Source organism: Humulus lupulus, chromosome 8, assembly GCF_963169125.1.
Source record: "Humulus lupulus chromosome 8, drHumLupu1.1, whole genome shotgun sequence".
Classification (NCBI taxonomy): Eukaryota; Viridiplantae; Streptophyta; class Magnoliopsida; order Rosales; family Cannabaceae; genus Humulus; species Humulus lupulus.
In genome coordinates this window covers 70,321,552-70,393,640 of record NC_084800.1, presented here as the reverse complement: position 1 = coordinate 70,393,640, position 72,089 = coordinate 70,321,552, and the positions used below count along the sequence as shown (strand labels likewise).

General features: G+C 35.0%; 6 protein-coding genes across 6 annotated transcripts; 2 read left to right on the top strand and 4 right to left on the bottom strand.

Annotated features, from left to right (window-relative positions):
• Positions 1-22,586: 22,586 nt before the first annotated feature.
• LOC133797727 (nudix hydrolase 26, chloroplastic-like) lies at positions 22,587-26,074 on the top strand. Its single transcript, XM_062235744.1, has 6 exons — positions 22,587-23,022; positions 23,141-23,191; positions 23,951-24,043; positions 24,614-24,708; positions 25,580-25,694; positions 25,790-26,074. The coding sequence occupies exons 1-6, from the start codon at positions 22,747-22,749 to the stop codon at positions 25,853-25,855; spliced, it is 696 nt and encodes a 231-aa protein (XP_062091728.1). The 5' UTR covers positions 22,587-22,746; the 3' UTR covers positions 25,856-26,074.
• A 466-nt stretch (positions 26,075-26,540) lies between these two features.
• On the bottom strand, positions 26,541-28,608 carry LOC133797726 (uncharacterized). Its single transcript, XM_062235743.1, has one exon. It carries the CDS (start codon positions 28,487-28,489, stop codon positions 27,008-27,010), a length of 1,482 nt encoding a protein of 493 aa, XP_062091727.1. The 5' UTR covers positions 28,490-28,608; the 3' UTR covers positions 26,541-27,007.
• Positions 28,609-31,234: 2,626 nt separating this feature from the next.
• Positions 31,235-32,617, bottom strand: LOC133795585 (uncharacterized). Its single transcript, XM_062233039.1, has 2 exons — positions 32,312-32,617; positions 31,235-31,615 (listed from the first exon to the last, which is right to left on the bottom strand). The coding sequence occupies exons 1-2, from the start codon at positions 32,615-32,617 to the stop codon at positions 31,235-31,237; spliced, it is 687 nt and encodes a 228-aa protein (XP_062089023.1).
• Positions 32,618-34,209: 1,592 nt separating this feature from the next.
• LOC133797725 (uricase-2 isozyme 1-like) lies at positions 34,210-39,457 on the bottom strand. Its single transcript, XM_062235742.1, has 8 exons — positions 39,148-39,457; positions 38,585-38,677; positions 38,166-38,241; positions 36,970-37,079; positions 36,585-36,676; positions 36,262-36,435; positions 36,091-36,181; positions 34,210-34,501 (listed from the first exon to the last, which is right to left on the bottom strand). Exons 1-8 carry the CDS (start codon positions 39,349-39,351, stop codon positions 34,418-34,420), a joined length of 924 nt encoding a protein of 307 aa, XP_062091726.1. The 5' UTR covers positions 39,352-39,457; the 3' UTR covers positions 34,210-34,417.
• Positions 39,458-45,056: 5,599 nt separating this feature from the next.
• LOC133795584 (uncharacterized) lies at positions 45,057-50,487 on the bottom strand. Its single transcript, XM_062233038.1, has 4 exons — positions 50,053-50,487; positions 49,165-49,869; positions 48,443-49,021; positions 45,057-48,359 (listed from the first exon to the last, which is right to left on the bottom strand). Exons 1-4 carry the CDS (start codon positions 50,485-50,487, stop codon positions 45,057-45,059), a joined length of 5,022 nt encoding a protein of 1,673 aa, XP_062089022.1.
• A 1,105-nt stretch (positions 50,488-51,592) lies between these two features.
• Positions 51,593-54,841, top strand: LOC133793867 (uncharacterized). The gene is made up of 4 exons (XM_062231116.1): positions 51,593-51,740; positions 52,727-52,983; positions 53,342-53,787; positions 54,349-54,841. Exons 1-4 carry the CDS (start codon positions 51,628-51,630, stop codon positions 54,610-54,612), a joined length of 1,080 nt encoding a protein of 359 aa, XP_062087100.1. The 5' UTR covers positions 51,593-51,627; the 3' UTR covers positions 54,613-54,841.
• The last annotated feature ends 17,248 nt before the right edge of the window (positions 54,842-72,089 follow it).

Genomic DNA, 72,089 nt, shown 5'->3' with positions numbered 1-72,089 from the left:
CTTATGATGATCAAGCTTATGATTTCCCCACCCAAGTGTTTACACTCTCACACTCACCTAGCAACTTGCAGCCTCTGAACTTAGAGTAAAAGGTGAATAATGGCTGGGTACTAAGTCCTATTTATAGAGTTTAGGAATGAAAGGATCTTAATTTAACTTGAATAAAAATAATGGCTTTTTAAGTGAAAATAATTTGAATTATCGTTCAGCAGAGGCTGAAGACTCGTTCAAAAAGATGTTGGACTTATCAAGAGGTTGAATGGCTGAATGGAAAACGAATTCAAAAACATTCAAAATATGCTGAAGGAGGCGATATATCGCCCCTTGTAGACGATATATCGCCTGGGCCAGTATGCCCGAGCAGTCGTGCATCGTTTCGTGTTTTCCGTATCTACGTGCTGCGATATATCGCCCCCTATAGCTGCGATATATCGGCATTCGCTGATTATTTAAACACGAAATTACACATTTTTAGCTTAATTCAAATTGAGTAAACAGCCTTGACTAAGCCCTCAAACGTATTCAAAGCTGCTGACTGACCTTAGAGCATTCAAACTTTACCTTTATTAAATTAAATCCTCAAAATACTTAATCCTTAATCACCCATACATAACATGTGCTTAAAATCCTATTGGTTCTTATCTAAACCTTATAGTATAATAAATATTATCCTCAATATTAGTCATATTAATTTTAACCTAATCAAACCTTAGGTTAAAATTAATATTCTTAAACTATAGGTTAAACTTAGAAAATCTACAAGTACTACTATGAGTGTCCAAATAAATCCCGGTCTGAACCAAAAATCCCCAGTTATAAAGATAATACTATAATTACTATAATACTACTATCTATCTTAGCTAAGTAAAGTTCTTGGACTCTACAAAGAGACCATTAGTCCCGACATCTTTGATTCAACCTATTTATCCCTGCAATCTAATAAACCATTAAAGTAAAACCCTAAATCACTTAAACTAAAACTCCATAGCAAAATCAAATAGTTCATATTACAAAACAACACAAAAAAATGTAGAGGAATGTAGAGTCCCAGGATGTTTACTTAGCTAGATAGTAGTAGTAGTAGTAATAGTTAGTAATAGTTATAGTATGTTTATTACTGTGGATTTTGGTTCAAGCCAGGACTTAGTTTGAATACTCGTAGCAACACTTTTAGATTTGATAAGTTTAACCTATAATTTAAGAATATTAATTATAACATAAAGTTTGATTACTATAGCTGATTATAAAGATGTTATTTATTATACTATAAGGTTTAAATAGAATTAATAAGATCATGACACTTGTCATGTACAAGTTTATTTAAGGATTTAATTATAGTTTGAGTAAAAGAAAGTTCAAGAAATCTCTAGAATCTTCCAAGACCAATAAGAGCATGCCATTTGTCCCAACCTTGTTTATTTGAGGATTTAAGTGAATAATTCAGAAATAGAGGTTTCTAGAAGCTCTAGACCCTTCCAGAACCTGCTCGAATCTCGTTTTACTCAGTCAAACCTGTTTTATCATTTCAAACTAAGATGATAATGTGCAATTACGTGTTTAATTTATTCACGTATGTCGATATATCGCAGCCTAGGAGCCGATATATCGCCACACGGGGAATACGAAAAACATGTGAACTTCGCACAAACGCATCGACAAACCCTCAGGATATAAGCCCAGGCGATATATCGCCTACAATGGGCGATATATCGACTCTAGGGCTATGTTTTCAAATGTTTTTGAAATCGAGCTCAATTCAACACTTAACCACTTGACCAGCCTCTGAACGTTTTGATCGAGTCTTAAGCCTCTGTTGAACGAATATTCAAATATTTTTCAATTAATAATCATTATTTTTATTCAAGCTAAAAGAAGATCTTTTCACACCTTGAACTCTATAAATAGGACCTAGTACCCAGATATTTCTCTCATTCTTCAAGCTGTGTTCAGAGCCTTCAAGCTGCTAGGATTACTATAAAGTGTTAAACACTTGGGTTGGGGTGTAAGATTTTTCATCTTAAGCTTTATAAATACTTGGGAAGTAAGATAATAATGTGTTTTTCAATATCGAGGTGTAGTTCGGTTCTAGTACATTCAAATGTATTCCTAATCTTAAGTTCATTTCAGTTTAATTCTTTAGTTTTATTTAGTTTTCATTCAGATCCTAACTCGCTGTTTTCCATTCTTTGTTAGGTATTTAAGCTCTTTGAACTCAAGGTTTCTTTTCGGCAAGTTTCATTTTGGTGGTTTAGTTCATTTCTTGATCATCTTATTCTTTTAGAAATACTCACCTTCTTATTATTGGTTTTAGGAGTGTTCCAAATCCCGTCCTTGTTCTCATATCCCGGTATTGGTAAGGAAAATGGGATAGAATTTATATGTTCATATGATATGATATGTTATGCTATCTTATGTTATGTTATTTTATGTTATGTTATGTTATTTCGTGTTACATTATGTATAGTATGTTTATAGACCTTGGGCATATGACTTGTATAGCTAACAAGCCCCAATAAATTATGGGCATATGACTTGCTTAGCTAGCAAGCCCCACCAATCGATGAGCATATGGCTTGTTTAGTTTACAAGCTCCGAGTAGTATAATGGCCATTGTAGTAGTATATGACATTTTTTTATAGTATATGTTCATGATATAGTATGTGTATGTTTTATGTTTTTAGTAGATTTTCCTTGCTGGGCATTAGGCTCATTCCTTTATTTTTATGTATGCAGGAAAATAGTTATGGCGACGGAAGGATTCTTGGCAGTTTGGGGTTGTGTATTGAGGAAGAATGGATTCGGTGGACTGCGTGAATGATTCGAGAACGACGTTATTTTCAGTCTTTTTAATTATGTTTCTATGTATTTTCCGCACTTGGTTTTGTAAACAAATTTAATTAAGTTAAAGTTATGTTTTATTTTTCAAACAATGGGATCCCTTACCCCGAATTTATGAATTTCAACATTATAGTTTTTAATAAAGTTATGAATGTTTTGTATGTATGTTTTCTTAAAGTGTCTATGTATAGTAGTTTTAATGGTCCAAAGTCTTAGCATTAGTTGGGTCATTACAAGGAAGGAGACTCAATACTCACAAAACAAATATGAGATAAACGGTATACCCAAATTTGTGTGTCATTTGCGATGCTTGGAGAGAGACGAGCTTGCTGTCGAGTATCACTGGAGACACGAGATCCAGTGTGCCATGGCGACTGAACAAAATTCAACCACCCAGTGCACCATGATGATGACAAAGAAGAAGAATAGATGCTCTGTTGTAGATCTGAACCCACGAACTGACCTCCTCCAACAATGAAGCTCTATGAACAGGCTAGGTAGGAGACTAAAGCTCCTCCGAGAACGAAGTTCCATCTAGGGCAGACTAGGGAGGAAACCAAAGTTATTACATCGATGGCCGGTTAGGGGGAGACTGAGTAGCTTCGGGAAGAAAATAGAAAATGGGCAAAGAGAAGAAAGAGGGAGTTCCATTGCCATTGTTATGCATCCATGGATTCTTTAGGGTTGGTTGGGTTCGGGGAGAGGAAAGAAAAGAGAAGAGAGAGGGAGAGAGAAGAAAATAAATTTGTATTTTTTAATATTAAATATAATTTAAAATAAAAAATTATTTTTTATTTAGTTTATATTTTAAAATTCATTAATATATATTTTGAATTGTTAATTATTTTAATTTGAGGGAATTTTAGTCATATTGAAAAACTATTTGACCAAAATGAAGCACATAGTAATATTTTGATCTGTTTAGCAAATCACAGGGTCAGAAATATCATTTAACAAAACATAGGGGCCGGTCGAGTATTCGGGCAAAACAGAGGGGCCAAACTGATATTTTTCCAAATAAATAAATCAAAACAAAATTAAAACCTAAATCTATAAATTTCCCATTTCCTCTCAAAACAAAACATTAAGCAAGCTCAAATTTTATTTACACTACATTATATTGAACCTAGAAAGAGCAAAAATCATAATTTGTCTTTTTATCTTAGATGTTCATCATCTTGATCAGTCTGTCTCCCCATAGAACTATAATGATAACTCAAATTATCATCATCAATATTTCTCTATTTCCATAACTGGACTCACAAAATCATAGAGAAAATAAATAGAAAATCATATTAAAATTTTGCAAACTCAAAACTTTCAAACTATTGACCCTTTAACCTAAATGAACCAAAACTTTATGAACCCATCCCTTTGCAAACTCATCTCTAAACCATTGACCCAAACCCAAAGAATCAAATCACTAACCTTTTCAAACCCATCCATATTCATACTCATCTCTAAACCAGTGACCCAAGCCCAAAGAATTAAACTGTAACGCCCTGGTTACTCCAAGACCGTTACTGTGAACTTTAAACCGTGCTTAACTCGCTAACCGAGTCATTTGGTTATAAACATGCATCTAGGTGTTATTAATAGGCTAAGGTGAAAAATCTTGATCAAAAGGAAAGAATATATTTTATTTAAAATATAAAACTGTACATGGGCCCATAAAAGCGTTTACAAGTTATTTACAATTCAAAATGGTCATTACAGTGCAAAAATTACAACCCACCGACCTAAGCAGCAAAAATAGGGTTAACCCCTAGTTCCTCTAAGAAACACCTTGGCAGTGGTGCTTAAGCGGCCGCATATGTACACATCGCCACCTAAGCTCTCAACTCAAGGCTGGTGAGCTTTTCTTTCCCTTTACCTGCACCACATAGCACCCGTGAGCCAAGGCTCGGCAAGAAAACTCATTACTGCATGTATACAATATCAATTGATGATTATGATTATCATACTGGGCTTATAGCCCTAAACAGATAAGTGAATATCACTTCAAGATTCTAGTAACCATGCTGGGGCTTGTAGCCCTAATCAGATAATATCGAGATTCTAATAATCATGTTGGGGCGTGTAGCCCTAATCAGATGGTGACTGATGAGTAAGTCACAAACTTAAACCAGATGAGTGACTATGGAGTCACAAACTTGAATCAGATAAGTGACTAATGTGTAAGTCACGAACTTGGGCTCCGCACCCATAGCCATGTGACGATGCCGTCACCTGGGGCTTCTGGCCCTGGCTCTAAGTAACTAGCCTTTAGGCTAGACAAGCACTTTTGTTTTCATCAAACTTAAGGTCGGTCAAGCATTTCATGCTTATGACGACAATGCTTATGTCGATTAGATCTAATCTTTTCGGCTTGCGTTAAACACGCTAGTATCGTTCTTGACTCATAAGTCAATACCATACGACCAATGCTCAGTACTACTATCGAACTTGACTAATAAGTCACAGCTTCACAGTTAATACTGACACCATTGCCGATTCCTGACTCATAGGTCAGTGCCATTCACAGATAAGCAAGATTGCTAAGCATTTAATATGCAATCAATGTCCACAAATATAACACTCAACATGCCTCATTAATAACCATGCATGTCATATATTGGGTGTAGGTTTCTTACCTCTGGTTCGAGCGAGAAATAATAAAAGAAATGTACCGACCCAAAATCACTAATATGGCTTAAGGGCCCTGATTAATGTGCCGGGAATGCATAATTGCCTTATGAGTGAATTTATTGATTTAATGCGTGATTATATGATAGGCATGCTTGTATGATTATATGAATGAAAATGTGGTTAAATGTTATATCTGTGAGAACCACATTATTATGTGGGTAGATTTGCAGAGTGTGACTTGAGGCGATCCTAGGGAGCTAGATAGCGGGAAAAGTCACAACGGGGCTCAATATTTGACTTTGGATAAATCAGGGGTATTTTAGGTATCGGGTAGTTATTTAGACTATCGGGTTATGGAAATAAATATATGGAGATATATTTGAGGATAGAAAGCTTAGGCGGGAATATTGGGGAAATTTACCGTTTTGCCCTCGGGGACGTTTCCGGTACCCCGAGCCTCGGGATTGACTTAACTGGCTAGGATTAGACTAAGTTAATGAAAAATAGAGGAATAAAACACAAACCGACCTCAGCTCTTCTCCTCTCTTCTCTTTTCTTCCTTCTCCTTTCACTTTCAAGAAACTACAGAAAATTCAAGGAAAACCAGCTGGGAATTTAGTGATTTGGGCTGGAAACTTGTAGGTTGAATCTAGTGCTCAGCTAAGGGAACTCAACCAAGATTAAGGTAAGGGCTGAATCATACCTCTGAGCATTTGAATTTTGAGTTTTGGCTGGGTATTAAGGGTGTTCATGGTTTTGATGTTTAAGGGTTGAATTAAGCTGAGAAGCTTGGATTTTAGCTCAGGAATTTGTCAAGGAAGTGGTTCAGCAAAAGTGGTAAGCTTCAATTCGTAATTCAGAGGTTAAAATTTGAGTTTTGCATGACTGGTTTTGGTGTTTGAGTTGCTGGGTTTCAGAAATCAAAATGGAACTTTAGTAGGTTTTTAGGCTGGATTTCTGTTGGATTATGTTGTTAGAGTCATGGTAAAAGTTTTGTGATTAATGGGTTTTGAGTTACGGTGTTTTGGGATGGTTTTGGATGAGGTTAGGATGCTAGAAATGGTAGATTTTTTGGGCACGAAGGGGAGGGTTGTGGCTCTGTTCTAGAGCGCTGCGGCCCTACGAAGCAAGAGAGCTAGGGAGGCTCAGCCAAGGGAGAGCGCCGTAGCGCCCTTGGGCAGGGCCGCGACGCGTGTTTGCTTGCTGGGGGCCTTGGGCTCTGTTTTAGGGGCGGGCCGCGGCTAGGTTTCAAGGGCCGCAACCCTTAGGTGCATTCTTGAACGTTTGGGGATTTTAAGCACGGGAATCTAGCATAGAGTGCTCGGGATCGATTTCACCACCGTGCTTGGTGGAATTTGATGTCTCGAAAGCTTGTATTGTACCCGGAAACCTTTATTTGAATATTAATGGAATCCAATACCTTGTTTGTGAGTAGGTGTTGAAGCTAGGGCTCGGGAAACGGATCGTGCTCGAGGAACGTCGCTCATAATCAGTGAACGTAGAACTTAAAGGTAAGAAAACTGCATCCGGTTATGTACTTGTAATGGGACTAAGGGTTCCCTAATATGTATGCTTGAAAGGATGGTATTATGCCATGTAAACAGTGAACCAATGGCCTAAGAGTGCCAAGGGTTACACTAGCGCACAGGGCGCGGCTTGGCCACTGGTAGCCGAGGACAGCTTATTATGCACTGAGCTCGGTTTAAACGGGCCGGAGTCATTAAGGTAAACAGAGGGTGCGGCCTAAGTTGTCGGGCCTGACTATTATGTGACCTAATTGTTATTTGTGATTAGTTGCGTCATCGGTTCTGAATAAGTGCTGAGTGGTTAATGTGGAGTATTAAGTGTTTGATCATGCTTAAAGAATTGACTATCTGTTATTGTTGTTTGTGTTGCATAATATGTTTTCTTGCTGGGCCTTGGCTCACGGGTGCTACGTGGTGTAGGTAAAGGCAAGGGAAAACTTGACCAGCCCTGACTTGGAGAGCTCTGTGAGCTGAATGTACATGACTAGGTGCTCAGCCGCCACGGTTGGAGGAAAGGCAGGAACATGAGAACCAGAAATGTCTATTTTGCCTTAGTATGGCTGATGGTTGTCTGTATTTTGGAGATTCTGTAAAAACAACTTTTAAACACTGTTTCTTTTTGGGATCCCATGTATAATTATATAAAGTGTAGCTTTTGAGACCAAAACCTTTTTTTAACCCTAGCACATTCATGGTTAGTGACACGCTTTTAACTAAATGACTTGATTAGCAAGTCATGCACCTTTATAAGTACACAGTGTAGTGGTCTTGGCTATCCAGGGCGTTACAACTTGGTATCAGAGCGTCCTAGGTTTAAGGGTTCCTGTAGACCGGCTGGACATGTACATTCGCTGCTAGAGACAAGCTCAATTCATGGTTTGGTAATGTGTATATGTGCTTATATGCCTAAGGTGAGTTATGAATGTTGTTATTTATTGGAGTAATAGGAAGCATGAGATACTGATAGGGCTTGGCCCTTGACTGCTGTATGAAAATATTAAGGCACGCTTATCAGCATCACATCTCATGTAAATGAATATTTGAATGATTAGATGTATATTGTGTATTGGTGAATGCTTTTATCTTAGATGTGGTGTGGTAGTGTTGGGGCATGCTTATCTGCAGCCGGTGAATGTGGATAAATGCATATATCCTGAATGTTTGTGATTGGTTTTGTTCCTTTGATGGGTTTTGGAGAAGTTTTTACCCTGTCATCATGGTCTGACTGCCGAGTCGTTGATTGCAGATTGACTTGGATAGCTATGCGTCCAAGAAAATCTACGTGACTAGTCGGCAGTAGGTCTGGGACCGAGGGTGATGACCAGGGCCCAATTCCTCTGCCAGTCCCTGAGAACTGGCAGCAACTCAGGGCAGATATGCAGGCTCGATTATAGAGCCAGGATGAACAGATTCACCTACTGTGACAACAGGCTCCATCAGGGAGCGCTGCCCCTATTGTACCACCTGCAGTGGTACCAGCTATACAGTCTGGGGAGGTTGGGACAGGTGGGAGCCGTTATATGAGCGGTTCAAGAAGCAGCAACCTCCAATCTTTGAAGGGGGACCTGATCCACTGAAGGTCGAGCAATGGCTGACTATGATTACTACTATCCTGGATTTTATGAGGATAGGGAGACATGACAGAGTGGCCTGTGCCATGTATATGTTGAGAGAGGATGCCCGCATCTGGTAGGAAGTGGCTTCACAAACCAGGGATGTCACTACTCTGAGTTGGGAAGGCTTAAGAGACTTGTTTAGCCAGAAATACTATAATGTTGCTATCAGAGCAGCAAAAGTTAATGAGTTTGTGGGTTTGGTGTAGGGCAATATGACTGTTACAGAGTATGCCCTAAAATTTGACAGGCTTGCAAAGTTTGCACCAGATCTTGTGCCTACTGATGTTGCTAGGCAAGATAGATTCATCAGGGGGCTTAATGCTATGATAGCTCGGGATGTCAGGATTACAACGGTACCTGGAAGAACAACTTATGCCCAGGCCGTTAGGAAGGCTCTTACCGCTGAGGAAGCGGAGAACAAGATTTGGAGGGAAAGTGCGATGAGGCGCGAGGGCCGCAGAGTGGTGCCTCCTTATTCAGGGACAGGTAGGGGCGGAGGCCCCAGTGACTTCAAGAGAAAGACTCCTAACACTTCGACCACTGCTGGTCCTGATAGGAGGGGTCGGGGTGGTCAGGGTGGCCGTCAGGGTGGCGGCGAGGCATGGCAGACCTATCCAGAGTGCCCGAGGTGTAGAAGGCGTCACTTGGGTGAATGTCGGGCCAAAGCTTGTTTTGTGTGCGGAACAGTGGGGAATCTCAGGAAAGACTGCCCAACAGTGAAGAAAGGTGAAGCAGGGAAAGTGGATAGCTTGACTCCAGCTCGAGTATTCACTTTGACACAGGCAGAGGCCGAGGCTAGCCCCTCGGTAGTGACAGGTCAGCTTTTTAGCGCTGGCTCTCCTTTTACTGTATTGATTGACTCTGGTGTTACACATTCCTTTGTTGCTAGTAAAGTGAATGATAGATTGTGTAGACCTAGTGAATATCGGACTACGGGGTTTGGGACTTTATTGCCTACAGGGGAACTAGTAATTTCTAGGAGATGGATTAGGGCACTACCAGTGATGGTTGATAGTAGGGAACTTTCGGTGGACTTGATTGAGTTAGACATGGAGGATTTTGACATGATTCTGGGGATGGATTGGTTGGTTAGATATGGGGCTACTATTGACTATAGGAAGAAGATGGTGACCTTTGAGCCTGAGGGCGAGGATCTTTTTATTTTTGTGGGTGCGGTATGTGGACCCTGCGTACCCATAATTTCAGCGTTGAGAGCCAGAGACTTGTTGCAGGGAGGATGCATAGGTTTTCTAGCCAATGTAGTGGATACCACTAGGGTTATGCCGGCAGGGCCGGGAGAGACCAGATTAGTGTGTGAGTTTTTGGACGTATTTCCTAAGGATCTACCAGGGTTGCCGTCGCACTGGGAGATTCAGTTTAAGATTGAGTTAGCACCGGGGACAGAACCAGTATCGCGGGCACCATATAGGATGGCACCAGCTGAGTTGAAGGAATTAAAGATACAGTTGCAGGAGCTTCTGGACCTGGGTTTCATCAGACCTAGTTACTCACCATGGGGCGCTCCAGTGTTATTTGTTAAGAAGAAGGACGGGACATTGAGGATGTGTATAGACTACCGAGAATTGAACAAGTTGACCATAAAGAATAAGTACCCTTTACCAAGGATTGATGACTTGTTCGATCAGCTGCAGGGAAAGACGGTGTTCTCAAAGATTGATCTACGATCTGGTTATCACCAGCTGAGGATCAAAGATGAGGATATACCGAAGACGGCCTTCCGGACGCGATATGGGCACTATGAGTTCTTGGTCATGTCTTTCGGTTTGACCAATGCCCTGGCAGCTTTTATGGATTTGATGAACAGGGTGTTCAAAGACTTCTTAGATCAGTTCTTCATTGTCTTCATCGATGACATTCTAGTATACTCCAGTTCAGAGGTAAAGCATGAGCAACATCTTCGACAGATTTTACAGAAGTTAAGGGAGCATCAATTGTACGCCAAGTTTAAGAAGTGTGAGTTTTGGTTGCCAGAGGTGACTTTCCTTGGGCCTATAGTTGGTGCAGAAGGGATTAAAGTGGATCGTCCAAGGTGGAAGCAGTGAGAGATTGGCCGAGGCCAAGGAACGCCTCGGAGGTGTGGAGTTTCCTTGGGTTGGCAGGTTATTACAGGTGGTTTGTGGAGGGATTCTCAAAGATCGCTTCACCAATGACAGAGTTGACAAGAAAGAATCAGAGGTTTTCTTGGTCAAAGAGGTGTGAGAACAGTTTCCAAGAGTTGAAGCGACGTCTTATTTCTGCACTTGTGCTGAGTCTTCCTTCGGAGGAAGGAAAGTTTGTGGTTTACTGTGATGCATCGAGGATGGGATTAGGTTGCGTGCTAATGCAGAATGAGAAAGTTATAGCCTATGCATCGCGTCAACTGAAGGAGTATGAGCAGCGGTATCCTACTCATGATTTGGAGCTGGCGGCAGTGGTATTCACACTGAAGGTTTGGCGGCATTACTTGTATGGAGAGAAGTGTGAGATATACACGGACCATAAGAGTTTGAAATATTTCTTCACTCAGAAGGATTTGAACATGAGACAGAGGCGTTGGTTGGAGCTGGTTAAGGATTATGACTGCGATATCCTTTACCACCCGGGGAAAGCCAACGTGGTGGCAGATGCATTGAGCCGGAGGGGCCCAGGACAGTTGTATAGTTCCACCCAGATCTCGAGGAAGTTAGCAGATGAAATGACCAGAGCAAGGATAGAACTGGTGGTGGGCCAGTTATCTAATATTACCTTGCAGTCGACCCTACTAGAGAGGATTAAGGAGGGACAATTGGTGGATGCGCAGTTGCAGGAAGTTAGGCAGCATGTTTTAGCGGGGACATCTAAGGATTATTCTGTCTCTGAGACTGGTATGCTTCGATATCAGGGGCGTATTTGTGTTCCAGCAGATGAGGGGATCAGACGAGAGATACTGGATGAGTCTCACACTACGCCATACTCGCTTCATCCGGGTACCATGAAGATGTATCAGGATCTACGGGCATTATACTGGTGGCCTGGGATGAAGAAGGATGTGGTAGAGTATGTGTCTAGATGTTTGTCATGTCAGCAGGTAAAGGCTGAGCATCAGCGACTAGCGGGATTGCTCCAGCATCTGGGTATCCCAGAATGGAAGTGGGAGGACATCACGATGGATTTTGTGGGAGGACTGCCCAGGACGGTGGGACTTTGTGACTCGGTGTGGGTGATAGTAGACAGATACACCAAGTCAGCTCATTTTTTGCCGGTGAAGTCGATCTATACAGTGGAACAGTATGCCGAGTTGTATGTGAGGGAGATAGTTCGTCTCCATGGGGTTCCGAAGTCTATTGTGTCTGATCGAGATCCTATCTTTACCTCTAAGTTTTGGGGAGCTCTACAGAGAGCTATGGGGACCCAGATGAAGTTTAGCACAGCTTTTCATCCTCAGACTGATGGATAGACTGAGAGGACGATTTAGGTGTTAGAGGACATGCTTAGGGCGTGTGTGATTGATTTCGAGGGGTCTTGGAGTAAGTATCTACCATTGATTGAGTTCTCATATAACAATAGTTATCAATCCACGATTGGAGTGGCTCCTTATGAAATGCTATATGGGAGAAAGTGTAGATCACCCATTCATTGGGATGAGATGGGTGAGAGGAGGTACTTAGGGCCAGATATGGTTCAGAAGGCTAATGAGGCTATTGAGAAGATTCGAGCCAGAATGCTTGCTTTGCAGAGTAGACAGTAAAGCTACGCTGATCCTAAGCGTAGGAATGTGGAGTTCCAGGTTGGGGACCACGTGTTTCTGCGAGTCTCACCATTGAGAGGGGTAAGGAGATTTGGAGTAAAGGGCAAGTTGAGCCCTCGGTTTGTTAGACCTTTCGAGATCCTGGAGAGGAATGGACATGTGGCTTATAGGTTGGCCTTGCCACCGTCACTGTCAGGAGTTCATGATGTATTCCATGTCTCCATGTTGCGGAAGTATGTTTCAGATACAACACATGTGCTGAAGTATGAGGATTTGGAGTTACAGACATATTTGTCCTATGAAGAGCGACCAGTTCAAATTTTGGACAGGAAGGACAAAGTTTTACGAAATAAGACAATTATGTTAGTTAAGGTGTTGTGGAGAAATAGCAAGGTCGAAGAAGCGACCTGGGAGTTAGAGACAACGATGCAGGATCAGTATCCCGAGCTATTTAGGTAAATTTTGAGGACGAAATTCTCAGTAGGAGGGGATAGTTGTAACGACCCAAAATCACTAATATGGCTTAAGGGCCCTGATTAATGTGCCGGGAATGCATAATTGCCTTATGAGTGAATTTATTGATTTAATGCGTGATTATATGATAGGCATGCTTGTATGATTATATGAATGAAAATGTGGTTAAATGTTATATCTGTGAGAACCACATTATTATGTGGGTAGATTTGCAGAGTGTGACTTGAGGCGATCCTAGGGAGCTAGATAGCGGGAAAAGTCACAACGGGGCTCAATATTTGACTTTGGATAAATCAGGGGTATTTTAGGTATCGGGTAGTTATTTAGACTATCGGGTTATGGAAATAAATATATGGAGATATATTTGAGGATAGAAAGCTTAGGCGGGAATATTGGGGAAATTTACCGTTTTGCCCTCGGGGACGTTTCCGGTACCCCGAGCCTCGGGATTGACTTAACTGGCTAGGATTAGACTAAGTTAATGAAAAATAGAGGAATAAAACACAAACCGACCTCAGCTCTTCTCCTCTCTTCTCTTTTCTTCCTTCTCCTTTCACTTTCAAGAAACTACAGAAAATTCAAGGAAAACCAGCTGGGAATTTAGTGATTTGGGCTGGAAACTTGTAGGTTGAATCTAGTGCTCAGCTAAGGGAACTCAACCAAGATTAAGGTAAGGGCTGAATCATACCTCTGAGCATTTGAATTTTGAGTTTTGGCTGGGTATTAAGGGTGTTCATGGTTTTGATGTTTAAGGGTTGAATTAAGCTGAGAAGCTTGGATTTTAGCTCAGGAATTTGTCAAGGAAGTGGTTCAGCAAAAGTGGTAAGCTTCAATTCGTAATTCAGAGGTTAAAATTTGAGTTTTGCATGACTGGTATTGGTGTTTGAGTTGCTGGGTTTCAGAAATCAAAATGGAACTTTAGTAGGTTTTTAGGCTGGATTTCTGTTGGATTATGTTGTTAGAGTCATGGTAAAAGTTTTGTGATTAATGGGTTTTGAGTTACGGTGTTTTGGGATGGTTTTGGATGAGGTTAGGATGCTAGAAATGGTAGATTTTTTGGGCACGAAGGGGAGGGTTGTGGCTCTGTTCTAGAGCGCTGCGGCCCTACGAAGCAAGAGAGCTAGGGAGGCTCAGCCAAGGGAGAGCGCCGTAGCGCCCTTGGGCAGGGCCGCGACGCGTGTTTGCTTGCTGGGGGCCTTGGGCTCTGTTTTAGGGGCGGGCCGCGGCTAGGTTTCAAGGGCCGCAACCCTTAGGTGCATTCTTGAACGTTTGGGGATTTTAAGCACGGGAATCTAGCATAGAGTGCTCGGGATCGATTTCACCACCGTGCTTGGTGGAATTTGATGTCTCGAAAGCTTGTATTGTACCCGGAAACCTTTATTTGAATATTAATGGAATCCAATACCTTGTTTGTGAGTAGGTGTTGAAGCTAGGGCTCGGGAAACGGATCGTGCTCGAGGAACGTCGCTCATAATCAGTGAACGTAGAAATTAAAGGTAAGAAAACTGCATCCGGTTATGTACTTGTAATGGGACTAAGGGTTCCCTAATATGTATGCTTGAAAGGATGGTATTATGCCATGTAAACAGTGAACCAACGGCCTAAGAGTGCCAAGGGTTACACTAGCGCACAGGGCGCGGCTTGGCCACTGGTAGCTGAGGACAGCTTATTATGCACTGAGCTCGGTTTAAACGGGCCGGAGTCAGTGGGGTAAACAGAGGGTGCGGCCTAAGTTGTTGGGCCTGACTATTATGTGACCTAATTGTTATTTGTGATTAGTTGCGTCATTGGTTCTGAATAAGTGCTGAGTGGTTAATGTGGAGTATTAAGTGTTTGGTCATGCTTAAAGAATTGACTATCTGTTATTGTTGTTTGTGTTGCATAATATGTTTTCTTGCTGGGCCTTGGCTCACGGGTGCTACGTGGTGTAGGTAAAGGCAAGGGCAAACTTGACCAGCCCTGACTTGGAGAGCTCTGTGAGCTGAATGTACATGACCAGCTGCTCAGCCGCCACGGTTGGAGGAAAGGCAGGAACATAAGAACCAGAAATGTCTATTTTGCCTTAGTATGGCTGATGGTTGTCTGTATTTTGGAGATTCTGTAAACCAACTTTTAAACAATGTTTCTTTTTGGGATCCCATGTATAAAATTGTTTAATTATATAAAAGTGTAGCGTTTAAGACCAAAACCTTTTTTAACCCTAGCACATTCATGGTTAGTGACTCGCTTTTAACTAAATGACTTAATTAGCAAGTCCTGCACCTTTTATAAGTACACAGTGTAGCGGTCTTGGCTATCCAGGGCGTTACAAGAACAACCCTTGAGAACGATCGATCATTTGATCCCTTAATGGTCACCTAATCATAACCAAATATAACTTCCATCAATGAAAATCAACAATAAAAGGTTCTTGACCTAAACCTCACTCCCGAGACCTCGAATCGTACCCAAACGGCTAGTAGATTCGATCCCGAGCATTAGGAATTGAAACCATGAGCCAAAAACCTTCAAAAGTGCCCAAAATAGGACCCTGGAAAAACAGGGTAGCGCTGCTCCCCTAGCGCTTAGGCACTACATGCAGGGATGAATGGCCCTGGACAGCGTTGTAGCACAACAACCAGGGTTTTTTAGCCCTGGTTTTTCCTCCTTCGATTTCTCCACTTCCAAGCTTCAAAACCTGATTCCAAACTTCATTCAAACTCACAAATGAACCCAAACACCCAACATACATGTCATAGGCATCATAACCCAATCAACCTTTGCCAAAAACTTCCATCAATTCTCACTATCCAAATCAAAGTTTCAGCTGAAAATCAAATGGAAAACAGAGTAAGAACCAGAGTTTCTATGGTGAAAATCTTACCTCAAGCTCAATATGGAACCTTTTTCAATGGTGGAATACAACCCTAGACCCTCAAGGCTTGATCCCTAGCTTGATTCCTCAAATGGGGTTCAAAAATTCAAAGAGAAAAGTGAAGAAAAAGATGAACGGGAGAAGGAAGGAAGAAGCTCTATTTTTCTTAAGCTTTCTACAGCTTCTATGTTTGATATATATCCTTAGGTCAAAAGACAAAAATACCCCTAGGCTTAAGTAAAACCTTTAACAGCCACCAAGGGCACAATCGTCCTTTCCCGCCTATCTCGTTAATCATAATTAACATCCTCAAATTCCCATTATTCCCAATATTCTCAAATACTAATAAATCATATCCCATTACCCTTTAATTCCCGGTAATGCACTAATCACCAAATTACCCCGAGACTCACCCCGAGCCCCGAAATTAACCCCGGTATGACCAAACTGCTAACTAGTATTCAAAGATCGTCTCATGCCGAATAGCTCGAACAAATCCACACAATAATATGGCCTCATAAATAATTCACCAACACGCATGAAAATATACAATTATGCCCTCAACGGGCCAAATTACCAAAATGCCATTATAATGAAATGTGGATCCACATGCATGCATTTAATCATCATATAATAATATAATTCACATAAACATGCATATACTCATTTAATGGCATAATAAATCAATTATGGCCCTCCCGACCTTCTAATCCAACCATTAAACCTCATTAGAGATTTTGGGGCATTACATAAACCACTAACCTAAACATTTTCCAACTCAAAATGCAATCCCATTCATCGTTTCCTCATTCATATGGTGTTGTTGAATCTTGATGTGAGATCATTTTCGAAGGGAGATCGACCTGCTATATTTTTTGCTGACCACATTTGGCGGCATTGAAAAGACTGAGTGTATTGAGGGGCTCGCTTGTGCTTGTCACGACCAAGGGTGACAACCTTCTGGGGTTGCCATTGGTGGAGAAGAAGATAGGATGGGGTAATCGGAGCCAGTGGGGATGAAGGGAAGGGGTGTGGTAATCGGTGCCGGTGGGGATGAAGAGAACGGAAGAGAGAGTGAAAAGGAGGAGAGAGATTGGATCTTGGTTTTGATTTTGATTTTAATAACTATTTTTATTATTAAATAGATTCTCATTTTTATTTTCTCTATTTTTTATAAGGGTAAATACTATTTTGGACCATGTGTTTTGCAAAAGTTACCGATCAGACCTTTTGTTTTGTTAAATGACAATTCAGACCCTATGTTTAGCAAAGTGGAACAAAATAATACACTGAGCCTGATTTTGGTCAAACTATTTTTCAATATGACCAAAATATCCTTGAGTTTTTTAATTAATGAATTAATTATATAATCAAAAATACATTTTAAATAAAAAATTATATAAATTGATTTTAAAATAAAATATAATTAAAAAATATTTTTATTAATTAAAAATTACATAAATAATTATATATCATTGAATTAAAACTAATCAATCCTAAATCAAATCATAAGTACAATTTAATATCTAATTAATCACATAAAACAGAAATTGATATAAACAATCTAACTCCCAAATATCCCAACTTTTAAAAAAAAATGGATTTCTTTTATTGAGATCTTCATCGTCAAACCCAGATTAAATTTTTTTTATCAAAATCCATAACAAAATCAATCTATTTAATTTCTTCCATACCCAGTTTCATACACAAATGATGAACAAAAATCATGTAAAAGTATGAGTAAAACCCAAAAAAAATATGAACAAAAATCCAACAAAAATATGAACAAAAATAAGCCTATCCCACACAAACATATTACACAAGCAAATCATCTCTCAACAAAACCCACAAATCCAGCTCCTTCCAACCTAGATTCATATGTGTCCTATCCCCATCACTCAAATCTGAAGCCCCATCACCCTGTTGCCAAACCCAGACCTCCATCCGTCGCACGCACATGGTTTTGCAAGCTTCGGTCCAAGTCTCCATCGATCGCACGCACCCAACATCCTGCAGAGAAGAAGAAGGTGAAGACTAAATCCAACCCACCTTCGTTTGAAGACCAAATCGAAGAAGGAGGAAGCCCCACCGCGACCCAGCCCCAATTGCCATTTGAAGACCATATCCAAAAAAGGATGAAGAAGGAAGCCCTCGTAGGTGTAGAAACGTAGATCCCGTCATCGATCTACCTGTAAGACATGGGAAGAAGAAGAAGATGAGGCCAAACAATGAGATAGGAAGAAGAAGAAGAAGAGGCAAAAAGGAGAAAAAAAAATCAAAGTTTTTTATTATGTTAGATTAGTTTTAATTTGTGTATCTCTTTGTTTATTTTATTTACATTTAAGATTTTTATGTTTATGATTATGTTTAATTTTGATTTTTATTCATTAAAATTATTTTTACATATTAATTCATTTAAATGTATTTAATAGTTAAAAATATTATTTTTAAATTTTTAATTCATTTTGTTTGTTTTTTTATATTATTAAATTAACTAAATAATAAAATATGAGGGCATTTTGGTCATATTGAAAAATAGTTTGACCAAAATCAGGCTTAGAGTATTATTTTGTTCCATTTTGCAAAGCATAGGGTCCGAATTGTCATTTAACAAAACAGAGGATCTGATTGATAATTTTTGCAAAACACAAGGTACAAAATGGTATTTACCCTTTTTTATAATTAACTAGAAAGAAATTTGCGGCATTAATACCTATGTAGTTTAACTTGTTACACTTAAATCCCTATGTAAAAATTTGGCGGCAAAACTTCCTACCGTTAGACATTTGGTGCAATCAAAGGTCCATACTGTGGTGAAGCCTCACTTAAGTTTGACTTTGTGGTTACTTGTCAATTTCTAATTGGTTGAAAATTATTAAATATTTTTAAAATAATTTAAAAATTATTTTCAAAAGTCTAATTAATTTAAAATAATATAAAATTCATTAAAAAGTTAATAAAATAAAAAAATATATAATTAAACAAAAATATAGAAAATAAAATAATCTTTAAACATTTTTTAATTTTTTTTCTCATATTCTTCCTGATCACGTCGACTTCCTCCCTTCTTCTTCTTCTTCTTCTTCTTCTTCTTCTTCCCAAATACCTAGATCCCTAACCCATAAAACCCATACTCTCAACCTCTTTGACTCCATCTTCAACCTCTTACCAAACACGACTCCTTCTTCAACCTAACTTATTGACAGCGGCGACTTGAGCAGGGATGTGCGGCAACAGATCTGAAGCAATGTTTTTTCTTGATTTTTTTATTTCTTTTTTTTCTTTGGCTGATTTTTCAATGAACCATTTGTAAAGATAGTGTTTTGGGTTTGTTTTTTTTTTTTTTTTTTTTTTCAGATGAATGAGATTTGTTAGTTGTCGTGGGTCTTTGAGCAATGGGTTTCAGGGGGTCGGGGTGATCTAGGGTGAGATGGGTTCCAGGTTACATATGAAGTCTCAACGTGTTATACCCAAAAAATAGGAGAATGCATTCTAGGAGAATTAAGGGGAGTTGTCCTAGGAGACCCCAAGGAAGATGTGGTCCTAGGAGACCCCAAGAGAGTGATCCTAGGAGAACCCAAGGATGAGGTCCGAGGAGAACTCAAGAGAGTGATCCTAGGAGAACCCAAGGATGAGGTCCGAGGAGAACTCAAGAAAGTGGTCTTAGGAGACCCCAAGGAGGAAGTGGTCCTAGGAGACCCCAAGGAGGATGTGGTCCTAGGAGACCCCAAGGGTGTGTTTGAGGTAAGCCTCCCAAGGTTTCCTAAGTGTTGGCTCGAACGTGTCCAAGGGAAGTAGATAAGGAGGAGGAGTCCCATGCAAGCCAAGAATGGAGACTTAGATTTTGCCAAGGAGAGCCTACACAATGTCCGATCGGACATAGTTGGGAGATGCTAAAGGGGAGTGCCTCAGGCTTGTCCAAGGAGAGATGTCAAGGAGGATGCCTTGGACCACCTTGGTCCAAGGAAAAGGCAAGAGGAGGATGCCTCGGACCACCTTGGTCCTAGGAGAAGGCCACAAGGTCCGATCGGACCTTGATTGGAGAAGGTATGCTCGGACTTGTCCGAGGTGAGAAGCAAGGGTGTTGCCTCAGACCACCTTGGTCCGAGGAGAGCCAAGCTTGTATCACCTTGGTCCAAGGAAAGCTTGAAGGAGTAATCAACATGCACAAGTCCTACCACCATGCACGTTCGACCAGCACTTGCATGGGTAGTCAGTAGGAGGTGGATCAATTAGCTAGAGGAGACTAAGTCAAGGTTCCCAGAGACAGCTTCAACAACATACGCGGGAATCTCTCATTCCTCACTCAAATTGAGGAATTAGTTGTATTTTAAATATTTATTGTAATATAAATATAAGATGAATAATAAAATATCCCTATCTAAAGGGGATATCAGTTGAGTATCCCAGGCCTATAAATAGAGGGCTTATGAGATTAGAGAGGGGTTCTTCTGCTTCTTCTTTCTAGAGAGAGAAAATTGGGTCTGTGTATTCTAGAGAGAGAAAGTGCTAATATTTGAGAGAACTCTTGTATTTTCACAATCTGTACTGAAGAAACTCAGTTGGCTCAGTCCATCTGATCTTGAGTATAGGTCTATAAATCACAACTCTAAGTGGATTAGGCTATTACCGACAATCGGGGCTGAACCACTATAAAAATCTCTTGTGTGTTCTTTATTTTCTTTATTATACCGTCTATTGTCGTTTACATTCTCTTGAAGGCTTGTTGTTATTGACGTTCTCACGTCGTTGGCTAAAAATACAGTCAACACAACGGTTGAGAGGATGATTTTTCTGGGTTTTGGATGTGGGTATTCGGGAAGAAGAAGAAGATAAGAATAGGAGGAATTTTTTTTTTAAATATTTTATTTTATTATAATTATAATTATTTTTTATTCATTTTTAATGGATTTTTAATTTTATATTGTTTTAAACTAATTTGATTTTTTAAATTATTTTTAAAATATTTAATAATTTTCAACAAATTAGAAATTAACACGTAACCATCAAAGTCAAACTTAACTGAAGCTTAACTGTAGAGACCTTTGACTGCACTAAATATTTAAATGTAGGTAGTTTTGAAGCTAAAATTTTTACATAGAGATTTAAGTGTAACAAGTAAAAGGGAAGTTTCAATTTATATGCTTGATAAAAGTTATAATTACAAAAAAATGCTAGGCATATTAAAATTTTCAAAATAATGCTATTTTTTTGTACTTTACCCAAAATGCCTTTACCATTTCCTCCTCACTTTTCACTCCTCATTTCTCTCTTCCCTCTCTCTCTCTCTCTCTCTCTCTCTCTCTCTCTCTCTCTCTCTCTCTCTCTCTCTCTCTCTCTCTCTTATTTCACTCACTCTCACCTCACACCACCACCACACTAAATATTATATTTCGAACAGATTTGGACATGATTTTTGAGTTTTTTTGGCGATTTTTTTCAAATCTGAAACTCTTAAATCTGCAGAAAATGACCTTGCTCGATGGTGGTTCGATGGTGCTTGATGCCAGCTCGATTAGACCTTCAAAATCATGATTTTTCATGAAAAAATGACTTAGCTTGATGGTGGTTCGATGGTAGCTCGATAGTGGCTCGATGGTGCTCGATGCAATTCTTGCAAGAAAGATAATTTTTCACTCGGGTGTCCGTTTGTGGTGATTTTTTTTATTTTGGATATTTTTTCAAGATCTACACGTTTAACATGTTAATATGCACATTTGTGAAGTGTAACACTTGTAAAAAATACAAAAGTGCAAACATACCTCATGTGCTAAGACATCTTTTGGTATATTTTTAAGTTTTAAACTTCCCAAATGTGCATATGAGCATGTTAAACGTGTAGATCTTGAAAAAATACCCAAAATAAAAAAAAATCACCCCAAACGGACACCCGAGTGAAAAATTATGTCTCTTGCAAGAATTGCATCGAGTATCATCGAGCTACCATCGAACTACCATCGAGCTACCATTGAGCCACCATTGAGCTAAGTCATTTATTCATGAAAATCTTGATCTTGAAGGCCCCAGCAAATGGTTGCTCGATAGTGCTTGATGGGGCCATCAAAATTGAGATTGTTCATGAAAAAATGACTTTGCTCGATGGTGGTTCGATTATGGCTCGATGGTGCTCGATGTGATTCTTGCAAGAGACATAATTTTTCACTCGGGTGTCCTTTTGGGGTGATTTTTTTTTTTGTATTTTTTCAAGATCTACACGTTTAACATGCTCATATGCACATTTGGTAAGTTTAAAACTTAAAAATATACCAAAAGATGTCTTAAACATGAGGTATGTTGGCACTTTTGTATTTTTTACAAGTGTTACACTTCACAAATGTGCATATTAACATGTCAAACATGTAGATCTTGAAAAAATACAAAAAAAAAAAAAAAATCACCCCAAACAGACACCCGAGTGAAAAATTATATCTCTTGCAAGAATTGCATCGAGCACCATCGAGCCACTATCGAGCTACCATCGAGCTAAGTCATTTTTTCATGAAAAATCATGATTTTGAAGGTCCCATCGAGCTGGCATCGAGCACCATCGAACTACCATCGAGCAATGTCGATTTTATTCAGATTTCAGAGTTTCAGATCTAAAAAAAAAATACCAAAAAAACTCAAAAATCATGTCCAAATCTGTTCAAAATACAATATTTAGTGTGGTGGTGGTGTGAGGTGAGAGAAAGTGAAATAAGAGAGAGAGAGAGAGATGGGAAGAGAGAAGAGAGAAATGAAGAGTGAAAAGTGATGAGGAAATTATAAGGACATTTTTGACAAAGTACAAAAAAATAGCATTATTTTAAAAATTTTAATATGTCTAGCATTTTTTTTAATTATATAGCATTTATCAAGAATACAAAGTGAAATTTCTCAAGTAAAAATACATTAGTATTAACGATGCAAATTTCCAAAAATATTTTCACCAAAATTAGTTCATTGATACCATTTTGATTTATTTTGAGTCATTTTTTCCTACAATTAAATGATGCTCGGTTTGTTGGAACATAAAAAATTGAATGGAAATGGAATGAATGAAAGATTGGACATTTCCGATGAAAAGAATGAATGAGTGATTGAATGGGTTTAAGCCGATTGGTCTGTCTGAGTTCGCCACTTCTTCTTCACCGCCACCCCCATCATCATCCTACTTCCTCTTCATCCATTCTTCACCGGCTTCCTTCACCTTTCCTCTGCTACCCTCTTAAATGCCCTATTTTTACACCTTTGCCACTCTTCCCTTCTTCTACTACTACAACCCAATCCTCCTTTTCCTCCTCCTCTTCCGCCATGGAAGCTCCTCCTGAGGGTTACAGAAGAAACGTCGGTATATGTCTCATCAACGATTCCAAAAAGGTCCTATAAATATATTTGCATATCTTTTATTTATGTATACTATATATTGCGCACACACGAATATATATGTGTTTGAGTAGAGTTTGATTTTCTATTTTCCTTTCCATTTTTCTGGCAGATTTTTGCTGCATCGAGGTTAGATGTACCAGATTCATGGCAAATGCCGCAGGTAATTATTTGAATGGATTGCTTGAATAGGAAATTTGCAGCGTTATTGCTTGAATAATTTGGGGTTGGATAATTATGGATAATTTGAGTTCTTGCCCATTTTCTTTTTATCTCTTGTTTCTTTATATGGAAAAACTTTCATAGAAGAAATTAAAAGGAAAAACTTTGTGTAAGTTTTGTTGTAAGTGCGATAGTGATTCTGTAAGAACACATAAATGATTAGCTTACTGTGTCTAAAAGAATTTGATGGGTAGCCATCAGGCTCAAAAGTGACTCCCACTAGATATATGGGGTTTGCTTTTGTTAGTTTACTCCTTCCCAACCATTGTAAGGTGCAAAGGGAGTACAAGTAAAAACAGATAAGAACTTGATGGGTTGACAGTGGAAAGTTGTGAGTTAAAACTTCAATTTAATTATCGTATATGTGCTTTTGGGATTAACTCAAAGCATATCGAAACAATCATGATATGAGTTTGTGCATAAGCAAAGCATAACAACTATGATTGATTTTTTTTGTTTATTATTAAGTGAGATCTAGGACGAAGTGAACTTTTTTCTCCATTCATCTCTTTCTACCTCAAGATAAATAAAACGTGAAATTCATGCTATGTTTTGGAAGAGATGAACGAAAGATTCACATTGTCCAAACTCAAACTTTGAGTTGTTATAACTATCTTTATAATATCTTTGAATCAGTGTTGTATATTTTGCAAGATTTTATGACATTGAATATAATATTTGATTCTCTTGTGTTTTAAAGGGGGGTGTTGATGAGGGTGAGGATCCCAGAAGTGCAGCCATAAGGGAATTACGAGAAGAGACAGGAGTGACTTCTGCAGAAATCCTTGCAGAGGTACGACTTGTTTACTGTTGCGTACATTGCCTTAACGTTCTAGACATCTTCTTTAAGGTTGCATTTTGGTTCAAGACTGAAAAAAGTATCCTGTTTGGTTTTGGAAGCAATATATTTCCCATTTGATTAATTTTAAAACACCAATCTATTTTTATGATGAACATATTTGGTTGTTTGATAAAGAAGTAGAGCGTTGATCATTTTTATGTTCTGTTATTGCATTAAATATTATAGTTACTAAACTCTATGATAAGATTGAGATGAAGATCCAGAGAAAGGCTATATATTATAGATTATATTCACTATTCTTGTATCAAAAAATAAGATTTTTAGCTTAAGATGTGTAAAAATTTAGGATAGGCTTCAGTACTTCCTCTAGGTTTATAAGATAGCATTCTAGACTTTCTCTCTCTCTCTCTCTTTAAAGTTCTTCCTCTCTGTTGTTCATGCATTAGCTTTATATTTAGCTCTCCTCACACTTCCACTAGGAAAATAATCGGGAGTGATGCTCATGCCACCTTGTTAAATGATTAACAACCTTCTTGTTTTTGTACTGGCTATATTATTCAGGTACCTCATTGGTTGACATATGACTTCCCACCAAAAGTCAGGGAAAAACTTAGACATCAGTGGGGAGGAGATTGGAAAGGCCAGGCACAGAAGTGGTTAGTATTAGATTTGAGTTTGTGCAAGTACCATTTTTCATCTATGTAGTTTCGATGCATTGCATGCTTTGTAGGGAGCAGCCAGCACATTGACCTTCATTTATTAGTATTGCTAAGGGATTGGTGTCTAACACCACCCTATATGGCATACCGTCATTGGTGCAATTTAGCATCGGGTCCCACATATTTGAATTTAAACTAGAATATGTGGGATCCGATGCTAAATTGCATCAATGAACATTGCTATTTTAGTTAATTCATTGTTTCAGGACAAAATAAGACCTGTTATAACCAGCTGAGATTTTTGCAAGCATTTGAATTATTGACACACAATGATGTGGTAGTTTAGCTTAACCAATCACATTTATCAAAATTAGAATCCACTGATTTAAAAAGCAGTGCCACAACACTGTGTGTAGTGTTTGAGTGCATATTTTGGGTGCAAATATCATTACTCTATACACCTAAACATTAAAGTGACGTGGTAGTTTAGCCTAACTAATCACATTTATCAAAATTGAGACCTACTGTTTTAAAAAGCATACACTCGTGCTCTTATGCTACAACTGTATGCTCTGGAAATCAAGCCTTTCGTTCTTGCAAAAATAGAAAAAGCTTTCTGGTTCCTAGTCCATTTTATGCCTTTCTCAATTCTCATCGGGATACAAGTGTTGTTTTTCCAATATGCATATGTTATCTATGTTTAAATTAAGGTCATCTTAACTTTAATGTTTGTTATCCTTTCTTTTTATTTGAATAAAAAGAACGAAGGAGATTGTCTGAAAAAAAAAATTGCCGTATCAATTTGAAGAAGAAATAAATGATACTAAACAAGCTCTAATTAATTTTGTTCGCACTGTGGAAAAAAAAGGTTTCTGTTTAAATTAACTGGAAAGGATGAAGAAATCAATCTTTTGGGAGATGGTACTGAGAAAGCTGAGTTTGGTGAGTGGTCATGGTTGCCAGCAGAACAAACAATTGACTTGGTGAGTATACTATATTGTAAGTTCAACAGATTTGTATTTACCCACTTCTTTTATTTTGACTACTTTTTGCTTTTGCTCTCCAACAATCTCTGCAGGTTGTTGATTTTAAGAAGCCTGTTTATAAAGAAGTTCTAGCATTTTTCGCACCATATCTTCAATAACCTCAAAACCTTATATTAACATTGAAACCTAAATTTCTCTTGTAACTTTCGCACATTATGATCGGTTGAAGCCATCTATCTGGATATGTGATGGTGTTCCTCTCTTTTTGCTGTTTTCATATGCCCCGAATGCAATATTTATATATTTGAAAAGGGGTTAAAATTATTATTATAGGGGTCTTATGGAATTATGCCCCATTTTTGGGTTTTGATTCAGTATCTCATCAGCTCATTTATCAACCCAATTATGTTCACCAGTTCATTAATTTGGTCTAACAAATCATCAACCTAATGTATCAACATGGTTGTAATTTTATTAACATGATTTATTAAATTATCTTGGTGCATCAATCTTAAAATAAAGATAATTTACTATATTAAAATGCCAAAATAGGTCAGTTACTCGTATGTTTATATATATAAATGGTTGATTTCAGCCATCAGCAATTATGAAAGTTTAGTTTTGAAAAATGGCTTGTGTAAAATCAATTTGCATCCAAGCTTGTGGAATCACAAATTAAGATGAACTAACCTGTAACTATCAAGGATTTAATAACTACTCACCTGTAGTGAATGTTTCTAGTAACTAGATTTTCATCAAAATTGTAAGTCATATTAGCATAATTAAAGTTGGTTTCGACCTAGTTTGTATTACGACTGCATTTACTTGTAGTTGAAATGCCTTAAAAATGTGAGAAACTTTATGTGATAGCAGAACGAAATTCTCAAAAGTTTTCTTTTATAATTTTACAATTGTCTCATAAAAGCACATGGAAGAATTCAAGAAGGAACTTTCTTTATGGTGTTGACCAACTGGAGAAGTGGCAAGAAGCAAATCTGTGACAGAGGATTTCTTTGCTCACCGGTTTCATTACATTACATTAGGTGACTAATATAAATCCATATAGTTTTACCTCTAAGATCAGAAGTACATAATCACAACAAGGCACGACACGAGCACAGCCAGCTTCTCAGAACTCAGAAGAAAGCTTATGCTGAAGAAGAATAAGCCTTCAACTACTTAAGTCAATACTGCTGAAAAAGGCGGCATTTCATAGAAAGCTTTGGTAAACTCACAGATGGATTGAAAGTACAATTACTTGTGTAGAGCTTCAGTGCCTCACAAATGAAAACATAATAAAAAAAATGAGACTAATCACTGGACTTCTCAAGTATATTTTGTATATGATCAGCAAGGATATTGGCAACAATCTCTGGGGAGAACCTTCTAATCATGTCTTCCCTTGCTTTTCTGCCTCTTGCTTTAGCTTCATCCATGTTGTTCATCACATGCCTCATTAAACCACAAAGCTTACTAACGGAAGGTTCTGCCCAAAGATGCCCTTTAAAAGGCCCCTCTGTTACTTCATTCATTCTATCAAATGCCAATGGATAGCTATTTTCCTCTGTCAAAAACTCAGTTGGCCCTGACCAATTGGTAGCAATTACTGGCAAGGACATTGCCATGGCTTCCACAATGGGTCTTCCCCACCCTTCTCCTCTTGATGGAAGAACAAAGGCATCAGCTGCCTTGTAGAGCCGAGGCAAATCAGTTTGAGCTATGTGGCTATCAATAACATATACTGGAGCCCAACCAGTAGCTGGTTTTTCTATATTAGAGTCCTCAACAAAGTCCACTATCTTATTCCCAAAATCTCCATCAGAGTGATATGGATTTGTTAAAAGATACAAACTAACACCATCAACACCAGAGAATTCCTCCAAATACGACTTCAACAACACGTCCCATCCTTTTCTATACTCCCACTTAAAGATACTCAAAAACACAAACTTCGAATTCAAATTAGGGGTTCTTGTTCCTAAAACCAAACGTCCTGTAGAATCTAGATTTAAAGGCTTATACGCAAGTGGATCAAAGAACTTTACATCAATAGGCTGAACAATCTTCACAACTTTAGATGGGTCAACCCCGCTTTCTATGAATGTTGATACATGAAATTCGGTAGGCACCCAAACATAATCCATTTTATTACATCTCTTGACGTGTTCAGCGTTCACCCTATCAGTCTCAAACATGGTCCTACCGATCACAGCCTTGAAATTTTGGTAAGCACCTGGTGGGCATGGCATAGTTTCAAACAGTGGAGGGTCCCAGGCACCAGGCTCACTGTGACAAATCACAACAGTTTTACTCATAGTACATTCAGTCTTGTGAAGCTCAATTGCCAAGTTCTTGGTAGTAACTGGCAAACCTTCCCAAAAATCCAAGGATTCTAGATCACCATGATGCTCAATGGCCATTCTAAAAAGTGGGCTTTTCACATTTTCATGAAGGGCCAAAATATATGACCAACCTTCTGAACTGTACCCACCACCTGAAAGGAAAGGCGCCATCCATAGGACACAGTAGAGAGGCTTAGAAATAGGTTTTGGAATTTGGGTATTTCTGGGCTTTTTAGTTCGAACCAGAAACTCCAGAAAAGTTTGGAAAGGACTGGAGTGTGATGAGAATTTATGTCTCAGGAGTTGGATATTGTAGTAGTCGGTTTTGGTAAAAGTGAAGGAGATTGCTACGAAGAGTATGAGGATTGGGACCACAAGATAGGTCTTTGAAATAGGATTTTGATTTCGCTCCGGCCAGTTAACGGGTTGCAGGTTCTCTTGCGAATCCATGGCGACAGCAGAGAGGGCCTAGGGGGCCAGAGGGACGAGGGTGGGAGAGACGAGAGAGAGACTCTTTTCTGCTCATTTCATTTTTTTAGTTGGTTTATACATTACGGAAAAAAGCCGTAAATGCCTCTATGATTATTTCCTTTAAAAAAAAAAAACCAAGAATAGTTATAAATACGGCTGGCAATTCGTGTTTTGTAGAAGTATTATAATAAACAAGAGGAGTGCTAAGTAAAATCTTTATTACACTTTATTTTATACTCATTTATTATACTTTCCTTCGTTCATATGACATGGGATATTATTTAATTTTTTATATTATAATATTTTTTCAGATTATTAGTAGAATTTATGTGTCATTCATTGTAAGTGTACACACGGGTCGAATTTTTTTGTTTCAGATTTGGGGTTTATGAGTTTTAGGTGGAGAAAATTGATACCGAATCCAATCCGATTTTTTTGGGTTTTTTTTCAAATTCAGGTTGTCGGGTTTTGGGTTGGGCCGAAAATGGGTCTTGGTACAATTTTTTTCAAAAATACAATTTTTAACACTTTTTTAATTTTTAAAGTTTGTTGTTAGTCTAAATGTAAATTTTTGGAGCATTAAGTTACTAAATTATTATGTTAATTAAAAAAGACTAAAGAATTAATTATTATAATTATTGTTATTTCATTTTCACCTTATTTATTATAGTAATAATAATTTAGACATATAGTACCTCTTTCTCGGGAAAAACCAAATAGAAAGCAACCTATTTTTTATTATTCATTATTCGCAAATGGCAATGGCATGGCTTTCTTCACATACACTAACACTATGTGAACCCTCTTCCAACCCCAACTCCTCTACCCATTTAGAGAGAGAGAGAAGTGAAGGAGAGATAGAGAGTAGAATCAGTGGAGAGGGGTCGGTGATTCGGTGGCTGCTGCCGTGTGGTGCGGAGGTTTGACACCGAGGGGTGCAGCTGCAGAGGGCTGATGCCGAGGGCTGGGCTTGAGCTTCGGTAAGCAGAGCTGTAAAGGGGTGCGACAGGGGGCTGGGCTTGGGCGGCGGAGGGCGCTATGGTGCTGGTGGGCTGGAGCTGCGGCAGAGGGCTGGGCTTGGGTGGGTCGGGCAGGCAAGGCAGGGGCAACCGAGGTCCGAGAGAAAGTGTCGGGGGGGGGGGGGGGGGGGTGGTTGCTGTGAGCTTGCTTAGGTGACCTTAGGGTTTTTTTTTGTTTTTGTTTTTGTTTTGAAGATGAGAGAATTTTTTTTTTTTTTTTAAATTGTACTTTATTACGGGTTTTGGGTCTAAACCCGAACCCGAGATACTCTAAATGCAAAACCCGAACCCGAGATACTCTAAATGCAAAACCCGAACCCGACCCGAGAGGGTTCAGGCCCGGATTTAACCCAAATCCGACAGGTTTTGTCAAAAAATGAGTTTTCGGGTTGCGGGTCGGGCTGGTTTGCAGGTTTTGCGGGTCAAATGTTCACCCCTAATTCATTGGTTTAAGAGAGTACAAAAGATAGTGTAGAATAAAGTGTATTTAACATTTCTCTGATAAGCAAATGCTAAATCTAATCCCAACTTATTTATTAATTGTGTCAAAAATTAAAACTCAAAACTCGACATTCTTCTAAGAGCAACTCTAATAGTGTCTACCCCATTGGTTGTCCAAAATGTCCACATCATCTTAAAATATAATTTTTTAATTTCTCCTTCATCCACATCAATTTTGGCAACATTTTCCATACAAATACTTCAATACTAAGCCACTCCAAAAATATAATTGTTTATTTTCTCTCTCATCTACATCAATTTTGGCAACCTTTTTTATACAAATACTCCAATGCTAAGCCACTCCAAAAGTTATCAACTATGGTCCCACATATTATTATTTAATATATTATTTTGTAATTATAAATATTGTCACACTAAATTTTTTAAATTCATATATTAATATAAATAAATATTACATGAAATTTAAGTTAGAAGAAATTTAAAAGTAGCACATAAAATGACATAATCATAATAATCATTCTAAAATAAAAAAAAAAAATGCTAATTAGAATGATTTCTAAATTTTGACCATATGTGCTCCACCCAAGTACGCCTAAATGTTGCGATGAATGTTTATGTCACGAATTTAAGCATTTCTTTGAAGCATTGTTGGGAAGTTAGAAATAGGTCTATAAAATACTTCAACCGTTGGGGTGTCGGCGGGACCTTCCTCTTAATTAAAATCAAACAAACTATCATATGCATCTCTTTTATCCTCGATAATAATATTGTGCAATATGATGCATGCACACATAATATCTTTAAGAACATCTCTTTGTAAAAAAAGTGTTGGTCCTTGTATATAGCAAAAACGAGATTGACGTACTCTGAATGCTTGCTCAACATCTTTGCGTACCGCTTCTTGGCATTGAGCAAATAATTTTCTTTCCTCTCCTTGAGGCAGTGAGATAGTTTTAACAAATGTGCCGCACTCTGGATAGATACCATCTGCTAGATAGTACCCCTTGTTGTATTGTGTGTCATTTATCATAAACTCAACCCTTGTAGTTTGCCCTTGTAAGATGTCAGTGAATAACGATGATTGATTTAACACGTAAAGATCATTATTGGATCCCAAAACACCAAAAAATGCATGGCATATCTAAAGATCTTGTGACTCAACTGCTTCGAGCATGATTGTTGGTCTACCGTGATCACCTCACGTGAATTGGCCTTTCCATGCAATTGGGCATTTTTTCCATTCCTAGTGCATACAATCAATGCTTCCCAACATGCCTGGAAAACCACTCACCTCCCCCATTTGAAGTAAGTGACGAATGTCCCCGACATTAGGTCGTCTCAAATATTCAGTTCCAAAAATCTCATTCACTCCCCGAAAGAAATTGACTAGGCATTTAATAGCAGTGGTTTCACCAATTTGAACATACTCATCAACGTAATTGACAAGCGCTCCTCCATATGCCAACATTCGCATAGAAACGATGCACTTCTGTAATGGCGAAAGCCCCCTTCTACCGACTGCATCAAACCTTATCTGGAAATACTCCGAATGATTTTCTAGAACTTGCACTATGCATAGGAATACGTGTCTACGCATTCTAAATCTTCTTCGAAAATTGATATTCTGTATACACGGGTTCATCAGAAAAGTAGTCATCGAACAAACGTTGGCGTCCTTCTACATGACCTCTACCAATGTGGGCTCTCTTTCTTCCTCACCTTGTTGAGCTACCCCATCCATGAAATTTGTGATACATTGATCATCATACTCGTCACTACACTCTCCTATTATGATAATTGTCTAGACTCATATTGTCATACAAATTCAGAGAATTTGGTGATTCCATTGTCAAACTTAGAGTAGATAATATTTGGGAATGAAAGATGAATGAGAGAGTAAAATGAAGGTTGGAATGGAGATTTAAGTAAAAGGAAGATTGAAATTTGGTATTTATAGTCGTTGAGTAAAATATAGCCGTTAAAAGATAGGTGCTAAAAATAGCCTTTATTCACTCACTAAATAATAAAGGATAATTTTTTTTAAAAATTACATAATAATGAGATTGCTAAAAACATAGCAATCACAACTTCAGGATATTAGTCTTAATATAAGTACACAAGTTTTCATGATCTTTCTTTTGCTCAGGAGTCATATGTGATGTGTCTATGATGAGATAATCCATATATTTTGAAATTATTTTATCTTTAGCCTCTTTCTCCCTTATCACCGCCAATTTCTCCAATGCAAATGTTTTCCGTTCATTAATCTCTATAAATGTAGTATGTGTGTCTTTTTTTCCTTCCATTTTCACTTTGCTACCTTTTGGCCAGTAGGGCGCACGTCACGCACTTCATCATCACTGATGTCTAAATTAGAAGATGAAGTATATGCCCCTGATTCTGACACCTTTGTTCTCTTACCACCTTTTGGTTGGTACATTGTATTCCATTTCAGCTCATCCTTTAGCAATCTCCAACAGTCTATAAGCAAAAAATTTGAGTTGTTATTTTCAGATTTGTACAATTGATGTGCATTCTCAAGAATTTGCTTACCAGAACAACCACTGTGATGTGCTTGTTGTACTCGTTTATAACACCCATTGAAACGCGCCACCTTTTGATTCATCTTATTCTAATGGTTTTGGCATTGCATTCCAGGTTTTTCTTGCTCACCTTTTTGGTTGGTGTTGTAGTATTATGCGTTTCGAGCTCATAAATGTGTAGAAGTTTGGTCATTCTCCACGATGGCATCCTTAGATGTATTAAGCCGTCCACTTAAATTTTCCAACCATTCAACACCATGTTCAGGTTGGGTTTCAGAGACAGATGTCGATGATGTTTCACGATTCAAATCAATACTAGACATTTCCATACTTTGCCTATAATTTCTTGAAACCATTTCGCGTTGGTGTAGGGAATGCATATGAAAGACATATGGTAGTGAATTTGCTGGTGTGAAGAATGAAGCTTGTTGGGGCGTCTCAAAAGAGCCAAAATTTTGGAAAGGGTAAGAGGACATGAGATAATTTTGAGAATTTGGAAAATTTTGGTTAAATTGAGAATATTGAAAATTTGGATTTTGGGGATTAGTAGAGGGAGAATTTTGAAAATTTTGAATGAATTGATAATATTGAAAATTTTGGATTTTGGGGGTTGGTATGGGGAGAATTTGATGAATTTTGAAAAACTTGAGAATATTGAAAATTTGGATTTTGAGAGTTGGTGTGTGGAGAATTTTGGGAATCCATTGGTAAGAAAATAAAATTTGTGAAAGACAATTTTGAAGAAGAAGGAATGAATGGTGTGAAAATTAAATAAAGTTGATGAATATTTATAGAAGAAAGTAAATTAAATAAATAGTTTGAAAAAAAAAAACATTGCAACGGTAAAAAAATATGACTGTTATGTTATATATAAATATATATGTACAATTAAAAAAAATAAAAAAATAAAAAGAAAAGCATCGTTGCCTGACATAGGCAACGATGCTAACGGTGCTGATGCTTTAATATTAATATTGTATATAGACTCTTCAGTGACAACGCTACATTGCCTGTCAGAGTATGGTCAAAAAACCATCTTAAAAGCAACTGTATTGGAGTTGCTCTAAATAGGTTAACTCGCTATGACGTTATAAAATAATCACATTTAATTTGATATTTGTAGAGTATGGTTTATAACATCATGTTTAATAAACAAGTTCAAATATGTTATTTCAACTCATATATCAGCTCTTTAGATGAATAAATTTTCATAAAACCTATGTAATATTCAAATCAAAATATAAGTAAGTATATACCATAATTAATTTATACGTAGCCATATTCATATATTTATATATATACTAATTATATATGCCATAATTTGTACTTGGGTCAATTTCAGGTTTAGCATATTTTATATGATTTTGAGTTATCGTGTCTTGCCATCTTCAGGGATAAAACTGTCCTTTAAACTAACTAGTTAAAGTTTATTTCTTGACCCATACAGTTAGTTATCCGAATCACGGAAAAATATTCAACCTCATTTCATTTCATTATTACTTCTCTCTTGATATAATTTATTGCTACCAAACTATAATTGGTTGCAACTGTATTTATTCGGCACTGGTAATTAATTTAAACGAATTATTTATTAATTTGGCAATCCTTCCAAAGCAGAGATCTTTCATTAGTCAAATACCAAAACTCACACCTTTCAAAAAAAAAAAACACGAAGTGGCAATTCAAACATGTAACTATAAGTTCATGTATAACTTATCCAGAAACATAATTCAGATTTATTAAAGCTGTATTTATGATTCCTTATTTATAACTACAGTGATCATACTTACATTTTGGCATCAACAGTTATAAAGAAAATGAAAATTTCAGTTTTCAGAAGTGAGGATGAACGAGTGTGTACTCCAGCAGACCAGGGCAAAGCACTACAGTTTGGACCAGTAGCGGCTAAGGCTCGCTTCAATTGATCCATGCGGTTCATCGGTTGGTAAGTAAACATCGTCTTCAAACTGCACAAAACAAACCGTGAATCAATCAAATCATTCATGAAAAACTTTAGTGTCACTTCGATCACCATAGATTAAGCTCAATACGATATGCAAGATATGATCACACTAGTTATGCTCTTCCCTAATACCAAACAATCTGATTTTTATGCATTGTTGAAAATTAATAACCCAATCTAACCGACATGACTTATTACAAATTAAAGATTTCTCTATTCTTTACAAGAGAAATTGAAAGTCAAGGACCTAAAATGCTAGAGCATTATCATTTCATTTTGTTAACTTGATCAAATTTCTACGCAACCTTAATTCTTAAATTAAGCTTAAGAAATATATATTGCAAAAATGTTCAATAATTTCTCTTGTGAGCTTCTTCCAACTTCTCTCCTCTTGACTTAAAAAATAATAATAAAAGAATTATAATGCTACGCCTCGTTTTGTTCTGCACTGCTGATTAAGCGAATTAATTGTATTCTCAATGCCTAAAACCACCTTAGGGGCTAAGTCAACTTAGGCTTCCGTTGGGAAATAGCATTAATATGCAGATTAGAAAAAATCACAACACTTTTATTATTATTATTAAAGAGTAATATAAGCTTAGAACACTTCGAACAAAATGACTCTCTTAAGACACTCTTGTGAACTCACACTTGGACTATTTTCTCTCTTACTTTAGGCACATACTATGCTTCTATTTATAGGCAACCAATGAGTCATCTAAAACTTTCTAGAATTTTCTAACCTTCTAAGTAATTAACTATTCTCTACTATTTTCTAAATAATTCTATAACTATTTATACATTGTCTAATTAGTTCTAAGACTCTTCTAGAACTTTCTATAATGTTCTAGGTTTCTCCTAGTACTTTCTAGAACATTCTAGAATTGCTAATGACTTTTAAGTTTCTTCCAGAACTTTCTAGAATATTCTATGTTCTTCCTAGTACATTATAGAAATTTAGAGCATTCTAGATACGGTAATGACTTCTAACGTAATAGGGTAGTAGGGATTGTGGGTTATATTTTGTAATAAAAGAATAATAAAGGGGTATGTGGTTATGGGAGGTGTAAGAGCCCATATTGAGTATATTTAAATAGGGCTGTGGAGATGGGGAGGACATCCATTGTATGAATATGAGATTAGGAGCAGTAGCTCTTTGGGGAGAGTGGTGGTCTCTCGAATACCACTGGGTTTATTAGTTATACTATGCTATTTATGTGTTCATTGTTCTTGTGTGTGAATCTATTTGGGACCTAACAGTGGTATTAGAGCATTATCAGAGCATTGATCTTGGCCATGGTAGAACAAGTTTTGGAAACTCGCAGCAAACAACCCCAGACAAAGGAGGAATCGTTTTAGACATGGAGCCAACAACTTGATAAAATCAATCTGAATATGACTCGAATTCTTGATAAATTGGATATGCTAGATTCTTTTCATTCTAAACTGGATAAAATTGGATATCCTCATAAAAGGTTCAATTATTGAGTAAATCTTTATGGAAAATTGCATAGATGATCTCCATATACAGTTATCTAAGTACATTATTCTTCCTCTCTCGCAGATATTATAAGCAATAAAAAAGAAGTCTACCTTCACTATACTGTTATTCTTGTTCGACAGGTTAACAGGTAAGAAATGAAGATTTGGCATTTTGAGTTGCACAGACGATACGTCAGGAATCCTGAAAACACAAACATTGAGAAGTTAATATAAAGCTGCCATATGTTAAAGAAGCACCCTGTAAGTGCCAGAATAGGTGACCTGTTAAGAACAGTCTTTGCCATCTGAAAAAGAGTGCTCTGAACAGACGGGCTATAGACTCCCTCTTTTGGAGGACCAAAAAAAGTGTCTGTCAATACTTTTTTCACGTCCAAATATCTCTCAGTAAAGTAGTTTAGATTCTGAGGAATGCTGGAAACAGATTCATAAGAGTACCTGCATAAAGTGTATCACATAAATCATAGCTCTCAATCCTATAGAACCAAGATATACATCAAGAATTTTACACAAGACACCATAGAACCAAATACATTAGTTTTTCATTAATAAGTCACTTAATCAACACATGAGGATAACATTCATACCTCCACGTTCCAGTTACCTCTGTTGCCAGAATCCTTTCTCGTGTTTCAGGAAGAACTGTGTATTTATCCCTGATGAATCCCTCAAAACCAGACTGCTCATAAAAATAAATAATCATATAAAGGTAAAAAAAAAAATATTGAAGTAATCAGCATATAAATTAGTGCATCAAATGATAAAATGATCGTGTACTTTTGCATATTTCCAAATTATATATCCAGACTCCATTGAAACATTTTACTTGCAAATTTTCTATACTCAATTTGGTGAATGAGCAGTTGAGCACTGGATAATCTTTTATGTTCAATTATTTACTGTACATGGTAGAAATCATACTCGAGAAAAGGATGATGGAGGCTTAAATTCTTATTTTGGATACAAACATACCTTTGTTGTCTTAAGTACAGCCAAACCTTCAACTCCAGATGTCAACTTTAGCATGCCAGACTTCTGCACTACTACCTCTGTTGTATGCCTCTCAGACCCAAGTTTAAAGCCTTTAAAACAGGATAATAAGCAAAATTAATATGAGATTTTAAATTAATAATTTATAAGGAAATAAGATGTGAGAACATGACATAGGCATATAGTAACAACTCTTTTTGTTTGTAACTGATTAATCTACAAGTTGAACTAATTTTTCAGTTAACAAAGAAAAAGTTTCTATGGTTAAATTTGGTTATTACTATTTTACTTCTTTTGAATGAATACAGTTAAATGCACCCATAAGCACATCTGTGAGCTGAAAAGCCATTTCCCTCTTTTTCATAATAATGAAACTAGCTTAATAGCTCCAATTTAGAGAAGGAGGGAGCTAAAAACATTTGAAGGAAGGTCATAATAGCCTGATCTTTGTATTAAAGAAAGTAGCAAGTTTACTCATTAGATTATTAATATAATATGATAAGCTGGGATTGCAACAATAGAGAAGTCTTGCATTGAATGAATAGAGTGGGAAAGACAGGTCTAAAAATGTTTGCATTAGCAAGAGGAAGGATGGCCCCACCCTGCAGCAAAGGTGCATGTACAAACTACCGATTCCTTGGTGTAATACCTATCTCATTGTTGCCCTTTTCTCCACAATCTAATCCACCATAGAAATTAAAATAGTTCTAAATGAATCACTATGGCCAACTTGGCTCTAATCTTGTCCAATCACATGCAATGTAAACAGTTAAGTTAAACCCCAAATCTAAACTTTATCTAGTCCTCTCCCACTCTAATCTTAAAGAAAATAAGGCCCCAATTTTCACTTCCTTCAAAAAAAACTTAAGACTACAAAACTTCTTCACATAGCTAAAAAAGTGTTGACACTTCTGTCTCAGGTCAAAAGCCAAGTCAGCTGAAAAAACGAGGGATTCTTTGTACCTATCACAGGACAGACCCTAGGCTTCATAATGAAACAAAGTAGTGAAGACTTAATTGATGCAAGGATAAAATCCGATGCAAACTGATTTTATTACCAAACGAAGTGATAAACAAGCAACCCAGCAAAGAATTCTCTATCACATAAGAAATTCATCACATGTTACGGCATATACATTTTTTTCCACACCTCGTCAATAAAAGACCGCAAAACTAACCATGTTCATGGGGTTGACCATCTACAGAGATACGCTCCCAAGGCTTTTCAACTATCTTAACGATGGCAGCATGTACCTGTAAAATATTTACAACTATAAGACTTTAAAACCAACTGAAAATAATAATAATAATAATCACTTCCACATTAGATCCTAAAGATAAATAAAATAACTTTTTTTTTTTGGGTTTCTTCAATCTCAATGGCATAGACTGCCATCAACATTTGAAACATGACTAAAAACAGGTGCAAGAATCTGCCAAAAATAAAATCAACTAACATCTTTTGGACGATCCTATGTATACTAATACAACAAGCATTCTTGTCCTGTTCCATAACACAGTGCAAAAATCAAAAGAATAGCATTAACTTTAAATACTATACTCCATTCAGTTGCATATATGAAAAACTATTCTTCACCTGCTGGTAATATGATGTGAAGTGTTTGCCCAGTTCAATTGCAAAGTTCTCCACTGAAAGTTGCTCTGTGCATTCCTTAGCTTTTGCATACACCTGTATAGCAGCAACTCAGATATCCTTGAAAATGTAAGTGAAGAGGAAATACTCTACTGCTATAAAAGATAATGTTTATTTCTTAGTAAGAAGATTCACTCATATTTTTGTTTTTCCGCAAAATACCAGTGCTATCCACATATCTATCAGTATGTGAATTAAGAAATTTAATTTGAATCGAAACAATAATGCCTTAGCTGCTAGACACTTCAATCTCTATTGATTACATATTGGCCCACACACAGAATTTCAAACACAATAATTTGATTCTATTCAAAGACAAAATTGTGAACCAGGTTGCCGAAAATCTAACTTTTATTGATATTTTACAAGTAACAGCGAATTCCTTGATGCACTTGAATCAGGGAGTCAAATTGAAGTCAAATATATTGATTCACTTTTTTATTTTAACATTCTTGGCAACCAAACAGATTAGGATTAGGAAATGAGAGAGAGAGAGAGATCCGTACGGTGTTCTTCATGGTATCAGTGGCGACGATATCGGAATTGTCGTCGTGAACATAGGAAGCGGCGCAATTGGAGAGGAGGCTGATGCTGACGTTCCATTCGACGATGGATTGGCGTCCGTCTACGTTCCTCCAAACTCTGGCGACTCTGACCCTGGCTTTGCCGTGCCTCTGCTCGAAGTTGAAGCCGTCAATCTGGTTGGCCATGGCTGGGGGTGGTGCTCTGCTCACCGACCGAAGCAGCTAGGACTAGAATTAGTAGAACAAATGTATCGTTACTCTGCTCTGTCTTTTATGTATGTATTATGATATTTTTCAAGTTGTGATATTTTTTAGCATTGCTACATGTATTATATAGTGCCAAATACCACCTAAAAATATGTGGAGTTCTATAAGTGATTTTTGTTTTTTTTTGCCAAAATTGTTTTTTATCATTTACTCAGTCTTTTCAAATCATAATATTTAAGTGCTAAATACTATTTTTTTTAAAATACATAAAAAAATATAAAATAAATGGTGATTCATTTTTAAAATATTTATACTTAATTTATGATAATAATAAATATGACATGAGAAAAAAAAATTTATAGTATTTTAAAAAATAGAATAAATTACATTTTTGTCCCTCAAATTATAACTACTATATGATCGTACTCTCGAATGATTCGTGTTGTTAAAAATTTCCTCCGAACAATATACATTACTGAAATATGAGAATTTTTTTTAGATTTTGTCCTAGGTGGCTAACAGATTGATGATGTGACATTTTATCTCTTGATATGACACTGTCATATGTAGAATAATTAACAATTTACTCCCGAACTTTGACCGTTACCAAATTGTATCTTTTTTATTAAAAAAATTAATTTTTAAATTCATAATAAATTAAAAACTTGAGTATTTTAAATTGTGTTAGTAACAATTGAAAAATATTACATATATGTATATATATATAGATACAGGGAGCTTTTTAGGTAGAGGCATCAATTTTGTCCGCATTTTTTATTTTTGGTATTTGGAGAAATTATAATTCAATTTTTTCAAAATAGATATAATAGTAATCCTACTAATTTTTTAAAAATTCTTAATAATTTACAGTATCGAAATCAGAGTTCAAATAGTCTATTTTCTACGCATATAAAAAAAATTAAGCACACTTGCAACTAACGGTTTAAATTTTGATTTCAGCATCGTAAATTATTCAGAATTTTCTAAAAATTAGCATAATGTCTATTACAACTATAATGTATGTCATCATGCAAAAAAAATTGAATAATAATTTTTTTAAATACCAAAAATAAAAAATAAAAAATAACTCTATGATAAGAGCAAAAATGATGTCCTACCTAATAAAGTGGATTCGTGAGTATTTTAAACACCCTTCTTTGTGTCACACGAGTCCTCGATCAAGACGACACCACTGCGAATACGGTGTCATAATTCTTAGTTTATTCGTTGAATAATTATTAAATATGAAGAATACTGTGTGCTGCTGAACACTAGGGGAGGGCCATAAGTTGATAGGAATAATATATATATCTGGTTTCAAATCGTAAGCATGTGACTATGCAATCCTTTTTAAGCTTGTAAACTACCACGTTTGATTGATATATAATATTATAAATGCACAATTATCACTATTGAATTGGTCAATTAAATAAAAATATATCCATGATTTTGCTTGGATCAAATCAAGACCCTGCTTTATCTCGAAGAATTTGATACATGTGATAATTTTTCATCAAATATTATGTGTCAGTAATTTTTTTTCTTCATACAGTACATGTACTTAGCATTGTATTTTTAATGAAAATTCCTTCTCATCCAGCCACCGCTCATCCACGTGGATTGGAAATCACCCCATTATTGAAATGTCAAACAATTATTGGTGTTGAATATGACATTAATTAGTTGAAAATACTAAATTTATCATATTGACCGCTTTATCATTAAACATGTGACCAGCATCGGTCGTCACGTTACTTAATAGGATTTTAGTAAAAATTAGGTTAGAACCCCATAATTTTAATATCTATTCTATATAAAAAATAGAAGGAAATTTTTTAGTTTTAACTAGTTTTTATTTATTTTTTTGTTGACTTTAATGAAATATTTTTTATATTTAACAAAATATTTTTATATTTTTAAAGTAAATTGTAAACATAATTTAGATAAAATTAAATAAATAAATAAATCAAAATAAAATATATTAGATATTTTATAATAATGATTATTAAAAAATAATAAAAAAATACGTTTTATAACTTAAATATGATTTAATTAAACTTAAACTTTACGTATTAGAATAATATCATATTAAATATATAATAAAATATAATTTACTATCAACTAGCCACAAACTTAAATTTAAAATCCATATATAATATTCATATTATATTAAATATATAATAAATTGTTGTCATTCCCAAATCTAAAAATTAAAACAAGCATAAACTTAAACAAAAATTAATTAATTAAAATATGATATTTTAAAGATATTTTATGATAATTTAAATAATTAAATCATATTTATTTAAAAATAATAAATGCATACATATCATTTTTTTATTTTATCAATTTGTGTAATTATTTGTTTTTTATCAAGTGATTGAAGCTCTTTTTCTTCATCAAATTCACCAAAGGACGTTGTGAGATACATTAGAAACTAAAAATAGCTGATGCATGTATACTACTGTCTACACTATTATTTTTTCTATTCTTATTTTATTTCTATTATTAATTTCTTTTTAAATATTATTGTAATTTATATATATGTCATGTAGCCATGTAAATATATATATCTATGTCAATATTGTGTTTAGATGTCATATATGTAGAGATTATTGATATAAATATTTATATATACTATATAACTATAATTCATTCTATTATATATATATTTTAAAAAAACAACGAACCCGTTTTTATTAAACTTATAAACAATGTTTGTAACTTTATAACTAAGCAAACTTACTTTGCACGTTGCTTAATTTTATTTATAGAATTTATTAATTATTTTTATTAAATTTGTGCCACTGTCGTATAAATTTTAAATAAATAAACAATATTATATATAAAAAATGACATAAATATATTAAATGAAAAATTAAACCAAAATATTGTTTATGATAATTTTAAATATATATATAATATGATAACCTTTTTTAAACATAAATGATAATTTTTTTAATAAAAATTAAGATTATGTATTATATATTATTATTATAATGATATTTTATAATATTTAAATTTATATTAATGTAAGTATTAAATATCTAGTCTTGTATTAAATATTATTATAATAATATTTTATAATATTTGAATTCATATTAATATAACTATTTAAAAATTAGGATTATATATTATTTTCATAAAAATATTTTATATTAATAATTATTAAATATCTAGTATTGTATTATATATTATTATAATAATGATATTTTATAACATTTAAATTTATATTAATATTATTAACAAATATCTATTTTAATTAATTTTAGAGGTATATTTCATTAAATATTTAGAATATTCCGTTAAAGTTAACAAAAAAAAGCTATTAAAATAAAAAAATTTCTGTTATCTATAAATTTTTTTATATAGAAGAGATATAATATTGTTTATTTATTTAAAATTTATATGACAATTAAAAAATATAATAAAGATAATTAATATATTTTAAAAATAAAAATTAAGTAAACTTGCGCATTTTACCTAGAAGTATATAATAGATATGATATACAACAGAAAAAACTTTATTATTTATTTGTTTATGAATTGTTTACCTTCTTCCATAAAATATAATTGAATTAATTGATTTTTTATTTTCTTTGGTAGGCAAATCATTTCAAATTTGGAAAAATTCAAGCCTCAACCAATAAAAAAAGGAGGTAGTGAGAAAAGGGTAATCAAAGATGAGGAAAACAAATATAAAGAAAAAAGAAGTATACTTTGGGGCCTAACTTCTCCAATTAGGTGAATTCATGTGTGTATACGTATTTATATATGTGTATATATATATATTTATATATAACTTGAGAAGTGTATACATAAAATGTTTGATGATAGGATATAGCCCTAATTGAGTCGATCAAATACATTGATGGTGTGTCTTATTTCAATAGCTAATAGTCAAATTTGATGATATTATTCTATTATTGAGATTGACAATAATAACTGATCATATAGATATTAGCATAGCTACATACCAAATAGTGTCAATACATTGATGACACTTTTTTTTCCTTTCTTTCTATTAAATATAACTTTATTTTAGAAAAAAAATTGTATGTTGATTTTCCATTTAAATTATTTGTTTTTTTTTTAATTTTGATTGCTTAATCTTAATTTTATTGTAAATTTGCAATGCGCAACAAAGAAGTATGCTTTGTTTGTTTTGTTTCTCTCTCCAGATCTTATTCTCACTTAGCTCTTTAACCATGCAATTAATCTCTTTTTATAGATATATACCATATATACATACCAAAATTTTACTTAGTTTTAAAATTGTAAATGTTGTCTATAATTTTAATAAAAACTGGTTTACTGTTATTTTTATATATATATATATATGTAATAGAATAAATTATAATTCTATAGTATATATAAATATTTATATCAATAATCTCTACATATATGACATCTAAACACAATGTATAGATATATATATATTTATATGGCTACATGACATATAAATAAAATACAATAATATTAAAAAATAAATTAATAATAAAAAATAAAATAAGAATAGAAAAAGTCAAAGTGTAGACAGTAATATACATGTATCAATTATTTTTAGTTTCTAATGTATCTCACAATGTACTTTGGTGAATTTGATGAAGAAAAAAAACACTAATCACTTAATAAAAAAACAAACTATCACACAAATTTATAAGATAAAAAAAATGATATGTAGGCCATTATTATTTTTAAATAAATATGATTTAATTAATTAAATTATCATAAAATATCTTTAAAATATCATATTGCAATAAATTAATTTATTTTTGTTTAAGTTTATGTTTGTTCTTATTTTTGAATTTGGCAGTGATAACAAAAAATTATATATTATATATTTAATATAATATTAAGTTCAATGTTAATTAAATTTTATTTAAGTTATAAAATATATGATTTTATTATTTTTAAATAATTAAATATCTCACAAATATCTTATTTTAATTTGTGTAATTATTTATTTATTTAAGTTTTAGTCATCTTTACAATGTATGTTAAATATAAAAATATTTCGTTAAAGTTATTAGAAAAAAATAAAAAATAATTAAAACAAAAAAATTCTATTATTTACACACATTTTATAGAGAAGAGATATGTAGAAATTTTAATAAAAATTAACAAATTGAGAACTTTTGGACTAAAGGAGCCCTCAGCCTTGCATGTGGCTCTTATTAAAATTTTCAATGGAAAAACTACACACACTGTATATTCTAAAATATACCCAATTTTATAAAAAAAAATTTAAAAATACGGATAATATTTTGTAATAGTTCTGTTACCACTTGTAATTTTTTTTAATTTAATCTATAAATGTTGTTTACAAAAAAATATATTGTTAGAAATTTGTAAATTTTGTTTTTTTTGTTCTTATTATCAATTATATCACTCTGTATTTTTTTTTAAGATTCTACATTTTTATTATTTTTTAAATCTTAAGTGATTTTGTAAAGGCCCCAATTTCAATTGGTCTTAATATTATTACTATTTTTTTATTCTATGGTAAACGTTTATTATTTTTTAATATACAATTTATTATGTTTGAGCTTTTTGATTGCTCTTCTTCACCTCTGTTTAACGTGTTTTCTTCAACACATCTAAGCATTTATTTTTCATTTTGTAACCCATAACTTGCCGACATCTTTACTTTTTTTTTTTTTGCCAAGAAATATGAAATTGTATTAAACTAGCAAATCGTTCAACAATACACAATTCATATCAGGAGGGATAGCACTCCTAAAAACAATACGATCAGAAATAATGCTAGTAGTCTTTGCTAATGAATGAGTTACAGCATTTGCAGATCGTTTTACAAATTTGATGGATACTTCATGATAGATGAGATCAAGCAACAACCGTCTGCAATCCTGAATAATTCTGCCGAAATAGGAGAGGAAAACAGAGGAGCTTCGAATAGCTTGTATTGACACCAAGGAGTCTGATTCCACTTCCACATTGTGCCAATCTTTAGTTTTTATCCAGCTAAGGGCTTCTCTTATCCCTAAAGCTTCGGCAAAATCAGGTTCAACTAGGCCCCCAACACAGCTTGCTTTGGCTTCCAGAAGACTCCCTTCATGATTACAAGCAACAACAGCAAAAGAGAATCGGTCTGGGCCAACAAAAAGAGCCGCATCTGTATTGATTTTAATGGTACCTGGGCGAGGAGGCTGCCATTTGACGGCACCGTCTGAGAGATGAGCGAATCCGAGCGAAAGATCAAAAGAACGATCTTGGGCATTCTTCCATTGCTCCAAGGTAATACGGGCAAGAGTCACGATTTCAAAAGCCTCGGCTCCTTTTTGATTCCAGATGAGCTCATTTCGTGATTTCCATAACGCCCAACAGAGCATGGGTATGAGCAATATATTATCGGCCTGCGTAGAATCTAGGAGCTTAGCAAAATGATCGGCGAACACACCTGGGTCATCGGGGTCAATTTGGACTCCAAGAAGATTCCAGCAAACTTGAGAGAATGAGCAAGAGAAGAGGACATGGGAGGTCGACTCACGGCATGAATTACAGAAGGGGCAAAGAGCATTCACTGAGATACCTTTGAATTGAAGATTACATTTAGTGGGGAGGCAATTAGTGGAGGCCTGCCATAAAAACGATTTGACTTTAGGAGGGATACCCAACTTCCACAATCTCTTCCAGTAAACCGAAATTTCCTCTGCCACCTCTGTTATCTCCTTCTTTTGAATCCATGAATGAGCACTTTTCACTGTATAATGCCCAAGTCTATCCAATTTCCAGAACCATGTATCAATTTCAGCCTGTATTGGGATATTCCTAATTATACCAACATCTCTATCAATAAAAAGGTCTTGGAGTAAATCTTCATCCCATTCACGTTGGTCAGCCGTCATTAACTGGGCAACTTTTTTGTTGACTAACACACTAGAGTTAGTATGGACATAGGGGTCCGGACTAGGGAGCCAAGGGACTTCCAAAACGTTTATTGATTGCCCATCTCCAATTCGAACAGCAGCACCTTGTCGAATGAGCTCTTGAGATGCCAATATGCTCCTCCAAATATAGCTTGGACTGCCTCCTATTGTGGCCGAAAGGAAGGAGGTATGGGGGTAATATCTTGCTTTGTATAATCGGCTGACTAATGTCTGCGGCTGTTGCAAGAGACGCCATCCCTGTTTCCCGAGAAGAGCAAGATTGAAGTCGTATAACGAACGAAAACCAAGTCCACCCGACTCTTTGGGTTTGCTAAGCCTACTCCAACTTTGCCAATGAATGCCGTTAGACTTCTTAGATGAGGAGGACCACCAATATCTATTCATTAAACGCTCAATGTCTCTGCTTGTTGCCAATGGGAGGAGAAAAACACTCATAGCATAATTAGGGAGAGCTTGAGCAACAGTCTTCAATAGAATCTCCTTTCCTGCTTTAGATAAAAATCTACTCTCCCAATTTTGAATTCGGATACGTATGCGATCCTTGAGATAGCCTAGGATCACTGACTTGTTACGACCCAATATATTAGGTAACCCCAAATAGGTGCTATTATCATCTGCCTCGTGAATGCCCATATCACCACATATTGTATCTCTGACCTGGATCGATGTATTCCTACTGTAAAAAATAGAAGACTTATCATAGTTTATTTTCTGCCCAGAAGCCTTCTCAAAAACGCCCAAAAGCTGCAAAACATGGTGTGCCTCCACGGTTGATGCTTTACAGAAGATGTAACTATCATCTGCAAAAAACATATGAGAAACCTTAGGAGCACCCCTAGCCACCTGAATACCATTAAGTAGCTTCTTCTCTTCATAATCTTGTAACAAGGCTGAAAATCCCTCTGTACAAATGATAAACAAATAAGAGGATAAGGGATCACCCTGGCGCAATCCTCTCTCTGGAATGATGTGGCCGAATACTTTGCCTGCATGCACAATCTGATACCTAGCGGAGGTAATACAGGCCATAAATAACTTCACCAGCTTCTCATCGAATCCCATCCTACGAAGGACCGCCTGTAAATAGTCCCACTCTACACGATCGTAAGCTTTGCTCATATCCAGTTTTAGGGCCATGTACCCTTGTTTTCCTGTGGTTTTTCTCTTCATATAATGCATAAGCTCATAGGAGATCATGATATTGTCTGTGATTAACCGACCTGGAATAAAGGCACTCTGCGTCTCTGAAATGATGTCATCAATCACCTGCTTTAGTCTGTTTGCCAACACCTTCGATATAATCTTATACAATACGTTACACAGCGAGATGGGACGAAGATCCAACATTGACACCGGGCTCTTTTTCTTTGGGACAAGCACTATGTTTGTAAGAGGCAATTGATCAGCAAACTTTTCTTCATTCCAAAAGCGTCGCACCTCATTAACTACATCTGACCCAACAATATGCCAGTATTTCTGATAAAAACCAGGACTCATGCCATCTGGTCCTGGAGACTTGTCAGGATGCATCTGGAAGATTGCAGCGTTCACCTCCTCCTCGCCTATAGGGGACAATAAAGCTAGATTCTGATCAGGAGTAATAGCCCTCGTAATACAACTAACAACAGGGTCCCAACACGGAACGGTGGACTTGAACAAAGTCTGAAAGTATTCCACCATTAGCTCTTGAAGACCATTATTCCACTCAATGAGTTGATTAGACTCATTATACAGAGAGTGAATATTATTTGTGCGCTTTCTGGTCCTAGCCGCTGCATGGAAATACCTGGAGTTGTGGTCACCTTCTCTCAACCATAATTGTTTGGATCGTTGTCGCCAAAACACTTCCTTTTGAGTCAAGATTTCAAAAAGCTCTTTACTAGCCTCTTCATGCTTCTGAATAGATCTTCGATCTCTGAAAGGTTTCAGTCTCTTTATGGTTGCCTTGCACCTATCCATTCTTTGTTTGAAATTACCAGTTATGCTTTTGCCCCACTCTTGCAAAGCTTCGGCACAAAGGGCTATCTTATCTAAGACTGGGGCATCTCGATCTTTCCACCACACTTCCTCAATAATCTTACCACACATAGGCTCTCTAAGCCAAGCATTCTCAAATCTGAACGGTCTACTGGGGGGGGGGGGGGGGGAGGATTAGTGACAGGCACAGGATCAAGTAAAATTGGACAATGATCTGAGGTGGATATCGCAACGTTGATAAGTAGAGATCTAGGGAAGAGATGAAGCCATGCAGAATTAACCAAAGCACGATCCAATCTGCATTCTACCCAATGGTCAGATCCACGACCTCGATCCCAAGTAAATTGGTAACCAGTTAATTCCACATCAACTAGACCACAGTCATTGATAGCTTCTTGAAAGCCCTGTAATAGCCAGGACGGATAAGGACGACCTCCTCTTTTATCTGCGATAGTGAGAGTGTTGTTAAGATCGCCTATAACACACCATGGTAAAGGAGAAGAATCAGCCAGATGACGAAGAAGTCTCCAAGTTGATGCACGCCTAGCACGATTAGGCTCACCATATACCCCTGTCAAGCGATGAGTTGGCCTATCCTTGGTGGTAATAATAACATCAATGTGGTTCTTGCCAAAAGATAATAACTGAGCTTCTTCCTTATGTCTCCATAATATTGCAAGACCGCCACTGTGACCTTGTGCTTCCACTACTATCATACCTTCAAACCCCAAAGAGTTCCTTATTCTGTCAACTTTGTCCTTCTTACATAGAATTTCGCAAAGAAAAATGAAGTTGGGTTTCTTTTGGAGAACTATCTCCTTAAGGAATTGAACGGTCCACGGGGTCCCAAGCCCGCGGCAATTCCAGCTTATAGTGCTCATAATTCTTGGCGGGACCGAATTACGGTACCCGCCGTATCCAAGTTTTTTGACAGAGGTGAAAATTCCTGTTCTTGATGATCAACATTCATGCTACTGTTCTCCACGTCAACTCCATTAGCCAGCATATTTTCATCTCGTCGATGCAGCTCAGGAGCAATATCCATTAAATGAGAGTCTATTCCTTCACGGCCCATTTCATCGCGGTCCATCTGAGTGATATGGGTAGCTGGATGCGAAGAAATCTCTACACGGCCCATTTCCACTACGGTTCTTCTCTTTTTTGTTTCAGTAACAAGAGGCCCATGTGATAGAGTATTAAATTCACGTGCCTTTTCATTGTCTTGAGAGCTGGAAGCACGTTGACTCTGTGACGAAGTAACTTCCCCAATCTGACGAAGTGGATACCCACGATTTGTGGGATCTTGAAGAGTGGGGCTGTAACCGTGGATCTCGAGCGAAAAATCTGGAGGAGCGTCAGCTGGGGGTTCGGGTCTGGTAGCAATCGCGGGAGAGGTTTCAGCCGTGGATTGGGACGGTAGTTCCTCAGATATACTAGTCCGGAGCCACTGTGCGCCGATTAACTTGGTTTGCCGGCGAAGAGGTGCGCGCATCCATTCTCCATATGGCTGGACAAGCTCGTCCTCCGGAGTATCAAAACGGCGGGGACAGAATCGTTCAGAATGACCCAGCAAACCGCAGATGAAGCAGAAAGATGGTACATTCTCGTACTTAAAGTTGATCCAAAACCATTATGTTGCTGTTTTTTTAATACGCATCCTCCTCTTTAATGGGTTACTCAGATTCACCTTAACCCTGATGCGCATGTATTCTCGCCAGCCACCCAAAAAAATTTTTGGACAAGAATCCACGAATATCCCAATATAATTACCCACTGCCTTGAGAACGCTTGCCTTCATGAAACCAGTTTGCAAATCGTGAATTTGAACCCACAAGTCCAGAGAATTGAGAGGAACACACCGCGGATTAACATCTTCGTTCATACGGGAGATTATGAGGGCTTTACGATTGAAGTACCATGGGCTTCCTTCCACCACCCGCTTAATGTCCAGTTCGTGATAGAACTGGAATAAAAATCTATTATTATCCAATTCTTTGATGAAAACTCCCTTCCCAGGTCTCCATATAGAAGCTAGAGTCTGTTGCATTGAAGGAAAATCAAATGATCCCGTTTGAATGAATCTGCCTATCAACGCCAGCCTCCAATTGAATCCTGGTTCCACCTCTTCAGTTGCAGCAATGTTGCCCTGTAGATCTAACCCACCCTCATCTTCTTCTGCCAAATTGATTGTACTCATCCTTGGCACCAACATATTGAAATCCTCCATTGAGATGAAGACAAAACCAGTAAATCACCACTAAGAGCCAAGGAAACAAGGAAAGCCAGTAAAACTCTGATGAAAGGAACCGACAAAATAAAGCTTTTTAGACTGAAAAAACGTTAGTAAAAGACAAAGACTTCATACCCATGACAAAACGTCAAGACTCATTTTAGTTATTTCTTAGTTACACAAATTCTCTCATTCTTTGTTTTAATAAATATATATAAAACCGAATCTACCGACATCTTTACTAAAGCTTTGAGCAAACACAAATTTTTGTATTTACTTCGTAAGTTGGGCATTTGTGATCTATATGCTCCAACTTAAGGGGTATCAAAACTTATATTGTATTATGCTAATATTGTATATGGGCTATATTTACTTTTTATTCTTTAGCATGGGCTTAGGCCCTTAATCACATAGATTAAGTTGTATATAACCTATGATACACAAAACAAAATTAAGGAAACAATTGATCTCATTTTGTCACAAAACATACATGAAATTGTCTAATAACACTAGCAAGCATTCGCCATATGAAATGCATACACTAACAACAATCCCAATATCATATAGTGAATAAATAAATATCTTTCCACCTTAACAATTTGTTTAGAAATATTTTTTTTTTAAAAAAACATTAATAAATTAATGGAGTTCTTAGCATGTATGGGATCTAAGTCCCAATATCATTCAATTTTTCCATTTCTAATTACTTCCGTACACCACTATTTTTGGTATAGTATATATAGTTAATAATATTGTTTTTTGTTTTTTGTTTTTTTATATTTGTGGAATGTAAATAAAGAAAATAACCACTACCATATTGAGAACCACTCCTCTCTGCTGAATGTTTGTTGAGATGAAATAAAACCTTGTATAAATAGAAGTTGTTGGAAATTATAGAAACCAACAATCCAAATTTGAAGTGAGCATATATATATATATTTATATATAAATAGTAAATCCTATAACCCCATATGCATGCCATATTTTTCTGCCAAAAAACCATATATTCTCTTCTCTATATTATTCAGACAAATTTACTTTCTGCATTTTTGTATATAATTCTCCTGACCAACCTCTTTCCCCACCATTTCATTCCAAAAAAAAAAACAAATATTATTTCAATTTGGGGTTTGGTATATGGAAAAATCAGGTGTGGAGAAGCGTAGGGTGGTGGTGGTAGGAGGCGGTGTAGCTGGTTCTATTGTCGCTCAATCTCTCCAATTTTGTGCTGACGTCGTTCTTATCGATCAGTAAGATCACATTTTAATTATTTTTCTTTTCTTGATTTTTCATTTTATTTTCTTAAGAAAACATATTAAATTATAGTAACTTCTATGAATGTTTTGCTCTCAGATACGTCTATTAATTGGCTTAAATGATTAGTTCTTTTCTTTAAGGTGGTTTGCTTGTATTGTGGATTTTGTGGGTGAAATATATGTAAATAAACTTTTCAGAAGTTTTCTTTCCACCCTAAAATATTATTTTTCTTCGAATAAAAAAAAGTCCTTTCTCAAATGGAGTATAACATTGAGCCAAAATTGCTCGTAGCTAGGTTTGTGGTGAGAGGAAATAAAACAATAATTTGAAACATTGTAAAGACAATTGCTTAAATTCGGGTCAAATATACATGAATGAAAATTTTCAATATATACCTTATTTCATTACTTTTTTGTTTTTCCATCCAATAAGAGATATAAACAGTGTATTATATTTAATTCAAAAAGTCAATATATTATATATTTAGCACAATTTTTAGCATTATGCTCAAATGCACAATTGTAAAAACTGTTATAAAATTTAATATTTCATTAATGTTAATTTGATATTTATTGAAAATATACAAAAAATAATCATTTTTCTTTATAAGATAATAATAAAATAATAAGGTACAAAGTATAACATTTAATGCAAATAGATAAAAAATAATAAAAATGACATAAAACTAAATAAAAAAGTGTAATATTTATGGCGATACAAAATATGCACCATGCTATATTATGTAACAAATTTGGCCTAATTTTTAGCATGTGCCAAATTTGGCATAACTTTTGGTACGCTATTGGAGCAAGTTTTTTTGTAGAGTGAACTATATTTTAGCAATGCATTACAAATTTGGCATTTCATTGGAAATGCTCTAATAGTCCAAATAATCAATGACTTGATTATTCCTTGAATGTTCTTGTTTTTCTCTATTATATTATCATCTGATTTTGGGTGATGAAAATGAATCACTTAGGAAGGAGTATTTCGAGATAGCATGGGGGACGTTGAGAGCAATGGTGAAGCCATCATTCGCCGAGAGAATAGTGATTAATCACTCTGATTATCTTAGAAATGTGAATATTGTTGCATCAACTGCGGTTAATGTCACAGATACTGAAGTTTCCACCGCAGATGGCCAATCTCTTCCGTATGATTATCTTGTCATCGCCACCGGTCACAAAGACTTTTTTCCAAGAACAAGAGACGAGAGGCTTAGTCAGTACGAAGCAGGTATGTTCGTGAAAATTAAGATACGTTTGGTTGAGAGCAATAGAATAGAATGGAATTCATTATTATTTCACTTCATTATTTGGTTGTAATTTAAAATATTGAAGTGGCTAAATTTGTGTTTTTAGCTTAAGTTTATCGAAAATCACTTTTCCAATAAGCCAAGTTTTATAACTTTTCTAGAAATAACTTATAAAGTTAAAAAAAAAATCATTTAACTAGAAAATCCAATCAAGCTCTCAAAAAAACTTTAAAGTCATGCCAACCAAATCCTGCATATCTCAATTCTCATATCTTTATTATTTCCAACCAAATGTACTTTTGTAATGACTTTAATAATCTTGGTCGTTTTTATGTGTAGAGTTTGAGAAGATTAAGTCGGCGAATTCGATTTTGATAGTGGGAGGAGGTCCAACGGGTGTGGAACTAGCTGGTGAAATTGTATACGACTTTCCAGAGAAGAAGGTGACAATGGTGCACTCTGGGGCAAGGTTACTAGAATTTGTGGATTCCAAGGCTTCACAAAAGGCATTGGAATGGTTAATATCAAAGAATGTTGAAGTTCTTTTGGGTCAATCAGTGAATGTGGAAGGTGTATCAGATGGTCATTTCCAAACCTCTAAGGGAGAAACTATAAAAGCCGATCGCCATTATGTTTGCACTGGTAAACCAGTGGGTTCATCTTGGCTTACTGAGACTGTTTTGAAGGATAGTTTGGGTATTCATGGGAGGTTAATGGTGGATGAGAATCTGAGAGTCAGAGGTCGTAAGAATGTCTTTGGTATTGGAGACATCACAGATGTTAAGGTAATATAATTAAGCTTATTACTCTTCCTCTCTCTATATATACAGTAAAATTACTCTAGAATAACTCTCATAAAGTCCTAAAAAGTTTTAGTCTCAATTTGAGACCAATTATAAATAGTAATAAACTTCATATTGTAATAAGTTATAATATTTCTTGGCTTCGCTTTTAGAATATATGCCCCCACGTAATAATAATTAACTGAATATTAAATAATATGTATATATGCTATCTTTTACCTACTAAAAATTCATGATAAAAATAATTATCAATTTACACTTGTAAAATAACTTTGGATATTTTCAACATTATATACATATGTACATTGTAGCATATCTTTATGTTATTTTCATTTATTAGTGTTTTACATTGAATTTGACATGTTTTATCAATTATTATTTAATTTAGATTTAAATGTATATATTTTAAACATTTTATAGATATAATTATATTAAATTATAACTTGCTCATAGTAGTAAAATATGTTGATCCCAACATTATTACTATAGAGATGTTTTACTGTATATTTTTATACAGAAAAATAATTATAATGTGTTGTGCAGGAGAGGAAGCATAGGTATATAGCACAAAAACATGCACAAATAGCAGTGAAGAATTTGAAGGTGTTGTTAGTGGGAGGGAAAGAGAGCAAGATGGCTAAATACAAGAATTTTTTAGAAACCACACTTGTTTCACTTGGGAGGAAAGAAGGTGTAGCTCAATTTCCATTTGTGACTATTAGTGGTTGCATTCCTGGGAAGATTAAGTCTGAGGACTTGTTTGTTAGCAAAACAAGGAAACAGCTTGGTCTAAAACCTGATTGCTAATCCTACCAATCTTTCCCTCTCTCATTCTAATTTGCTTTTCTTCTCATTTTTTTAGGCAATGGATGTAATTAGTTGATTTTTTTTTTCATTTTAATTAGCAATCATAATTTGTTTTTGTTCTTTTTTTTGTCAGACATAATTTGTTTTTATTAATTACGAACAATACATGAATAGCCAATAATATATCATCTGACTTAGAGTATATAAGTCAATCTTTTAGCAATTAACACTTCGGTGTTCAACATGTGATTATTGCTGTCTATATAAATTATTGTGATGATAAAGGCACGTTTTTTTTTAAATGAGCTTTATTTATTTATTTACGTACTAGTTAAGAAATTACAGTAATAGTACACAACATTATGATTATGGTAATGATAAAAAAAAAACCTCCATTAGAAGATAACCATTTTCAAATCAATCTCAATCAAAATTATAATTTTCTATAATTAACAAATACAAATATTGATAATCTAATCAATTAATTAACCATAAAAAAATATTAATTCAATTACTGCAATATATTCGTCTGCCCATTTCATAATTTGATATGATAAAAAAGGACTAGCCAACAATTACCTCGGTTATGGCACGTAGCTACTACGTTAATAAGTTATAAACGAAAAGGTCGTATATCTAGTACTAAGGGCAAGCAAAACACCAAATCTACTTTGATAGCCGCTTATATTCAATCCAACCTAATGGTAAACATCTCAGCAAATATTTGTCACAGTGCTGCAACATATAGTGTGACAATGGAAAAATTAATTTATAATATAATAATATTATTAAGAATAATGACATTTTTGCCCACTAAACTATGACCAAATATGATCGCGCCTTCAGAATGATTTGCGATGTTAAAAAATTTTCCTAAACTATACACGTTAGTGAAATATAAGACTTTTGTTAAATTTCGTCATAGGTGGTTAACAAATTGATGATGTGATATTTTGTCTATTAATAACACTACCATGTATAAAATAATTAGCAATTTTACCCCCGAACTTTGACCTCTACCAAATAATACCCATTTTATTAAAAAAAATAATTTATTTTTTCTAAAATTAATAATCAAATACTTAAAAACATTAAAAATTTAATTAATAACAAATAACTTTTTTAGTTTTAGTTCTCCTTTTTTTTTAAATATAAAATAAACTTATTTTAGAATGAAAATTTAAAATAAAGAAAATATATTTAATTAAAGATGAGGACGAATGACAAATGACTTAAATAAAAAAAACTTTTAATTTAAGAGGAGGAGGATAAAAGGGAACAAACTTTGTTTTATGAATTATTTTTAAATTTTTCGTATTTGAAAATTTATTTAATTAATTTGAAACGTTTAGTATTGTTTATTTTCTTAATCCTTTAAAATGATTTTTTAAAAAATTTTAAGGATATAATTATTATTTTTTAAAAAAAATAAGTTTTCTTAAAAAAAATAGTTTTAATAAAAATGACACAATTTGGTAGTAGTCAAAGTTTGGGAGGCAAAATTACTACTTATTTTACACATGGCATTGTCATATCATCAATCTGTTAGTTACCTATGATTAAATCTAATAGAAGTCTCATATTTCAGGAGGAATTTTTAACAGTGTGAATCATTCAGGAGCAAAAATGCTATTTATTCTATTATTAATATAACTTTTTTAAATACAATATATTTATTAAATATAATAATTAAATGATATTATATTTTATTAGATAATATACTTTTTGGTGTAATTTTTAGTTCTCTTATTGTAATTGAAAAAAATATAGTACTAAAATTTTACTATTTTAATATTGGTTTTATACTAAAATAACTTTTGCCATTGGAGTTGCTCTTGCATCAACGAAAATTGTCCAATCTACATTAAACGCCAATTATTCTCCATCAACGTTATATTCTCTTCTTCCTCTTCTTACCATTGTTGCTAACTAACAAAACACCACACTAGGTTTGCTCCAATATGAAGGGAAAAAAAACATACACTACTAATAAAAGGGTTTGGCATCAGTTACACACCGAAGCTTTTGTTATTAACATTGGTTGGTGTCATGATTGATATACTCAGGATGTTGGTTCTCTAGTGACGCTAGGCAAAAATTGAAAAAAAAAAAACAGAATAGCAGTCTACTTTCACCAGAGTTGGCATAATTTGTAGTATGTGTCAAATTTGACACACATATTAGAACATCATCAAAATAATATATTTTATAGAATATGCTAAAATATAGCAATGCATCACCTTTATGACACTCCATTAGAAATGTTTTTACATTGTTGTTGTTTATGTTGTACACTAATTTTTACGGTAAAATTTAAATAATGTTCTTGACATTTGCAAATTTTTCATTAAATAAACCATACTTAGTCTATGAAAAGTTCAATTTTTTTTTTATACTAATCATAATATTTTTAGGCTCCTTTAATATTATATTGATTTTTAGATGAAAAAAAATACTTTAAAAGAAGAAAGAAAAACGAGTATGTTAATTATATTTATTATTATTATTACTTGTCAAAAACTACGATTAAAATTGCAAAAAAGTTTCATTACAAATGGGAGGAGGGGTCTCTTCCATCCAACAAAACTTATCATCTACCCTAAGAGCATGCTTAGAATAAAAGAGTTCAAGTCAAACAAGTTATATGATAATTTTAGCCTTTATGCGAGTACGGACTCGAAGAAAATCATATCGATAAACTATATATATAAATTGGATCACATAATAATATGGGACGATTGCATGACTGTTGCTACTCGAACCATACTAACTCAATTAGGCACATCGCTCGAAATCAGATTGTAGATGACCATACTATACAATTTTTATTTGGAAACAACCATGAGATCTTAAGAATAAGATATTCACTCAATATGAAAATATAAAATTCATCATATCCGCTACATAGGTTTCACTCATATGTGCAATAACTATGAGTAAGGCTCACACCGATTTATATAGTCCATGTAAAATTCTGTGAGAGTACATATTCATTAAAGAAATACTCAATCGAAATTAAAGGTATTAATACAAGCGTTTCAACTTTATTTAACGTTTTAAACAATATATGTTTTTTATTTATTTATTATTGATTATTTGTAATACAGTCTATTAATGACCTGAAATTTGTAACGTTCTACTATAAAATAGTGACCCAAACTATTAAAAAAGGATAATCTCAAAATCAAAGCAAGTGGAGGTAGGCAAATTTTTTGTGCTAAAAATATAATCTTTGTGTTCTTTATATTTTTCATACTCTTATTAGTTCTTTGAGCGTTGGAAGGTTTTTCTTTTGAGTGTTCTAGTATTAGTGTGGGTGTTCGAGTGAGATTTTGGTTTGTTAAATTTCCTCCAACAACAATCTATACATAGCACAATAATTTGTATAAACAAAATCTTGAAGATTATTTATAATACTATAATAAAATCAAAATTATTTCATTCTTGGTAATCGAAAACATATGGAAGAATTTCCAAATTCAGAGAGATTAGATCATTTATCTTAAAAAATATATTATTTTTTGTTTAAAAGAAAGTGCTACTATTTATAAATTTTTCTAAAAAAATAATAATACCAAATAGTAAATACCTTGGTGGTTGAAAAAAAAATTAAATATGTAGTGCCACAAAAATAAATACAAATGTTTTAACATATGACAATTAGATTATCGAAACCTAAAGAAACTGATGATTGATTTTAATTTTAAACATTATAATTTTGAAATTTTATTTGAAAATGTTATTTTAAATTTGAAATAACTTGATTTTGATTATTTTATTTCATTTTTCGACGTTATTTATTTTTAATAGCAAACAAGAAAAATTACTTTTATTGTAAAAGATAATTTAATTTGAGTTTGTTAATTCAAATAAGATCAGTTATGTAACTGTTTGCCAAATTTTGAGTTATTCTTTGTAAATTTTGATGTATTGAGATAATAAAGAGATGAATATTCAAGATTTAAAAAAAAAAAAATATCTAGCATCTCGATTTTAAATAATTTCATGTATTATAATTTTTCAATAGTAATTATTATTGGTGTTTTTATGGGGTACGTACATGAAATTTCAAAAAAATAAAATATATTACTAATTTTAATTGTACTGTAATTTCAACAATAAAAATAAATTATCTCTAAACGAACTATTTGAATTACTTTTACAATATTGATAATTTTAGCTATATAAATATTCATGAATACAGCTACATTAAATAAAATCAAATTTGAAACATAATTATGTAAGATACTATCATAACAAACTTCATATTTTAAATAAAATAAAAATTGAAAAATTAAATAATTAAATAATTCACTATATATTATATATTAAGTAACTAAATTATTGATTATATATTAAGTAGAGATTATTATTTCGCGACACATTAATAATTGTATGTTAAATTGTAATGGTAATTGCAAAACTAAATAGTGCTATTTTTAGTTATTTAAATATTCAGAAATACACGTGCTTATATTAAATAAAATAAAATTTGAAACATAAATATCTAATTATTTTTTAAAACAAATAAATATCTATTTGTTAAACTAGATATTTTAAATAAAATCCAAATTCAAAAAATAAAGTATTCACTATATATATATATAGTAGAGATTATTTGGTGATGATATACTCCCAAAACAAAAACAAAAATGAAGTTCAGTTTAATTTTCATTTGTTTACTGATATTTTTTATCAAAGAAAGCATTCAAGTATGCCATACATCCTCTCAAGACTTACTACCATGCATTCATCAAGTATTCGATCACAATTTCGATCGCGATTTTATCACAGCAGATTGTTGCACCATTATTCTTGATATGGTCAAATGCAGAGATAGTGTCCCACGATGGCTCCCTCACCTTCAAAACCAATGTCAAAACCTTAGTACTCTGCCTTCGCCTCTAACCCCCACCTCTCCTACCACACCATTTGGGCGTGTGCCTCCAACATCTTCCGATGCTCCAGCACCACTGCCTCCAATGGAGCCAGTGTCTCCAACACCACCATCGGTGTCTGTGCCTCCATCATCTTTTGATGCTCCAGCACCATCGCCTCCAACAGAGCCAGTGTCTTCTGAACCATCAGTGTTTGAGCCTTCACCATCGTCCGCTCCAATATCATCGCCTCAAATGGAGCCAGTGTCTCCAGCACCAGCACCATCAGTATCTGTGCTTCTGACACCATCGTCCGATCCTCCAAACCCGCCTCACCAACTTGGCTCCTCGAGTGCACCAAGACCTCCACCATCTCCTCCCAAAAGAGATAAGAAGACGGTCTGCGTCTCGGCAATACGTGAGGCTAGAAAGATTTGTGTTCCAGAAGTTATTTCTGGATATGTTAATCGAAAAATTAAAATCGGTCAAGATTGTTGTGATGCTATAAACAAACTCGACATGCTTTGTTTCAATCATCCTAGGCTTCCTCCTTTTGGTTTCGGATATCCAATTTTAGTTCGAGAATATTGTGCACAACACCACCATTAGAACCATGTTTTCTTTATTTTTTTCATTATTAGTTTAGTTTTTCATGATTTTATTTTGTTAGGGTGTTTTCGTTTTTCCCTTTAAAAAAGAAGCATTTTTTAAGTTATTATTATTTATCAATTTAGTTTTAGAAGAATCTTTTTCGTTTATTTTTTTGTTTGCTTGCATATTTGAGATATTTTAGTATGCATGCCAATCTCTCCTTTAGTTAGTACTGCAACACATGAGATTGTTATATATTTATTTCTGTCAAGTTTTGAAGTTAATTAATAATCTGGTTTAGAAATTTCAGATAAGCATGATGAATCTCTACTATATTTATTTCACAGTTTCTAAATTTTCTCGTTTCAATGATCTAAGGAAGTAATAACTATGAAACTCTTTTAAAGTATATTGCTAGTTGGAACTAGAAATAGAAATATTTATATATAACATGAAGCATGAGATGAATTTACTGTATTATTTATGGTTATAATTAATGTCTTTTTAGTTTCGGTTATTGAAAGATATAGAGGATGATAGATTGCGATGATTTATTGTAACTTAACTTTTATATTTTCACTAAATTGATTTTACCTTTTACTATTATTAATTGTATAATACTTGTTCGTTATATTGGATTTAGAAATCTGGTGGCAATGATCTGACGTTGGCTGCCAAAGAAGTTATAGGTTATGAGATATGTATATATATATATATATATATTCACTTGGCTCGTCGATCGGTACTCTGTTTTGTTTTTTACCATAATGCATTTTTCTATCTGGTTGTTTGGTTTAATTTAAATTTAATGTATTTAATTTATACTAGTTTTATCATTCGTGGATTTTTTTTTTCAAATCTTAAGTACACAGATCATAATGCTATGGTGGTATATCTAACAGGTGGTCATAAGTACACAGGTCATGTTTTCGTGCTAATGGTCCAATTAAAGAATATTAAATTTAAATGATCAAATAAAAATATTACTTATTCTTATTATATGTGTAAAAAATATATTATCACTTTACTAATTACTATTCACGAGAATTTTGAATTATTTTGCATTTTCTAATGAATTGTTAGATATATTTATAAGTTTTTTTTTAAGAAAAACTAGAAAACATAACCGCATTTAGTGCAGTTTTTTGTAATTATTAAAAAATATATATTTTTATATATTTTTTGAAAGATTGTGCGTATGGAATTCATCTTCACCCTACCCATAGAACATGCTTTTTATATGGCTACGTAAGAGCGTCTTACCATAATTTTTTTTCATGATGATGTTCATTATATAATGAGTCCCCTCAAGGTTTTCAAGAAATTCTGAATAATTAAAATATTGAAAATAAAGTTCAAACAGCTTGTTGTATGTGTGTTTTTATTTATTTATTATTATTATTTTATACGCTTTGCGTGTTTTTTTATTTAAAAAGTAAAATTATGTATAAGAAAATTTATGTTTTGTGTAATGGTTATTTTGGTAGATTATCATTTATTTTTTAAAATTAACTTTTAGATCTCAGGTTTTGTCAAAAAATTAAAAATAGGTGAAATTCCGTTTTTAGTAATTACCAAATTAATTAAACCAAGTAAATTAATTAAAGTGCGGAATGGTAATTAACTGTTTACACAGATTACAGTTCTGTCGGGACAGAAACCAAACTTGTCACGACAGAAACTGAACACAATAAAAAGACAGTGCAAAACAATAAAGAACACAGCGAATTTTTACAAGGTTCAGAAATCCTTTCGGATAACCTAATCCTTGGGGCCACGCCCAGAGAATAAAACCAATTAATAAAGAATCACAAGTACAAAAACATTGACTTAAACAAAACAAGACTCCCTCTTGAGATTTGCCGCAACTTGTTGTACTTCTCTTCACTAATCTGATTTTGATTGAAACGCTCAACCACTTGAACTCCCTTCAATGGTCAGCGAGTGCTTGCATCCTCCCGACGCAAGGCTTGTAAAAGATCTTCTCCCGAATACTACAAACGCTGTGCTCAAATTACAATGTGTCTTCACTCATGAACATGGTATAAGCTCACCACTTATAACTAAACACACATAATTCAACAAGATCACTTGAAAACTTATGATCTTGAATATAAATAAGAACTCTCAAATATTACAATAAAGCTCACAAATGATGCACCAAAGAGTTCATCTTTCTCACTGCCTTTAGAGCCCTATTTATAGAGTCTTTTTCGTGCTCACAAAGGCAGAAAAAGAATTCTTCTAATAAAGGCAAGAATCGCAGAAGATATTCTTGATTGTCAAAGAGTTGCCTTATTTAGAAGATTCTGATCCGACAGATGCGATATCGGAGGGGACAGCTCAGACCTGAGTCGGATCAAAACAAGCTCAAAAATGAAACAATAATTAATGATATTAAAAACCAGTTTCCTGATTGTAATCCTTGAGCTGCACGAAAATACATCAGCAAATAATCCAATAATAACTTTGGGTAAGTACAGAATATTTGCAATAACCTTTGTTTCCTTTATAACCAAAAAGAGACAATATATGCTAAATAAGGAAGCATATTATTGACCAAACATTACACAAAAGGAAAGAGAGATTCCGAAAATTAAAATAAAGGAAACCAAATATTTTCCAATTAAATCCGAAAAATATAAGAAAGGAAAAACAAAATATTTCCGAAAATTATAATAAAAGGAAAACAAATATTTCCGAAAATTATAATAAAAGGAAACAATTCAATCAACCATTTTCTCTCTTTTTATAAAAAAGATATTTCTATAAAAATGCCAATTATAGGATTTACAATCTCCCCCTTTGGCAATTTTATAGACAAGGAATATCTATTTTTTAAAAGATCCCTGCAAAACACAAGTAAGTGCTTAAAACCATAAGAGTCACAAAATAAACAAAAATGACTCCCCCTGCGTAAGATAACCAAAGCACAGTTAACGAAAGAAACCAATAATAACCAGCAGGTGAACAAAATACCAAAAATAGAGTCACTCTCTCCCCCTCATTGTCTGAAAAAAAAATGCCAAAGAAACATAGAAACGAAAAGGAAATGAAACCAAAAGAAAGACACAGAAAGTGTTCTTTTACAACTAACAATAGGAAAATAGATCAAAGGTACTGAGATCATCATGGGGCAGGAGAGCTGGATGCATTGAGAGAGGCCAATGAAGTAAGAATTTGGCGCTGAGTCTCCTCCATGAGAGAAAACCGGACAGAAAGACTGGTAATTCCTGTCTGAACAGCACCAAGATCAGTCAGGACAGCAGGAGTGTCAGTCACAACATTTCCAGAAGCAGGACTGGCCAGATTAATTCCTTTGACTTTGCGAGCTGTGGACGGAGCATGATCATCTTTGACAGTATAGGTGGGACCAACCAAAGGAGAAGTCAAGGTCTCATGTGACTTCTTCAAAGGACGTTGAGAGTCCAAAAGTTTGTAAATGACCTGTGGAAACATCAAGTGTTGCCCCTTACGTTTGGCACCACTTAGAGACATGATTTGGTCAAAAATAACAGCTCCAAGATCTATGGCGACTCCAGTACCAATTTTGAACAACAGGAAGGCCATATCTTGAGTGATGGTGGAGGAATGTGTGGTAGGCATCCAATTAAACATAACAAACTTGAAAAGAGCACCATAGAAATGAGTGAGATCGGTGACACGAAGAGAGGTGCTTGGTTCCCACACCATAGCCTGACCAACCAGTTCAGACAAAACTTGATCCTTTGCAAACTCAAGAGAATCATCAATCTCCACAGGGACGAGATTGAGAGCCTTAGCAATTTCGGACGGGCTAAAATTATACCAATGATCCCTAACATAAACTTTATGGAACATGAAAGAAGATTGGTCTAATAGTTCATCATTCAAGTTTGCATAAAATTCTTTAACAACCCGAGGCACAAACCCATCAAACCCAGACAAGGATCGCAACCAACCTCTTTCTTCTAAAGTAAGCAATACCCCAAAAACACGATGAGGAGCAAAAAGAAAATTTCGCTCACTAATAAAATGGCGATGATCATAGAATTGCATGTTCTTCTCATTATCATTAAAACAGAATGTAATAGAGTGGGCTTTGAAAGAACCTGAGGTACGGGCAGGAGTACCTTTTTGCTTAGCAAGTTTGGACGACAATTCAGGAAATGCCAATGGAGTTGTGCCTTTTGGGTCCGATGCAACAGGAGAGGCTTCAGATGGGTCTTCTTCAGAGTCAGTCTCCTCAGCCAAATTATCAAGAGGAACTTCAGGATTGGGCTCGGTCAAGGAAGGGTCCAACTCAGGCTGAGAGTCTTCCGTCTCGGGAGAGACATCCTCCGATGAGGTGCATGGGGGAGGATTGATTTTGGCCTTTAATTTAAAACGAGATAAAGGAGATGAATCAGAGATGGAGCTGGTACCTTTAGATTTAGTCACTTTGGCCTTTTTCCCTTTCTTCGACCCAACACCTTTGGACTTACGTTTGCCCTTTGCCTTGGGTGTCAACACATCAGGAGATAGTGAGGATTCAGAGTCATGATCAGATGGAGCAGACACATCTTCAGTAGAAATTGATTTGGACTGACTAGTTGCTAAGGCCGGTTTGACTTTTAATTGATCTTCGGGAGAGGCGAGTGAAACCGCCGAGGCAGGAATTTGCTCAGCATCCAAATTTGGGAACGTAACTCCCTTGCTAGAAGCACCAAGAACAGATGAACTGATAGGACCCGAAAGAGCAAGAACCTTCTTTCTTGCTGTGGTTTTAGAACGACGGCCTGGAGTAGGAGAGACAGCAGGAATTGATGCTGGGACCGAAGGAGTGGCAGTGGGAACAGATTCAGGAAGTGTCTCCTGCTGAGACTTCACGGACTTGGAAGATGAACCACGGCCTCGAGTCTTCATGACTGCTAAGAGAAAAACAAGTGAAACACACACAGAAAGAAACCCTAAACACTTCGGTTATAAGAGAGAGATTTAACAAGAAAACACTGATAAAAAAACAACCAAGGGACTCCGAATATATAAAGTATTCGAAACACAAATGAGGCAAGTTCAAGATTGGGTAACCAAAAATGGGTAACCGGATTTTTAGTGATAAATGCCAAAAAAATATCTCCCTTTTTTTAAAACAAATTCTGTCACACCTCAAAATGGAAACTTTTGAATATTTTTAGAATATATTGAGATAAACCAATTAAATTGCATAAATTAATTTTTCCAAGCCCCTTTTTTTTTTAAAATACACGGTAGATAACAGATTTTTCTTTTTCAAACTTTTATTATTTTTTTATTACAAAATTGCCGAAAATAAAGGTAAAATGCCTTACCATATGTGTCCATGTAAATCCCAAGTCCTGTTCAGAAGAAACAAGATAACCATATTTTTCACAAATTAGAGAAATGAGTTATACTTCAAATACTAAGAGACCATAATTCGAAAAACATACCATACACAAAACATATTTGAGTCAATTCATTATATGTATGAGTCTTACATCCATCTTACACAGTCTAGAACAGGCATATGTGTGTGCAAGTGTAAGCAATTTGGCGTTTCTTTTTGGCCTTTTAAAGCTAGGGTCATTGCCCATATTTGGCGATTTTTAGCCTTTTTCCAATTGTAACCATAATGGAGGCTATAACTCTTATACTGATTGTAGCCCTTTACGCTGGTAGAGTATCCTCCAATATAATTGCTAATTACCTGGTACCAACTTACTCAGTGTCGGCTTTCACACATCAGTATAGGTAGCTCTTTTCCAAAATGGAGCCTGAAAAGAAACTGGATTAGGAATGCTCATACAAAGATAATGATTCGATCAAATATAAATTGGATGATCTATAATTTTTCAAATATGGTTTTGTATTCCAACAAAGTATAGGACTTATAACGATCATTCTCTAAAAAAAAAATATGCTCATCAAATTTCTTCCAATCAGGACAAGAGATTTACAAAAACACATATGCAAGGCAAGATAATCAATTTATTGGCAATTTCAAATAAAACAAATCCCCAAGGACTTCCTGAGGGAATCAAATCTGACCGTGTCTAAGGCTTTAGTAAAGATATCTGCAATTTGTTTGTTAGTCTCAACATATTCTAAAATCAATGTTTTGTTTTCAACAAGTTCCCTAATAAAATGATGACGAATGTCAATATGTTTGGTGCGAGAGTGTTGAACAGGATTTTTGGAGATATTAATAGCACTTGTATTATCACAAAAAATGGTTAACGTTTTAACATCAAACCCATAGTCTGCCAACATTTGTTTCATCCACAAAAGTTGAGTACAACAGCTTCCAGCAGCAATGTACTCAGCTTCGGCTGTTGACAAGGAGATGGAGTTTTGTTTTTTACTATGCCAGGAGACCAAATTGTTTCCTAAGTAAAAACAACCACCACTTGTGCTTTTTCGATCATCAGTGTTTCCTGCCCAATCTGCATCACTATAACACACAAGGTTAGAATTTGTTTCTTTGGAGTACCAAATGCCTAAATCAAGAGTATTATTGATGTAACGAATAATTCTTTTTACAGCAGTCACATGAGACTCCATGGGGTTCCCTTGGAAACGAGCACACACTCCAACACTGTAACTTATGTCAGGGCGACTTGCAGTTAAGTAAAGGAGACTCCCAATCATACTCCTGTAAAGAGTTGGATCAACTTTCTTCCCATTTTCATCTTTAGACAATTTGACCGTGGTACCCATGGGAGTTTTAGCAGGTTTAGATGCATCGAGTCCAAATCTTTTCACAAGACTTCTTGCATACTTGCTTTGTGAAATGAAAATTCCTTCATCAGACTGCTTCACTTGAAGTCCTAGGAAGAAATTGAGTTCTCCTACCATGCTCATCTCGAACTCTTCCTGCATTTGTTTCACAAATTCCTGCACTAGAGAATCATTAGTAGAACCGAACACTATATCATCAACATAGATTTGAGCTATCATAATATTTTCATCAACATTTTTGATAAACAGTGTTTTGTCTACTCCCCCTCTCTTGTATCCCTTTGAGACCAAAAACTGAGTTAGTCTTTCATACCAAGCCCGTGGAGCTTGTTTCAGCCCATACAAAGCTTTTTGCAATTTAAAAACATGATTAGGATTGTAAGGATCCTCAAACCCTTTGGGCTGTTCCACATAAGCTTCCTCATTCAAAAAACCATTTAGAAATGCGGATTTTACATCCATTTGGAACAATTTAAAACCAAGAACACAAGAAATAGCTAGTAATAATCTTATGGATTCAAGTCTTACAACAGGGGCAAATGTCTCATCAAAATCAATTCCTTCAACTTGAGTGTACCCCTGTGCAACTAATCTAGCTTTATTTCTTATTATGGTCCCAAATTCATCAGTTTTGTTTTTAAATATCCACTTTGTACCTATAACATTGGTATGACTCGGTCTAGGGACAAGAATCCATACCTCATTCCTTGTGAATTGATCTAACTCTTCTTGCATAGCATTGATCCATGATTCATCATTTAAGGCCTCCTTCACATTTTTAGGTTCCAAAGTGGAGGTAAAACAAACAAATTGAACCAAATTTACATACCTCTTTCGAGTGACCATACTCTCCTCAAGATTTCCCAGAATAAGGTCAGAAGGGTGATTCTTTTTTACTCTGGTTGATGGTTCTTTTTGAACGGAGTCAGAGGAAGTAACTGGATTTTCCTTCTCTGTTTGCCCAGTTGTTGTTTCGACAGACTTGTCATTTGATACGTCAGCAGTGGCAGTTGTCCCCTCCGAAAGCTGTGCTGTCGGATCCGCCACACTTATGAGCCTGTCAATTTCCTCCTCATGGGAGTACTCAGAAAAATCTTTAAAATCATCTACAACCACATTAGCTGATTCCATAATAGTTTGGGTTCTCATATTATAGACACGATACGCCCTACTATTAGTGGAATAACCAAGAAAAACTCCCATATCACTCTTAGCATCAAATTTGCCTAGATTCTCACGATCTCTAAGAATATAGCATAGACACCCAAAAACATGAAAGTAGTTAACATTGGGTTTTCTACCTTTCCAGATTTCATAAGGACTTTTGTTTGTACCTGGGCGCAGAAAAACACGATTAATTGTGTAACAAGCTGTATTAATAGCTTCTGCCCACAATTTCTTTGTGAGTTTTTTGCTGTTAAGCATAACTCTGGCCATTTCCTGCAAGGTACGATTTTTCTGTTCCACTACCCCATTTTGTTCAGGGGTTTTGGGAGCAGAAAATTCATGCAAAATTCCAAATGTTTTACAATAATCATCATAAACAGAATTTTCGAACTCCTTACCATGATCACTCCTTATTCGAACAATTTTTCCAATGTTACAATTTTTTTCAACTCTCAATCTTGTACATAGAGTTTGAAAGGCTTCAAAAGTATCTGATTTCTCTCTTAAAAAATCTACCCAAGTAAATCTAGAAAAATCATCCACACAAACAAAAATGTATCTCTTGCCATTAATACTTTCAACTTGAATAGGACCCATGAGATCCATATGCAATAATTCTAACACATTTGAAGTATTAACATCAGACAATGCTTTATGGGAAATTTTTAACTGTTTTCCCAATTGGCATGATTCACACTTACCAAGTGATTCTTTACCCAACTTGGGTATACCACGGATGAGACCTGCATTAGCAATCTTTTTCAGGTTTTTGAAATTTATATGACCAAGTTTTTCATGCCACAAGTCAGTAGTATTAACGCTTGATGAAGATGCATGACATGTGAATTTTTGTGTGAGAGTGTAGCAATTATCCAAAGAACGAGAGCCTTTGAGAATAATATCACCATTTTGATTTAAAACATTACACTCATCATGTGAAAAATTAACACAAAAACCTTGGTCACAAATTTGACTTATGCTAATTAAGTTGGCTTTTAGCCCATCAACAAGAAGCACATTTTTCAGTTTCGGTAACCCTTCAATGTTTAGAGTACATTTACCCAAAATATTTCCTGTCATTCCATCCCCAAAAGTTACTACTCCACACTTCAAGGATTTGAAGTTGGTAAGTATGTTGGCATTACCTGTCATATGTCTCGAACAACCGCTATCAAAGTACCATGAACTAGATGCATGCATTTTGTGACAGGTAAAAGTAGCCAAGAAAACAGAGTTAACTTTCTTGACCCATACTGTTTTTGATTTTGAATTTCTTTTGGTCAAGAATTGATTCATACCACCAAAGTGTTTTTCAAAATTCTTTTTGAACAAGTTTAACAGAGAAAAACACTTAGGTCTTATGTGACCTTTCATCCCACAAAAATGACAAACTGGAACAAAATGTTCAATGTTTCTTTTTGGAGAAATTTTCTTCAGTTGAAGATCTGTTGCAACAGATGACAACTCTGTCCTTTCAGCATCGTGACTTGATCCTGCAACACGGTTAGTTGACCCAACAGACGGATAATTCATAGATTTTACAAAAACCGTTTTTCTTGAGGACTCAGATCCATTAGATCCTAATCCACTGTAGTCACCAACCTTTTTTCCTACAGAAAGAATATCATCCAAAATTCCAGATCTAGGATTAAGCATTTTGACACCTTTTTGCAAAAACTCAATTTCTTTATTCAAAGAAACAATTTCATCATTTTTGGAGGCAATAATCATCTCAAGATTTTCAATTTTTTTAACAAAATTTTTATTATTGCCAGCCATTAGACGATTCTCAGAACAAACTTTCAGCCATTGATCATACATTATTTTATAAGACTCTTGAAATGACTCCTCATCTAAATCAGAATCATTAGAATCACTATCTGAATTCTCATTGTTCTGAACAGAATTATTAAGGCATAATGCATCCTTGTAATTGAAAACAATACCTTTGTGAACAGAGGTTAAGGCAACACTATTTTCCTCCTCATCACTTTGTTCAGAGTCTTGATCACTCCATGTGGCTGTCATGACTTTCTTTTTCTTTAAGGTATTTGCACACTCAGATTGAATATGTCCAAATCCTTCACATTCCCTGCACTGAATACCCTTTTTATTAGTCTCAAAGGGTTTAGAAAAATTACCTTTTGGGTTTTTGGATATGGCCTTTTTGTTTCCCAATTTCTTTATGTATTTTTGGAAATTTTTTGTCAACAGAGCCATCTCATCATCCTCATCATCCGAACTTTCCTTCTTTTCTTTAGAGGATTTCAAGGCAATAGATTTTTCCTTGATTTCCTCTGTCTTACCTTTTTGTCTAATTTTTTGGTTTAGCTCAAAAGTTCGAAGTGAACCCATCAGTTCCTCTACTTTCATTTTGTCCAGATCTTTTGCTTCTTCAATTGCAGTTAGCTTTGTCTGAAACCTGTCAGGGAGAACTCTAACAATTTTTCGAACCAAAACATTTTCTTCAAGTTTTTCACCAAGAGCAAAAAATTCGTTAGCAATATCTGACAATTTCTCATAAAATTCAGTGAGGGTTTCATTTTCATTCATTTTCAAATTTTCAAATTTTGTTGTGAGCATTACAAGCCTAGAACGCTTGACATCAGCAGTTCCTTCAAATTGAGTTTGAAGAATTTGCCAAGCATCTTTGGCCGAAACACATGAAGAAATCAATTTAATGTAACCTTCACCAACACCATTAAAAATGGCATGTAATGCTTTATTGTTGTAACTGGACAGTTTATCTTCAGCATCAGTCCATTCAAGTTCAGATTTTACCTTAGTTATATCATCGCTTTCTGCTGGAGGAGTCCAACCACTTAAAACAGCTCTCCAAGCCTTTTCATCTTGAGATTTAATAAAGGCTCTCATTCGAACTTTCCAATATGGATAGTTTGAATCGTTGAGTAAAGGGGGGCGAGTTATGGAACCTCCTTCTGTGAAAAAAGACATTGCAAGAACAAGAACAACAAACGGAATAAACCAAGATCACACTCAGAAATGAGTGACCCGCTCTGATACCAAATGAAATTCCGTTTTTAGTAATTACCAAATTAATTAAACCAAGTAAATTAATTAAAGTGCGGAATGGTAATTAACTGTTTACACAGATTACAGTTCTGTCGGGACAGAAACCAAACTTGTCACGACAGAAACTGAACACAATAAAAAGACAGTGCAAAACAATAAAGAACACAGCGAATTTTTACAAGGTTCAGAAATCCTTTCGGATAACCTAATCCTTGGGGCCACGCCCAGAGAATAAAACCAATTAATAAAGAATCACAAGTACAAAAACATTGACTTAAACAAAACAAGACTCCCTCTTGAGATTTGCCGCAACTTGTTGTACTTCTCTTCACTAATCTGATTTTGATTGAAACGCTCAACCACTTGAACTCCCTTCAATGGTCAGCGAGTGCTTGCATCCTCCCGACGCAAGGCTTGTAAAAGATCTTCTCCCGAAGACTACAAACGCTGTGCTCAAATTACAATGTGTCTTCACTCATGAACATGGTATAAGCTCACCACTTATAACTAAACACACATAATTCAACAAGATCACTTGAAAACTTATGATCTTGAATATAAATAAGAACTCTCAAATATTACAATAAAGCTCACGAATGATGCACCAAAGAGTTCATCTTTCTCACTGCCTTTAGAGCCCTATTTATAGAGTCTTTTTCGTGCTCACAAAGGCAGAAAAAGAATTCTTCTAATAAAGGCAAGAATCGCAGAAGATATTCTTGATTGTCAAAGAGTTGCCTTATTTAGAAGATTCTGATCCGACAGATGCGATATCGGAGGGGACAGCTCAGACCTGAGTCGGATCAAAACAAGCTCAAAAATGAAACAATAATTAATGATATTAAAAACCAGTTTCCTGATTGTAATCCTTGAGCTGCACGAAAATACATCAGCAAATAATCCAATAATAACTTTGGGTAAGTACAGAATATTTGCAATAACCTTTGTTTCCTTTATAACCAAAAAGAGACAATATATGCTAAATAAGGAAGCATATTATTGACCAAACATTACACAAAAGGAAAGAGAGATTCCGAAAATTAAAATAAAGGAAACCAAATATTTTCCAATTAAATCCGAAAAATATAAGAA

Excerpts from the sequence above, each read along its gene's own strand:
- LOC133797727 (XM_062235744.1), top strand. The coding sequence starts at position 22,747 with ATGGGTTTAAGCCGATTGGTCTGTCTGAGTTCGCCACTTCTTCTTCAC. Across the intron at positions 23,023-23,140 it reads TCATCAACGATTCCAAAAAG|ATTTTTGCTGCATCGAGGTT; the intron begins GTCCTATAAATA and ends TTTTTCTGGCAG. Across the intron at positions 25,695-25,789 it reads CAGAACAAACAATTGACTTG|GTTGTTGATTTTAAGAAGCC; the intron begins GTGAGTATACTA and ends CAATCTCTGCAG.
- LOC133797726 (XM_062235743.1), bottom strand. The coding sequence starts at position 28,489 with ATGGATTCGCAAGAGAACCTGCAACCCGTTAACTGGCCGGAGCGAAAT.
- LOC133795585 (XM_062233039.1), bottom strand. The coding sequence starts at position 32,617 with ATGAATCAAAAGGTGGCGCGTTTCAATGGGTGTTATAAACGAGTACAA. Across the intron at positions 31,616-32,311 it reads TGCGCCCTACTGGCCAAAAG|AATATCAATTTTCGAAGAAG; the intron begins GTAGCAAAGTGA and ends CCGTGTATACAG.
- LOC133797725 (XM_062235742.1), bottom strand. The coding sequence starts at position 39,351 with ATGGCCAACCAGATTGACGGCTTCAACTTCGAGCAGAGGCACGGCAAA. Across the intron at positions 37,080-38,165 it reads TGGTCAACCCCATGAACATG|GCTTTAAACTTGGGTCTGAG; the intron begins GTTAGTTTTGCG and ends CCTGTTTTAAAG. Across the intron at positions 34,502-36,090 it reads AGAATAACAGTATAGTGAAG|TTTGAAGACGATGTTTACTT; the intron begins GTAGACTTCTTT and ends TGTTTTGTGCAG.
- LOC133795584 (XM_062233038.1), bottom strand. The coding sequence starts at position 50,487 with ATGGAGGATTTCAATATGTTGGTGCCAAGGATGAGTACAATCAATTTG. Across the intron at positions 49,870-50,052 it reads TGCAAACTGGTTTCATGAAG|TACGAGAATGTACCATCTTT; the intron begins GCAAGCGTTCTC and ends ATCAACTTTAAG. Across the intron at positions 48,360-48,442 it reads TTTTACTTGATCCTGTGCCT|ATTATTGAGGAAGTGTGGTG; the intron begins GTCACTAATCCT and ends ATGTGTGGTAAG.
- LOC133793867 (XM_062231116.1), top strand. The coding sequence starts at position 51,628 with ATGGAAAAATCAGGTGTGGAGAAGCGTAGGGTGGTGGTGGTAGGAGGC. Across the intron at positions 52,984-53,341 it reads GCTTAGTCAGTACGAAGCAG|AGTTTGAGAAGATTAAGTCG; the intron begins GTATGTTCGTGA and ends TTTTATGTGTAG. Across the intron at positions 53,788-54,348 it reads GAGACATCACAGATGTTAAG|GAGAGGAAGCATAGGTATAT; the intron begins GTAATATAATTA and ends TGTGTTGTGCAG.